The sequence below is a fragment of the Sprattus sprattus genome (genome assembly GCF_963457725.1).
Source record: "Sprattus sprattus genome assembly, chromosome: 15".
NCBI lineage: Eukaryota > Metazoa > Chordata > Actinopteri > Clupeiformes > Clupeidae > Sprattus > Sprattus sprattus.
In genome coordinates, this window is record NC_137913.1 from 2,496,658 (window position 1) to 2,559,385 (window position 62,728).

Consider the following 62,728-nt stretch of genomic DNA (forward strand, 5'->3'; position numbering starts at 1 on the left):
TGCAGCTGCACGCTCAGGTGCACACCGAGGGCCATGCGCTGCCCTGCCGATACTGCTACAAGACATTCAGGTTTCAGGAAGACAAGCTGGAGCATGAAGAGATCCACTCGGAGGAGAGGCTGAAGTACCGCTGCCCAGAGTGCCCCAAGCGATTTACAGACTGCCACAGTCGAAGCGCTCACCGGAAAAGAACACACTGGAAACATGGCGGGTTCTTCTGCAAAGTTTGTGACAAGGTCTTCGCCCATGCTGAGAACCTCAGGAGACACGAGGTGGTGCATACCGGCCTGAAGCCCTACGCCTGTGAGCAGTGCGACCGCTCCTTCAACCAGTCAGGGCACCTCAAGTCCCACATGCGCGTCCACACAGGGGAACAAAAACTAACTTGATCTCAGGTTTACATACTAGTGTCAGGATAGAGGACTGAATTGGAAGTTATTTAATGTCATGCTGACAAGATTCTTTTTTCCAACTACTGGTCATGTTTAAGGGACTGTGGTTTAGACTGTCTTTAAGAACTAAGCATGATAACTTAGTCCTAAGGACATCATTTCAGTATTAGTCCCATGTTGAGGGGCTGATCAGAACTAGGTATTGTTTCCTTAGCCAGGTGGATTGTTGTGAACCCTCTACCTGCTGTTTTGTATCAAGACAACGTTTTCAGTTTACTTTACATTCCTGTTTATGTTCAAAATAAACAAAATATTGTGTCATGGAAGTCTTTCTGTCCTGTTGTGCTTAGAGAAAAGGGAACGTCAGCATTCATTGTCACTATATCAGAAAGCAAAATAGGAAGCCTTCCCCTGCGGAATATTCTCCTGTCTCCATCCGAGAAGCAGAAACCTTTTCCATGTTTAAGTCTAGACTTAAAAACATTCCTTTTGAGTGCATCCTATAGTAAGGGTTAGTGACTCAAGATCAGGCATATGAAATACGGGATAAGGAAGAAAAAGCAAGACGGTAAATAAGAAAAAATTATCTGGGGCATTTTGGGGAAATAGAGACTAAAACACATTCTTTGGTGATGGATATGCTGAAGATGAGGAGGATTGAGTGTCAACATGTGGGTAGACATTTACTAGCCCACTGAGTTAGGGCTCAAATACACATAAGCATTTTTTTTTTAAACTGGACGCGAGCAAATGCATTGATTCCTATTGCACGGCGCGTTTACCGTGTGCGCCCCTTCTCCACCACGCGTTGCGTCTTTGAAGCGTTTTCGTCATTGCTGTTTTGCATCAGAAATACAATATTATTCGACAGACGGACACGATACAAGTCCCATTTCTGTAAAGTGACTGTCATCAGCAATATGAAGCCAGGACGGCGCGTAAAGGTCTCCTTTGGTCACCTTGTAAGTGACACTTTTCTGATTTTACTTTTTTTTCATCAATGAAAATTATGAGAATTAATCACCACAGAAATAATTCAAACAATCAACCAGCAAGTCAAGTTACAGGGAAACATCAGGACTTTTTTCATATGTATTTTTGGGTAAAAAAATGTAAGTACAATTAACAAAATATAAAACAACAACTTTTAAAAATTCTATTTAATAATTGACAGTGAGACAGCTGTTATCTATTAACCATTATTTTCCTCTGGGTAACAAATGGAGCAGAGCCTTCTTGCTCAGAGGTAATCTGGTATTCATGAAGGGATAGGGTTTATGGGGTGCCACCCTTTATACTCTGAGGACAGAAAAACTGAAATGTCACAATGGCTGATTAGAAGAGATTTAGGTGGATCTTTTGAGTAAAACCTCCGTCTCTTTACCTTGATGTACATTACTGCAAGATTAAACCTGAATTCTTGACTGATCATATCTCAGACTGAGTGCCCAACAAACATTTTAGTTAGTTAATTACCGTCAACGGCTAAGGGGCCAAGAAGGATTAAAAGACAGATGCCGAGTTGACTCATTTTCAATCCCCAACCAGTAGGAAACATGTGGGCAGGGGAAATGGTAGACCACTGCTGTCCCACATCCACAGCTGAAGTGCCCTTGAGCAAGGCACCTAAGCCCGATCACTGATCCCCGGTCGCCGCCAATGGCAGCTCACTGCTCCAGGTAAGTGTGTAACCTCACTTCACTGTGTGAGTGTCACTTCCCTGGATAGAGAGGACTTTCACTCAGTTAGCTAACAGTTAGCTAATCTTAGCTATTTGATCACAGCTACTACCGCTAGCTACTAGCGGGGAGGGGCATTTGAAGTCATTTCAACATTCCAGTTCTATTCAACTGTTACTTCAATCCATTTCAACATTCAAGTACTCAGCATACTGTGTGGTCGAGAGGTGCTGTGCTGTGAATGGAGGGACACCTAGACCTCAAAGGAACAAAACATTTATATTGTCTTTACACCCACAGGACTAGAAGAAAATGAACTAGATTGGTTTTTGGGGTGTGTTATAAAAGCTGTCACTTTAATCCATTAGGATAAACCCAGGTACAATGAAAGGAATGAGAACAAAACGTGATTTTTAATGTCTATTTCTCCTCCTTACAAAAGTCACAGTTGTTGAGTCCATTAGTCTACTCCATATGTGGAGCTGATGGTGGCCTTACACTGCAGCAGTGATTCATGACTCCTCCCCTTCAGTCAGAATACTACTACCCCTCTCATACAGGGGTACACATGACAGCAGGCAGTCAGTCCACATTCAACCAGTGCTGTTAACAGAAAGGTCCATTATGGCGATGTATAGTCTGGATTGAGGAAAGAACATGTTGGTGGCCCTTTACCAATAGTTGTTACAGGAGCAATGAAGGAGTTTGGAGAGTTGCACACAGGTCACTTTTGTGTTAAAATTTCAGTGGGAGATAATTGTGTTAAAATAGGCAATGACATCGGCCTGCTTCAAAATATAATCTTACTTGATGGCGATATACATACTTGGTGTACTACCAGTTTCGTGCTGTTGAGCCATTCTACAAATATCCCTACAATATCTACAAATATCCCCTCAGTTCCTCTTGCTTGGGCGTGTTTCTTACTAGATTATACCTACCATTGTATTTGAATAGTTCAGATGTGAAACCCTTCAGAATCAGAATCAGAATCAGAATTCTTTTAATGGCCAAGTATGAATTCACACATACAGGAAATTGACTTGGTGTGGTTGGTGCATAAGACATAAGACATAACATAACAACAAAAAAGCATGAACAAGAACAATGGACAAATGTTTTTTAAGATAATAATAAATAATTGGGCATAGAAGGGCAAGTTAGTATGAGTACGTAAACCCAGAGTCAGTGAGATGCAGGGGGCTTGTTTGTGAGCCCAACTGCCGTGGGGAAAAAACTGTTCAGGTGGCGAGAGGTTTTGGTCTTAATAGCCCGGAACCTTCTGCCGGATGGGAGACACAGAAATAGGTGGTGACCTGGATGAGAAGGATCAGTGATGATCTTCCCTGCTCTCTTGCTGGTCCTTGAGTGAAACAGGTCTAGAAGAGACGGCAGGTCGCAGCCGATGACCTTCTCGGCTGACCGAATGATCCGCTGCAGTCGGCTTTTTTCCTTTGCAGTAGAGGCAGCGAACCAGATGGTTATTGAAGAGGTGAGGATGGATTCAATGATGGCTGTGTAGAATTCCACCATCACTTCCTTCGGCATGTTGAATCTCTTTAGCTGTCGAAGGAAGAACATCCTCTGCTGGGCCTTCTTGATTTTGGAGGGGATGTTCTCCGCCCACCTTAGGTCTTGTGCCATGACTGTTCCCAGGAATCTGAAAGACTCCACCATGTTAACTGGGGAGTCACACATGATGAGGGGGATGGTTGGGGCTGGGCTCCTCCTGAAATCTGCTACCATCTCTACAGTTTTTAAAGCGTTCAGCTCAAGGTGGTTCTGGCTGCACCAGAAAGCCAGGCTGTCGACTTCATTTCTGTAAGCGGCCTCATCCCCATTTGAGATTAATCCAATGAGGGTGGTGTCATCCGCAAATTTTAGGAGTTTGACAGAGGGGTGGCTGGAGGTGCAGTTGTTGGTGTAGAGGGAGAAAAGTAAAGGAGAGAGCACACAGCCTTGGGGGGCTCCAGTGCTGATGGTCCGAAGCTCCGAGACAAGCTTGCCCAGCCTCACTCGCTGCTTCCTGTCTGACAGGAAGTCAGTGATCCACCTGCAGGTGGGCTCAGGCACGTTCAGCTGAGTTAGCTTGTCTTGTAGACCCATGTACATTTACCCCAGATGCTGCCAGAGAGGTCCGAAACTCTTTAGAGGTGATGTATGGGTTGACTTTTACCTGATTTATTCTTCTTCTGGTGTTTCTTGGTGATGGTCTTGATGGGCGTCCACTTCTAGGCAGAGATGCGGTCATGTTGAATGCCCTCCATTTCAAAATTATTTGTCTTGAATGGATGGATGGAGCTGGAATCTTTTGGAGATGGTCTTATAGCTTTCCCAAGACTGATGGGCTGTCAGTACCTTCTTCCTGATGTTCTCGGATATCTCGTTTCCTCTCGGCATTGTTGATCTGTGTGGGTACACCTTGGCACTACAGTAGTTTGGTTGGTTTCCTCTCTCTTTTAATCTGTGTTGCCCAAACCTTTCCCTAAGGATGTCTCAGATGATCGGTTTGCTCAATTGACTAATTAATCACCCAAATCAGTTTCACTGAATCTGTTACCTGCTTGACTTTATCAATTCAGCTGGGGGTTCACTTACTTTTGAAATGGACTAATTCCATGTTTCATGTAGTTTTTCGGCTACTCAAACAAGTTCCTCTAAACCAGTACATGCAAATGATAAACATAAACCTGACATTTCATCTATGGAAAATTGGTGATAAAAAAATGAAAAATCATGGTAAAACAACAGAAAACGCTTAAGTGGTCAAGGGGTTCACATACTTTAAAGTGGCACTGTAGGTGCCGGGGGAATCAAGGTGCTGGAGGATGTAGTGGAGTCCCATGTTGATTGCGTCATCAACAGACCTGTTGGCTCTGTAGGCAAACTGCAGTGGGTCAAGGAGATGGTTGGTGATGGCCTTGAGGTGGGACAGCACGAGGCGCTCAAAGGTCTTCATTACCACAGAGGTCAGGGCGACTGGTCTGTAGTCATTAAGGCCTGTGATCCTCTGCTTTTTCGGAACGGGGATGATAGTGGATGTTTTAAAGCAGGCAGGTACCACACATTCAGCCAGTGAGGTGTTAAAGATGTCCGTGAACACTGGAGACAGCTGGTCAGCACAGTACCTTATTGTGGAGGGAGAGACAGCATCTGGTCCAGCTGCTTTGCGGGGGTTCTGTCTTTTTAACAGCTTGTTGACATCCCTCTCCTGAATGGAGAGAGGTGTGATGGGGGGGAGAGGGCTGTCTGGGACCATTTTGTTGGAGAGGGTGGTGTCTATGTCCAGGCTGGGAAGAGAAGGTGTGATAGCTGTGGTGGGGACAGGGTTAGGACTAGTCCATTGTCTGTCGAATCTGCAGTAGAAGTCGTTCAGGTCTTGAAGTCCATATTCCCAAAAAAATCAAAAATGAAGTTGTTAATTATATAAATGTATAGTATTTCGTTCGCTGCAAATGGACTGAGAGGGTTTTGCATCTGAACTCTGTAGTTACTGCCTCATATGACAAATGACAAATGACAAATATTGACAAATATAAGAATATTGAATATTGAAATGTATGATGCAGAGATTCATGATTGACATGCTCTGTTGTACATCTCTCATACAATTGCTATTTCTGAAATGGCACACTGCCATACTACATACTGTATAGATGCAACATTGCCAGCACACATTCTCTTGATTCAAAACGACACTTCCCAGAGGTATGCCATTTCAGAAATAGCAATTGATGATACTGACTTTTTTTTTTTTTTTACAAACAGATTATCCTTACCATTGTATGTGAAACCCTTGAAGCCCATATAAAAAATAAATGAAGTTGTTAATTTTATAATGTACAGTATTTCGTTAAATTCATCTGTAATGACTGACATGTAGGCTACAAAAGTTTACATGACGTTTTTACCGTAATTGGGCCGCGGCTGTTTATGCTGCTGGGCAACTAATAACTATCTGTGCCAGAAGCGGGCCGATTCCCTAGCATCCGGTTATCCATACTCGGGCCGCATTCGCGCCAGAGGCTCGGCCCTGAATCGGACCTATATTCACCCCGAGTCTCTGCCGAGTGTCACTGCCGCAATAGCGCCGCTTTCGGGCCGAGGACTTTTTGCTAGCAGCCACAGCGCGTCATAAAAATAAAAGTAAAGAAAAAACTTCTCAAAATGAGGTGTGTCCAAACTTTTGATGGGTACTGAATGTAATGTATTATTGAAGATATTTAAAATACCTAATTCATTTTTTGAAGATATTTAAAATATTTCTACAACATAGGGTTTTCAGAACTATGAGCTTTTCAACAGTGTTGCTGTATGTTTCGTTGTTGTTCTTCTTACTATAAAGGATCTTAAGAACCCCCCGACGGGGGTAAGCACAGAGGGAGGTGAGACCACTGCCGCGTCCTGGAAGTGGTTTGAGCTTATGCACGAGGCAATTGGGGACCGGCCGTCTGTGACGCCACCGGTCCTCATTGCCACGTGTGCCCGGGGCGCGGTAGTGGTCAGACCCCCCTCTGTGACACCAGAAAGGGGTAGTAGAGAGGAGATGCCCACAACCTCCCGTGCGTCCACCCCCAGAAGGCGGCGGGTGGACATGGACATGGCTCAGGTGCTCCAGGAGTTTAGGAGCCAAGATGAGCAGGAGGCAAGCAGGATGCAGAGAGAAGAGAGGGAGAGAGAGGAGAGGAGTGAGGAGAGAGAGGAGAGGAGAGAGGAGAGGAGAGAGGAGACGGGCGGAAAAGAATGAAGAGAGGGAGAGAGAGGAGAGGAGAGGGGCAGAGCAGGGAGAGAGAGATGAGAGATGGAGAGAGGAGCTGAGAGCGAGGGACGAGAGGAGGGACCAGGAAGCTGCGGCCAGGGAGGAGCGGATTCTACAAAGAATGGCCAAATGATTGAATTTAATTGTTTTAAATGAATGTTTTTATATATTCATTTATTTTGTGTTTTAATCTAATTTTAAAATGTTTTTTACCCTCAGTGTTCCAATCATTAATGTTATGTTCTTGTTGTTTTTTTCCAATGTTTTATGTTCGATGTTATGTGTTCGATAAATAAATCAATGTTCTTGCACAGGTGTGAAATTGGCCAAAATTATTTAATTAAATGTAGAACCACCAGCTAAATGTAGTAATGGTCAGGTGCATAACATAGCGCTGCCAATCTGTTTCTTTCCTCAGCCCCAGAGACGGTGCCTGCAGGTGCTGCCTCCGGTCCTGGATCCTCTTCCTCTGCTGCTCCAGCCTCGCCGTCTTCGCCCTCCTCAGGGTCCAGCACGTATCCCCGGCTCAGGCAGATGTTGTGCAGTATGGTGCAGCAGAGTATGACTTCCGGGACGAACAGGACGTCCACCTCCAGCGCCTTCAAAAATATGGCCCTCCACCTGGTCTTTAGGATGCCAAAGGCCTGCTCGACCACCACTCTGGCCTTGGTCAGCCGGCTGTTAAAGGCAGCCTGCCTCGGGCTCCTGACAGGCTGACGATAGGGGGTCATCAGGGTCATGGGGTAAGAGAGGCAGGGGTACCCTCCATCACCAATGAGGCAGTACCCTGGTGGGGGGTACTGCTTCTCTACGTACAGGGGGCTGTTTTTGAGCACCCTCGAGTCATGAACGGACCCTGTGTAGCCCACACACACATCTATAAATTTTGCCGTGTGATCCACCACCGCCTGAAGCTGAACTGAGTAAAAAAGCTTGCGGTTCAAGTAGCAGTCAGCGTCTTGTGATGGAGGCTTGACTCTCACATGGCAGCCGTCGATACTCCCCACCACCCGGTTGAAGGCCGCAGACCCCGCCATACGCGCAAATCCTGCGCCCACAGTCGCCAACTCCTCCTCTGTGGGATGGCGGACTGTTTGCGCAAAAAGGGAGGCAATTTTGCCGCTGGTGGTGTGGATGGCGCGGTAGACTGACGTTCTTGGCATATCAAATGCCCGTGAAACGACCCGGTATGAGGTACCACTGGCCAACCAGAATAAAAACACCAGGCAGGAATTTTCTGGACTCCAGCCGTGGTCCGAGTCACCCCCTAAGGCTTCCATAAGGGCATGAAAAGATCCTCTTGACAGGCGGAAGTCCACCCGCAGGTCACTCTGGCCATCAAAATAAAGTTGGAGGATCGGCACAGTGTTGTTCAGCTGTGCATACCGCCTGGGGTTGAGAGGCTGTAGGAGAAAGTGGACATTGAAGTTTGCTATTTAATACTTTAATACCCTATTATTTAATAAAAATCAGTCATTTTTAAGTTGATGTATTGTTTTGCATTTCACTACTATTAGGCTACTATTGGAACTATTGTGTACAGCAAATACTGCTCATATGTTGCCTATTACATATTTTCATATTGACATTGTTTTCTCAAGAAAAATAGGTAATTATGCACATTATACTATGCATGACAGTCAAAGCCTCTTTTGAAGTGATCTTTGATATGTATTTTCACAAAGTAACCTGGGTTTGCATTTTTAATTCAAGAATGAAAGGCTCCACATGGACAGCATTTGTAGTACTAGTAGCCTACACTAAACTTGATCCTTGATATCCTAATAATCCTAATAATATCATATATAATATAATAATGACTACTACTTTCATAACTTGATCACAAAAGCAGGCTAATCCCCAACGCGGGGCTTGTCGCGATCGTAATTTCCGGTAAGTGCACCACGGAGTATTAGATTTGGAACAGCACTCACCTGCTGAGAATCTGCGTACCTAGTAAGTGTGTACTGTGTACTGCGTTTAAGTATAAGGATGGTAGGTACGGTAGGTATGGAAAAGGGAACAGAGCCGAACGAACGGGGCTATAAGTCATTTCCATGATGACAGCCAGGATAACCCCAAGCCTAAAAGCACAAACACCAGCTCTAAAAAGACTTAAAATGAGCATAATACTAATTGTATTTACAACAGTGTTGTAGTACTTTGTGTGGCGAATGTTACACACGCTAGCATCACCAAAGCAGCTGTGCAGTTATTAACAGATGCTTGTCGCCTTACGTAGGGAAAGTGGGGGGGACGGATCGGGGGTCGCTATGAATCAGCGCTATCTGCGCCCGCCCTTGTACTGTATAACATTGTGGGGCACATATGGTTCCCGTCACAGGAGGAGCCTTTCGATTTCGCTGAGAGAGAGAGAGAAAGAAAGAGAGAGAGAGAGAAAGAAAGAGAGAGAGAGAGAGAGAGGGTTATGGGTGGCTAATGGGTAGGGGAGGGAGGACAGCCCATTCTCGGACAAGGTGTGGCCAGTCCAGTGTCCAAAAGTCTGCGTCTGCTTTTCTTTCAGACAGAGAGCACCGAAATGGCCGTGGTTAACAGATGTCTGAAGGTCTCCTTCATCGGAGTAAACATCATACACATAGTAAGTTTCATTGTTCTCTAAACTACTTGCATGCCCTTAAAATGAAATGTATGCACTTAAAATGGCATTGTTGTACCGATGCATTGCAATCTAAAATCTTGCTTTAATCTTCTCTTGTTTCCTTTAGGTTTTAGCTGGTGTGCTTTTTACGCTATCTATCTATACCTATGTTATCTTGTTCATGTTATTGGCACCGGTAAATATACACATCCTATCATATTCTTTCTCAGTTTGTCACAAATGTCTTAACCACACACCTAACTCTATGCATATAGACAACAACCAACACAACCAAAACATCTAGTTTGATGTAATGTATGCTGCACTATGTTGTCTTTTTATTTTATCTATTTATTTATTTTTCAAAATGTGATATTATTATTTTTTTTTTTTTATGTTTATGTATATACTTGAATGCTTTTCCCACTACCTTGATGCTTTGGCAATTTAATTTCCCTCACGGGATTAATACAAGTTTTATCTATCTATCTATATTCATTATATCCAGACGTTAGAGGTGCTGGATAACACAGAGTAACCCTTCAACACTCTTTAGATGATAATGATGGCGGTAGCATTCGGGTTGTGTTCAGGTCACTTGGTGGTGGCTATCCTTGGTATCCTTGCTGCCAGAACACAGAAGAAGTGGCCCCTGATCTTGGTGAGAACCCAACTCTTCAGAGAGCACCTCCCTTCCTAACTGGCACCTTGGCTGAACTTGCACTTAAAGGGATAGTTCGGTTTTTAAGACATGAATATGTATGGCATCCCCGTCACCAGTGTCATGCAATCATGCATCACTTACCCCCGACAGCGTCCTGTGAGCAGAGTTCTCGTCCAGTTTTGGTCAAACCGAAAGTAGTCCGGCAGGTTTGCTAGACCCAGCAAAATAAAAAGTTTCTCTTCCCAAAACATTATGTGTTCAAAAGAGTGATATATTTGCATCCCAAAAACATTGTAGTGGAAAAAGTCACACCTCGTTATCACTTGGCCCTATTTTCAATACGCTCGATACTGCAGAGTCTACGGAAGATACTACTAGAGTCTACCTGTTTGATTCGCGAAAGTTGATTCGCGAAAGTTTGATTCACCAAAGTTGCCTGAGAGAAACGTCCATCACAGAAAAACGATGCTTTATGTCAATTTTATCAAATGTTGTCTCAGTTTTCATTGTTTTCCTGTGATGGACGTTTCTCTCAGGCAACTTTGGTGAATCAAACTTTTGCGAATCAACTTTCGCGAATCAAACAGGTAGACTCTAGTAGTAGTATCTGCAGTTTCGAGCGTATTGAAAATAGGGCCAAGTGATAACGAGGTGTGACTTTTTCCAATACAATGTTTTTGGGATGCAAATATATCACTCTTTTGAACACATAATGTTTTGGGAAGAGAAACTTTTTATTTTGCTGGGTCTAGCAAACCTGCCGGACTACTTTCGGTTTGACCAAAACTGTACGAGAACTCTGCTCACAAGACGTTGTCTGGGGGTAAGTGATGCATGATTGCATGACACTGGTGACGGGGAAGCTATTCAGATTCATGTCTTAAAAACCGAACTATCCCTTTAAGCAGTGACATTTATTGTTGCACCAGGTTTTATTGCTCTTATTGACTGTTCTCTCCCTTGTACGTCGCTTTGGACAAAAGTATCTGCTAAATGACTAAATGTAAATGTAAGGATAATGCATTGACATTTGCATATTGATATAGCATTATCATCATTATTATCACCCCAACAAATGGATTTTCTGCTACAAATTTGTATTCTTCTTTGAAGATATGAAATAAATATGCTCAATATGTTGGTCAATCCTTTATATGTATCCCTTTTTAGTTTATTACACTAAATGTGGTGGGTCAGACCATAGAGGGGGTACTGGTAAGTATGTTTTGCTACTCAAAATGTATCCAATAGCCTCCTCTCATGCATACTGAAGCACATTTAATGGACCTACTGTACTTTTATACACTATGATATAAATATTGTCCAAGAACTGATATGTGTACCTTACTTATTATGTGAAAAAGTTAAATGGTACACAAGAATATGCTATGGTACAAATGTACAAATTATTGGAATGACGGAAGAGATAATATGTATGTTTGAAATTAGAAATAACAAACGATCCTTACATTATATTTGGCCTTAAGCCTGCAGTGTTTTACAGTCCAAAGGATACTAATAATACACATTCTATGATGTTCTGCAATATGTATCATTTTTAAAGCAAACTTAGTATCAAGGCATATTGCAATATGAAAAGAAATAGTAAAACTTAAGTATTTAGCTTCCTAACTCCTAACATAATTTTACCAGATTGATTCATCTTTAAACCATATGCATTTTTCTGTTTAAATAATTATTTTTGTTTTATTATTTTTTGAATGACAGTTTATCCAGTTCAGGAGTTTCGAGTCTGCATTCAATGCTGGATGCGCTATCAGCCTAGCTGCCTTATGGGTAGGACAAACTACATTATTGTCACAGCACCACATTGAAGCTATTAAAGATTCTTAGAGAGAGCATGGTGGGAGGTGAAGATCCCTGCCTCAACAGTACATCAGTATTAATAAATACTACACAATGAACATTAAGCAATTTTGTTTCATGGATGGTACTTCTTTTTGAAATCCGTTTCAGTTCACCGGGATTATCCTGGCAGCCGGGATCATGTATCAGATCCACAGCCGGCAGCCTGCCATGTCAGATGTTGAGGGTAATCCTTCAAGATACTCTGAGACGTTGAGGGAAGACCCCAGGACACTCTCAGATGTTGACGATAATCCCCCAAGATACTCTGAGACGTTGAGAGAAGACCCCAGGATACTCTCAGATGTTGACGATAATCCCCCAAAATACCCTGAGATGTTGAGAGAAGACCCCAGCATACTCTCAGATGTTGACGATAATCCCCCAAAATACCCTGAGATGTTGAGGGAAGACCCCAGCATACTCTCAGATGTTGACGATAATCCCCCAAAATACCCTGAGATGTTGAGGGAAGACCCCAGCATACTCTCAGATGAGCCAAATGAACAGCAAGTCAGCAGAGAGCTGGACATAGTGAGCGGAGAGCTTGACACGCAGGATTCTACCAAATTACCACACAGCTAAAGCCACATATTAAAGAAATACATACGACTAACAATTAAGTCAAAATGTCTGTGAACTATCTGAAAAATCTCTGCCTCTCTCTCCGTCATTCACTTAAAAGTATATGAATACTTCCTAATCAACGGAGACTCAGTCAAGTGAATATGGAATGTCAAGATTCAGGTTTTAATCTTACAATGATGATCATCAGAGGAGAGAGACCAAGACAAGGCTGCACTAAAGATTTAGTTTCACCAAGGCTGATTTCACTAACTGAATGAAGAGAAGTCTCCTGTATTTAACCTATACAACATGTTGGAGTGGGTGGTTACTAGAATGCTAATATTTGCCTAAGAGACAGACGGGCTAGGAACTCTATATTTAAATGAGGAGGTCCTGGCCGGAAGTGTTATCACTTCTCACAGTGATCAGGCCATCTAGAAGCTGTGACCATTTGGGTTTTAACAGAATACACAGGAAGCTATATAATTAACATTGTATAGCTTTGACTGTGGATTACATTTGAATAAATTATCTCCTATTTCTCCTATTTCTCCGATACTATCAGTCCCCTTTTTTAAGACTTATTGTCTTAAACATAAAAATTCAGGAGTACATAGTTGCTTAAATGTATTAGTCTTTGTCTCTCTCTCTCTCTCTAAAATGTGACATGTTCTCACAAGATGAGCCGAAACCTTTTTCATCAGGACCCTAATCCCTTTGGCCAATTTTGGGAAAGATCTCTGATGTTAAGGGGAAATTGCTCACCGACGCAGCAGCGTGAAGTTAGCCCAAATACCGAACAGGAATGTTGTTGAATTACAAGTTAAAGGCACCCAGTGCAACTTTCGAGGCTTAAAAATAAACATTCAATTTCTAGTCTTTTTTACACGTAGTAAGTTTCAATAACTCTATCAGTTCTCTATCAGTTCTCACCACACAACGACGTCTCATCTTTGCTCCTTGAAAGTCGATATGTAATGGTATGGAGTTATTGAAACTTACTACGTGTAAAAAAGACTAGAAATTGAATGTTTATTTTTCATTGAATGTTTACATAAAGTTGCACTGGGTGCCTTTAATGTCTGAAAGATCATCATTAATGGTAGGCCCCATAGGTTTCGAGGCTTAAAAATAAACATTCAATTTCTAGTCTTTTTTACACGTAGTAAGTTTCAATAACTCTATCAGTTCTCTATCAGTTCTCACCACACAACGACGTCTCATCTTTGCTCCTTGAATGTCGATATGTAATGGTATGGAGTTATTGAAACTTACTACGTGTAAAAAAGACTAGAAATTGAATGTTTATTTTTCATTGAATGTTTACATAAAGTTGCACTGGGTGCCTTTAATGTCTGAAAGATCATCATTAATGGTAGGCCCCATAGGTTTCAGCACCATGGATAGGGTCGATCACGGGAACACGGCACGGGAACACACCTAGGTTAATAAGATAGGATTTCAACAGTCAAAATAATTCAGCAAATAGGCTAATACTAATATACAGTTTGCTCTGAGGTCGGAAATTCATGTGGCCTTTTCGGATTTCTTGAACACCTGATTATGTAGGCTACGCCTGGCCCATATCCAGTAGCCTATAACAGCGACGAAAATAAGACAGTGTGGACACGTTCATTCTGTGATTCATAGCCTATGTGTATGGACATATGTGGACGTGTAGGGCCGAAAATATGACTCTGATGATATGTTCTGTTGTTTGTGTATGGACGTTCGCGAATAGAAAATATAACTCGGTGTGCACACGTTTGTTCTGTTGTTTGTGTATGGACGTTCGCGAATATCAATGCCATCAATGCCAGCAATAATAAAACAAAACAGTCATATAACAGTCCGCAACATAAGATACAACACAAACATTAAACAGTCCGTTAGTACGCTGAACAGTCCACAACATAAGATACAAAACAGTCATACGTTGGACTACTAATTTGATACCCATTCACCCGTTTTTCGCTGGAAATATCCCGTAACCCGGAAGTACGCAATTCTTATTTGGGCGTCTTTGGGCCAACTTCACACTGCTGAGTCACAGGCTGGTAACGGCCAGGCTATCTCAAAATGAGGTGTGTCCAAACTTTTGACGGGTACTGTTTCAGGGGCGCAGATAGGATTTTTGAACTGGGGGGGACCAATCTGTCAGCAAATGATTCCAACTCAATTCGTTATTTTGTGTAATATGTGCTTTGATCCAAAATACAAAATACCCCTCAAATAAATGTATTAAAATAAAATACAAAATACTGGTGCCAGAAAATGTAACAAAATACAATACATGTATTTTGTATTTAAAATAAAGGAAATACTTTTTCTAAATGTTCCGTTTTCTCACAATTTGTTATAAGAGAGCATTCAGGTTTGGGCTATAGAGTGGCGTAACGTAGTTGCCACAGGCCCAGGTGCAGGCTATTATGACGGGCCCTTGTCATTGGTGTAAGGCAGTGGTTCCCAAACATTTTAGTTCTGGACCCATTTTTTTTTCATGTTTGTAACCACGGCCACCACCAGGCCTCTCCCCCTGCGCACATATTCCTCCTTTAACACCTTGTCAGTGCAATTTTTTAGCTGAATAAGGGTTTACATCAGTATTTTTGGCAATGCGTCTTGGCTATTCAAACTATTTAGATTGACATAAATTGAAATACTGTCCATATCTGCATGACGGCAGCAATTAAAACTTATGTGTGTAAGGTTGTTAGAGCACCTGTAGTCGTTGTTAATAACGGATCTCCTAAAATTAAATGTGTAAGATAGCATAATATGCTAACGTTCTGTAGCTTGCTTACCTTTTTAACTAGTTGGAACAGGCAAAGGCTATCTAGCAAGCTTTCAGTTTGGAATTGTGCAAAACTACTATTGAATATACCAATAAACTAGCCTGGATACCAGCCTAAACTCCGCCCCCCAAATTTTTGGTCTGGGAGATTCAGTCTGGACTTGAGCTAGTTGGGAGAGATTAAACGTTTCAGAAAAGTTGAAAAAGCAATCTAAACCAATAAAATTGTAAGGGCGGGCCGTATACGTTGATGGACAGATGACCTGATGATAGATAGAATATACATCGAACAAAGATGGCGCCGTATCGGGAGCTTAGTGGGACATATTTGATAAGATTTAAGCTATCTACACGACTTTTTTTATGTCTACATTGACTCGGTTAGTTGTGTATGTGCAACACGAATGTTGCCGAGGATAGTAGCTCTTAACTGAAGCACTCTAGACCATTATTGATAGGTTATGCTAACGCGTAGACAAAAAAAACATTGAAACAAATGGTAGCTTCTAGCCTTGAGTGCTAATTAAGTAACGTGAGCAGGCATATCTCAACAGATAGGCCTATTGACAGCGCATTCATTTTGAAAGAGGAACAGAGAAACGCGATAAAGGCATTTGTCGATTGAAAAGATGTTTTTGCCGTCCTTCCTACGGGATCAGGTAAAAGTTTAATCTATCAGATGGTAATACTACGTTGCTCTGATTGGTTCTAGGTATCCAATTCAGCGAAGAGGCATTTTCTTTCCTGGTTCGTTGAAACACGCCCCATAATCACAGCCCAATGGTTCAGTATCAGACTCATATTCTGACTAGAATTATGAGTATGACATCGTCAGGCTACCAATAAACAGGATGTGCACAGGAATTTTGACCCCCCCCATCACATGGACTGTATGGAGAACTGAAAAGAACAGGGTCATTATTGATAGTTATAAATAAAACACTCAAATACAGCAATTCATTTGAGCATGGCATCATTCTGTGGAGAATATTCCAGTAAGGGGTCATCCTCATACCAGTGGCCTTGAAATTAGCGCCCTTCTGCATTCTTTGGGAGCTTCACAATAGGATGGCCCGACTGAATGTGAAAATTTGATAAAGGCCTGATTGTACTTAAATCTCAATATCTTCCCTTGTTAGCATCCTGTCCTGTCTTTCTGTGTCGTCTCTCCTTTCCCTGTTCTCCAAGTCTGTTCTGTTCTCAGAAACTGCCTGATTCTTGGGGCAAAGATTCTTTAAACGTGGCAAACTGAGCCTGGATTAATGAAGATTTGAATTAATTTTGTTGTAGAAAATGTACAACTGTTTCCAAAAACTTAGAGATAATATTCAATCGGAGTCAGAAGTCCGGAGTCCGATAAACTGAAGTTTTATTCAATCCTGCAGACGGTTCATCCAAAACGAGAGTGGGGTCCATGGAGCATCTCTGAATCTAAGACCCAATGCATTGTCTTTTTATATTCGTCAGTTTATGTAAGTCATGGACATCACCTTATCTAAAATGACCCAATCAGTCAGTGTAACTAAGCAAAGCTATGACAATTGATTATGTATATATTTGTGGAGGCAGCAGCTGTGTGACTCATGTTTTCACAAAACAGTGCTCGCAATGCAATCTCTATGGCTTCCGGGAGGGCTCGCCCAACCGTGCTTTCGTCATATGTGTAAGGACGTCATAAGGCTTTGATCAAGTCACATTCTGTCAAGATGGCCAACGTTCAGTGCAACAACTCGATGTGCTCTTTGAAAGAACCTCCTTTTAGTTGGCGTAGCCTACGAATGAAAATAAATTGACAAGGATCAAGACAGCTATATACGTTTTTTAACATGAGAGTCAATGAGAGAGATCTGGGGCGATTTCCTTTTCACCCCAAAAAGGGACAGGCCATTTCAAACAACACTTTTGCCTGACTGTTGCCTGACTGTTGCCTGATTCGACAAAGACATTCAGAGCCAGATCAGACGCTATAGTGGTAGGATCAGACAGACAAATTATCTCCTTATGCCTAAACACTGGAGAAAGTATTTTGAGTATTTAAAATACAAAATAACTCCACTCTAAAGTATTTTGTTACAAATTACATTCGATATTTTATCGGTCCTATCAAATACAAATTACAAAATACTCAAAAGTAAATTAACTAGTATTTCAAATACAAGTAATTGAAATACTGCCCATCTCTGATGGTAGGTAGCCTACGGTAGGTATGGAAAAGGGAACAGAGCCGAACGAACGGGGCTATAAGTCATTTCCATGATGACAGCCAGGATAACCCCAAGCCTAAAAGCACAAACACCAGCTCTAAAAAGACTTAAAATGAGCATAATTAGGTTTCCTCCGGTAGGAGGTAACCTATTGTTATTGTAGGCTTTCTTATTAGGTTTCCTCCGGTAGGAGGTAACCTATTGTTATCGTAGGTATTATTAGGTTTCCTCCGGTAGGAGGTAACCTATTGTTATTGTAGGCTTTCTTATTATGTTAGTACCATGGGAGTCAATGGCAGCCCCTAGAACCATATGGTAACTTTTTGTGAAATTTGGCACACTCATTAAGGACAGTCCCTTCTTCATTCACACCAAGTTTCATGGCTCTCATTACACCACTCTAGCGCCACCAACAGGTCAAAGTTGGACTTTTGTAACACACGCAACTTTTGAACCGTATGACCGATTTTCAGAAATGAGGTACCAATGGATTCCCTGGATCAAGACGAATTAAACACACCCTATGGCGTCAATTTCCGGTTATATAGATTTTCCGCTATTTCCGGTTTTATCAAAAACCTTTGAAAGCCTACTCCTCCTACAATTTTTGGCAAATCTTCATCAAAATCACCAGAGATGATCTGCAGACCTAGCCTCACAAAAGTTGTAAACAGAATTTTGATCCTCACAACCGTTTGTCCGGTACAGCCACTCAAATTCAGCTGAAAAGTCGCCAAACAGGAAGTGAAGTCATATCTTGGCAAATCTTTGTGAAATCAACACCAAACTTGATATGTCACTGGAAGACACTACAACATGTTCCCATGTGAAAAGGCAACTTCATATCTTCAAAAATGATTGATATAAAGCAAATTGGATACATTGTTAACGCTAAAATAATGCTTTACACATCAACAGGTCAAAAAGTGATACTCTGATTCAATCACATGTTCATGTGAAGACACTTGAGAATGTTAAGTACACAAATCTGAAAAAAAGTTGACTGTAAGATGAAAAGTGGATTTTTGGTGAATATTTGAAACATGCATGCTTGGCTAATTTCTAGGGTGATTTTCGGTAGAAGGTCTCTCTCTCTCTCTGCTCCTTTGCGCGTGTGTGCTCCAGATTCTCTCTCTCTCACACACACACACACACACACACACACACACACACACACACACACACACACACACACACACACACACAGGGACAGGCTCCTTTGACAACCACAAGCACACACACACAACATTTGAGGAAATGTAGGGATGACCACACCCCTTCTCACTCTTAGCTTGAAGCCATGGCCCTTGAGGATCTTCAAAGTAATGCATTTGAAATGTAATATCCCATTGGCAAGTCTGCAGCATGGATCTTTCTATACAATGACAAATTGTCACAAAAATACATTTGGTTCGCAATGTCTGGTGGAGGAAACCGCCATCGCTGCTTGCAGCTATATTTAGGTTTCCTCCGGTAGGAGGTAACCTATTGTTATTAGGTTTCCTCCGGTAGGAGGTAACCTATTGTTATTGTAGGCTTTCCTATTATTATTATGTTGCTGCAATGGGAGTCAATGGCAGCCCATAGAACCATATGGTAACTTTTTGTGAAATTTGGCCCACTCATTAAGGACAGTCCCTTCTTCATTCACACCAAGTTTCATGGCTCTCATTACACCACTCTAGCGCCACCAACAGGTCAAAGTTGGACTTTTGTAACACACGCAACTTTTGAACCGTATGACCGATTTACAAAAATGAGGTACCATTGGATTCCCTGGATCAAGACGAATTAAACCCACCCCATGGCGTCAATTTCCGGTTATATAGATTTTCCGCTATTTCCGGTTTTATCAAAAACCTTTGAAAGCCTTCTCCTCCTACAATTTTTGGCAAATCTTCTTCAAAATCACCAGAGATGATCTTCAGACCTAGCCTCACAAAAGTTATGGAAATAATTGTGATCCTCACAACCGTTTGTCCGGTACAGCCACTCAAATTCAGCTGAAAAGCGGCCAAACAGGAAGTGAAGTCATATGTCAGCAAATATTTGAGTGAAATTTACGCCATAGGGTGTTTTAGTTCGTCTTGATCCAGGGAATCCAATGTTACCTCATTTTTGAAAATCGGTCATACGGTTCAAAAGTTGCGTGTGTTAACACAAGTCCAACTTTGACCCGTTGGTGGCGCTAGAGTGGTATAATGAGAGACATGAAACTTTGTATGAATAAAGAAGAGACTGTCTTTAATGATTGTGCCAAATTTCACAAAAAGTTACCATATGGTTTGTCCGGTACAGCCACTCAAATTCAGCAGAAAAGCGGTCAAACAGGAAGTGATGTCATATCTCAGCTAATCTTTGAGATATCAACACCAAACTGGTAAATCACTTGGATGACACTACACTTTGTTCCCATGTGCAAAGGCAACTTCATATCTTGAAAAATGATTGACATAAAGCAAATTGGATACATTGTTAACGCTAAAATAATGCTTTACACATCTGCAGGTCAAAAAGTGAAACTCTGATTCAATCACAAGTTCATATGAAGACACTTGAGAATGTTTAGTACACAAATCTGAAAAAAAGTTGACTGTAAGATGAAAAGTAGATTTTTGGTGAATATTTGAAACATGCATGCTTGACTACTTGCTAGGGTGGTTCTCTATGTCTCTCTGTCTCCTCATCCGCGCGGCTCCTAAATCTCACACACACAGTCTCCCCTTAACACACGCGCAGGCTTTGTTTTACGCACACACATTCTCACAGACACACAGCTTGCTGTCACACACATACATTCTCACAGACACACAGGTTAAGCGCACACACACAACCTCCACTCAGTCTTAACTTCAAGGCAAAAGCATTGTAAATGTTGGATTTGAAATGTAATATCCCATTGGCAAGTCTGCAGCATGGATTTTTCTATACAGTGACAAATTGTCACAAAATTTCATTTTTCCCTGGTTCGCAATGTTTGAAGGAGGAAACCGCCATCGCTGCTTGCAGCTATATTTGTAGGCTTTCTTATTATGTTGCTGCAATGGGAGTCAATGGCAGCCCCTAGAACCATATGGTAACTTTTTGTGAAATTTGGCACACTCATTAAGGACAGTCCCTTCTTCATTCTCACCAAGTTTCATGGCTCTAATTACACCACTCTAGCGCCACCAACAGGGCAAAGTTGGACTTTTGTAACACACACAACTTTTGAACCGTATGACCGATTTTCAAAAATGAGGCACCATTGGATTCCCTGGATCAAGACGAATTAAACCCACCCAATGGCGTCAATTTCCGGTTATATAAATTTTCCGCTATTTCCGGTTTTATCAAAAACCTTTGAAAGCCTTCTTCTCCTACAATTTTTGGCAAATCTTCTTCAAAATCTCCTGAGATGATCTTCAGACCTAGCCTCACAAAAGTTATCAACAGAATTTTGATCCTCACAACCGTTTGTCCGGTACAGCCACTCAAATTCAGTAGAAAGGCGGCCAAACAGGAAGTGAAGTCATATGTCAGCAAATATTTGAGTGAAATTTACGCCACAGGGTGTGTTTAATTCGTCTTGATCCAGGGAATCCAATGGTACCTCATTTTTGAAAATCGGTCATACGGTTCAAAAGTTGCGTGTGTTAACACAAGTCCAACTTTGACCCGTTGGTGGCGCTAGAGTTGTATAATGAGAGACATGAAACTTTGCATGAATAAAGAAGGGCCTGTCCTTAATGATTGTTCCAAATTTCGCAAAAAGTTACCATATGGTTTGTCCGGTTCATCCACTCAAATTCAGCAGAAAAGCGGCCAAACAGGAAGTGAAGTCATATCTCAGCTAATCTTTGAGATATCAACACCAAACTGGTATGTCACTTGGAAGACACCACAACATGTTCCCATGTGCAAAGGCAACTTCATATCTTGAAAAATGATTGATATAAAGCAAATTGGATACATTGTTAACGCTAAAATAATGCTTTACACATCTGCATGTCAAAAAGTGAAACTCTGATTCAATCACAAGTTCATATGAAGACACTTGGGAATGTTTAGTACACAAATCTGAAAAAAAGTTGACTGTAAAGTGAAAAGTGGATTTTTGGTGAATATTTGAAACATGCATGCTTGACTACTTGCTAGGGTGGTTCTCTATAGAATGTCTCTCTGTCTCCTCATCCGCGCGGCTCCTAAATCTCACACACGCACTCTCCCCTTAACACACGCGCAGGCTTTGTTTTACGCACACACATTCTCACAGACACACAGCTTGCTGTCACACACATACATTCTCACAGACACACAGGCTAAGCACACACACACAACCTCCACTCAGTCTAAACTTCAAGGCAAAAGCATTGTAAATGTTGGATTTGAAATGTAATATCCCATTGGCAAGTCTGCAGCATGGATTTTCTATACAGTGACAAATGTTTTTTTTCTTCCCCTGGTTCGCAATGTTTGAAGGAGGAAACCGCCATCGCTGCTTGCAGCTATATTTATTATGTTGCTGCAATGTGAGTCAATGGCAGCCCATAGAACCATATGGTAACTTTTTGTGAAATTTGGCACACTCATTAAGGACAGTCCCTTCTTCATTCTCACCAAGTTTCATGGCTCTAATTACACCACTCTAGCGCCACCAACAGGTCAAAGTTGGACTTTTGTAACACACACAACTTTTGAACCGTATGACCGATTTTCAAAAATGAGGTACCGTTGGATTCCCTGGATCAAGACGAATTAAACCCACCCAATGGCGTCAATTTCCGGTTATATAGATTTTCCGCTATTTCCGGTTTTATCAAAAACCTTTGAAAGCCTTCTCCTCCTACAATTTTTGGCAAATCTTCTTCAAAATCTCCTGAGATGATCTTCAGACCTAGCCTCACAAAAGTTATCAACAGAATTTTGATCCTCACAACCGTTTGTCCGGTACAGCAACTCAAATTCAGCAGAAAAGTCGCCAAACAGGAAGTGAAGTCATATCTTGGCAAATCTTTGACAAATCAACACCAAACTTGATATGTCACTGGCAGACACTACAACATGTTGCCATGTTCAAAGGCAACTTCTTATCTTCAAAAATGATTGATATAAAGCAAATTGGATAAATTGTTAACGCTTAAACAATGCTTTACACATCAACAGGTCAAAAAGTGATACTCTGATTGAATCACAAGTTCATGTGAAGACACTTGAGAATGTTTAGAACACAAATCTGAAAAAAAATTGACTGTAAGATGAAAAGTAGATTTTTGGTGAATATTTGAAATAGGCATGCTTGGCTAATTTCTAGGGTGATTTTCAGTAGAAGGACTCTCTCTCTCTGCTCCTTTGCGCGTGTGTGCTCCAGATTCTCTCTCTCACACACACACACACACACACACACACACACACACACACACACACACACACACACACACACACACACACACACACACACTGACAGGCTCCTTTGAAGCACAAACACACAACATTAAAGGAAATGTAGGGATGACCACACCCCTTCTCACTCTTAGCTTGAAGCCATGGCCCTTGAGGATCTTCAAAGTAATGCATTTGAAATGTAATATCCCATTGGCAAGTCTGCAGCATGGATCTTTCTATACAATGACAAATTGTCACAAAAATACATTTTTCCCTGGTTCGCAATGTCTGGAGGAGGAAACCGCCATCGCTGCTTGCAGCTATATTACTAATTGTATTTACAACAGTGTTGTAGTACTTTGTGTGGCGAACTTTACACACGCTAGCATCACCTAAGCAGCTGTGCAGTTATCAACGGACGGATGCTTGTCGCCTTACGTAGGGAAAGTGGGGGGGACGGATCGGAGGTCGCTATGAATCAGCGCTATCTGCGCCCGCCCTTGTACTGTATAACATTGTGGGGCACATATGATTCCCATCACAGGAGGAGCCTTTCGATTTCGCTGGAAGGACAGCCGTTCTCGGAGAAGGTGTGGCCAGTCCAGTGTCCAAAAGTCTGCGTCTGCTTTTCTTTCAGACAGAGAGCACCGAAATGGCTGTGGTTGACAGATGTCTGAAGGTCTCCTTCATCGGAGTAAACATCATACACATAGTAAGTTTCATTGTTCTCTAAACTACTTGCATGCCCTTAAAATGAAATGTATACACTGAAAATGGCATTGTTGAACCGATGCATTGCAATCTAAAATCTTGCCTTAATCTTCTCTTGTTTCCTGTAGGTTTTAGCTGTTGGGCTAGGTAGTTTTCTGGGTATCATCATAATCCTTCGCATGAGCACGGTAAATATACACATCCTATCATATTCTTTCTCAGTTTGTCACAAATGTCTCAACCACACACCTAACTCTATGCATATAGACAACAACCAACACAACCAAAACATCTAGTTTGATAATGAATGCTGCACTATGTTGTCTTTTTATTTTATCTATTTATTTATTTTTCAAAATGTGATATATATATATATATTTTTTTTTATGTTTATGTATAAACTTGAATGCTATTCCCACTACCTTGCTGCTTTGGTAATTGAATTACCTCACGGGATTAATACAAGTTTTATCTATCTTATCTATCTATCTATATTCATTATATCCAGACGTTAGAGGTGCTGGATAACATAGAGTAACCCTTCAACACTTTTTAGAAACTGATGGTGGTAGCAATCGGGTTGTGTTCAGGTCACTTGGTGGTGGCTATCCTTGGTATCCTTGCTGCCAGAACAGAGAAGACGTTGTACCTGATCTTGGTGAGAACCCAAGTCTTCAGAGAGCACCTCCCTTCCTAACTGGCACCTTGGCTGAACTTGCACTTAAAGGGATAGTTCGGTTTTTAAGACATGAATATGTATGGCATCCCCGTCACCAGTGTCATGCAATCATGCATCACTTACCCCCGACAGCGTCCTGTGAGCAGAGTTCTCGTCCAGTTTTGGTCAAACCGAAAGTAGTCCGGCAGGTTTCCAGACCCAGCAAAATAAAAAGTTTCTCTTCCCAAAACATTATGTGTTCAAAAGAGTGATATATTTGCATCCCAAAAACATTGTAGTGGAAAAAGTCACACCTCGTTATCACTTGGCCCTATTTTCAATACGCTCGATACTGCAGAGTCTACGGAAGATACTACTAGAGTCTACCTGTACGATTCGCAAAAGTTGATTCGCGAAAGTTTGATTCACCAAAGTTGCCTGAGAGAAACGTCCATCACAGAAAAACGATGCTTTATGTCAATTTTATCAAATGTTGTCTCAGTTTTCATTGTTTTCCTGTGATGGACGTTTCTCTCAGGCAACTTTGGTGAATTTGTCTTAAAAACCGAACTATCCCTTTAAGCAGTGACATTTATTGTTGCACCAGGTTTTATTGCTCTTATTGACTGTTCTCTCCCTTGTACGTCGCTTTGGACAAAAGTATCTGCTAGATGACTAAATGTAAGGATAATGCATTGACATTTGCATATTGATATAGCATCATCATCATTATTATCACCCCAACAAATGGATTTTCTGCTACAAATTTGTATTCTTCTTTGAAGATATGAAATAAATATGCTCAATATGTTGGTCAATCCTTTATATGTATCCCTTTTTAGTTTATTACACTAAATGTGGTGGGTCAGACCATAGAGGGGGTACTGGTAAGTATGTTTTGCTACTCAAAATGTATTCAATAACCTTCTTTGAAGATATGAAATAAATATGCTCAATATGTTGGTCAATCCTTTATATGTATCCCTTTTTAGTTTATTTTACTAAATGTGGAGGGTCAGACCATAGAGTGGTTCATACTGGTAAGTATGTTTTGCTACTCAAAATGTATTCAATAGCCTCCTCTCATGCATACTGAAGCACATTTAATGCATATTGCAATATGAAAAGAAATAGTAAAACTTAAGTATTTAGCTTCCTAACTCCTAACATAATTTTACCAGATTGATTCATCTTTAAACCCTATGCATTTTTCTGTTTAAATAATTATTTTTGTTTTATTATTTTTTGAATGACAGTTTATCCAGTTCAGGAGTTTCGAGTCTGCATTCAATGCTGGATGGGCTATCAGCCTAGCTGCCTTATGGGTAGGACAAACTACATTATTGTCACAGCACCACATTGAAGCTATTAAAGATTCTTAGAGAGAGCATGGTGGGAGGTGAAGATCCCTGCCTCAACAGTACATCAGTATAAATAAATATTACACAATGAACATTAAGCAATTTTGTTTCATGGATGTTACTTCTTTTGGAAATCCGTTTCAGTTCACCGGGATTATCCTGGCAGCCGGGATCATGTATCGGGTCCACAGCCGGCAGCCTGCCATGTCAGATGTTGAGGGTAATCCCCCAAGATGCTCTCAGATGTTGAGAGAAGACCCCAGGATACTCTCAGATGTTGACGGTAATCCCCCAAGATACTCTGAGACGTTGAGGGAATACCCCAGGATACTCTCAGATGTTGACGATAATCCCCCAAAATACCCTGAGATGTTGAGAGAAGACCCCAGGATACTCTCAGATGTTGACGATAATTCCCCAAAATACCCTGAGATGTTGAGGGAAGACCCCAGCATACTCTCAGATGAGCCAAATGAACAGCAAGTCAGCAGAGAGCTGGACATAGTGAGCTGAGAGCTTGACACGCAGGATTCTACCAAATTACCACACAGCTAAAGCCACATATTAAAGAAATACATACGACTAACAATTAAGTCAAAATGTCTGTGAACTATCTGAAAAATCTCTGCCTCTCTCTCCGTCATTCACTTCACTCGCTGCCTCTCTCACACACACACACACACATAAGGGCACATATTAAAGATATGCACATGACTTTGAATTAAGTAAAAATGTATTGTACCTGAAAAATATCTGTCTCTCTCCGTAATGCATTTATTCTCTGTCTCTCTCTGTCATGCTCAAATTCTCTCTCTCTCTCGCATACACACGCATGATGGCACATATTAAAGAAATACAGTACATATGACTAAGAATTAGCGCTGAGTGTGATTTATTTGTGTGTGTGTGTGTGTGTGAGAGAGGATGGTGATAGCGGTGTTGAGGTACCAGGAGTGACCGGAATGAAGCATTTTATACAGTGATGTCTGCACACACACTGTGGTAGGGGAATCATAGCTAGGGGAAATATTTTACAGGGTAAGGCGGAATCCATGAAGCAGCACTATGGTTCTGACTGAGCTTAAGACTTGTATTACTTTTATTCCTTTTATCATGATTTTAGTCATCTAAGAAGCCTATCAGAACACCAGGTTCTGATACGATGTTGATCATTTTGTATTGATCTTTTACTCCATGTATTGCTCCTGCCGCTGGCTTTTATTGATTTTATGTACAGCACTTTGAATTGCAACTTTAGTACAAAATGTGCTATATAAATAAAGTCTTACTTACTTACCGTCGCCAGCTTAAAAAAGTAGGCTTTAATAATAAACAAAAGAAAAACTAGAGGCACAATGATCTAGACAGGGATTTGACTCGGGATAAACCCATGATAATCCCAGGTCCAATGAAAGGAATGAGAACAAAACGTGATTTTTAATGTTTATTTCTCCTCCTTACAAAAGTCACAGTTGTTGAGTCCATTAGTCTACTCCATATGTGGAGCTGATGGTGGCCTTACACTGCAGCACTGATTCATGACTCCTCCCTTTCAGTCAGAATACTACTACCCCTCTCATACAGGGGTACACATGACAGCAGGCAGTCAGTCCACATTCAACCAGTGCTGTTCCCAGACAGAGATGGTTATATCCATCTAGCCCCATGAGACCAGTGCTGTCATTGCTCCTGCAGACAGCCTGACCCAGGTCTACTGCAGGGCTCCTGTCCTCAGTCTTATCCAGTCGTTCACAGGCACATCGTGGAGAGCTCTGCACTTCCCCGTTCAGCATTCAGTCAGTCCTTATCAACCAGGCCCTGAGCGTGTGGTCGAGTCACTCCCCATCCTCCTCCTCCTCCTCCTCACCCCACGCCCACTCTTCATCTCTGGGTTTATGTTTGCCTTCATCACCTCCGGGTCCGTGGTGGCGCTGCGTGTGGTTCTTGAGGCTGACGTTGTGGTTGAAGCACTGCCCACAGTCCTGGCACTTGAAGGGTTTCTCCCCTGTGTGGACGCGCATGTGGGACTTGAGGTGCCCTGATTGGTTGAAGGTGCGGTCGCACTGCTCACAGGCGTAGGGCTTCAGGCCTCGGTGGATAGCCATGTGGCGCTCCAGGCTGTAGGCCTGCGTGAAGGACCGTTCACAGACCTTGCAAACAAAAGTGTTGAAAACCCGGTGTGTCTTTCTGTGCGCGCTACGACTGTAGCAGTCTGGAAACCTCAGCCGGCAGTGCGGACAGGAGAACTTCAGTTCCTCGTTCTGATGGATCTTCTCGTGCTCGATCTTCTGTTTACGGAAAGTGAAGCGCTTGAGGCAGTAGTTGCAGCGCACGATGTTGGGTTTCCCTTTGTGGACCCAGGTCATGTGTTTCAGAAGTCCCTTTGGACTGCGGAAGCCTTTCCCGCAGACGAGGCACGAGTTGGGTCTGGCCTTGTGCTCGCAGATGTGTGGTGGTCCGCCGCTCACCTTGTTTCTCATGGTGATGAACTTGCCACAGTCCGGGCAGGGCTCCCGGAACTGCTTGATGCCGTGGCACTGACGGGCGTGCTTCTGGAAGCTGTCCAGATCACCGAAGCACACAGCCAGCTCCTGGAAGTTCAGTGCCCCATGCTCCTGGTTGCTGCTGCTGCTGCTGCTGATGGTCGTGCTGGTTGTGGTGTCAGTGACCTGGTTGTTACTGCGGATGGTGGTGGTGTCCTGGTTGTTACTAGTGTCCTGGTTGATACTGGTGGTGATGGTGTCCTGGTTGTTACTAGTGTCCTGGTTGTTACTGGTGGTGATGGTGTCCTGGTTGTTACTAGTGTCCTGGTTGTTACTGGTGGTGATGGTGTCCTGGTTGTTACTAGTGTCCTGGTTGATACTGGTGGTGATGGTGTCCTGGTTGATACTGGTGGTGGCGGAGTCCCTCTGGGCACCATGTTTGGTGCCACACTGAAGGCATCCGTAGATCCTTCTGTGGCGCAGGCCGTAGCAGCTGCGTTTGAAGTCTGCATCGCAGTTACTGCACCACACCATGGGAGGCTCAAGCTCAGGCTCCTTGCTGGCCTCGGGCTTAGATCCCGCAGTGGAACCCTCACCTCCAGACCGACTCCAAGCCTTCTCAGACTTAATGACCCACTCTTCATCGCAGTCATCCTCCGCCTGTTCATCTTCCTCCTCCTCCTTCTCGACTGTCATTCCCTCCCCAGAGGAATCTGGATCATCTTTATCCTCTGTGCTGGTGTGTCTCTGGCCATCCATGCTGTCGTCTGAGCCATCATATATGACCGTCACAACATCATCCCCCTGCACACAGAACAACAACGTTAACTGTCATTGTATTTACAAAAAGTACAAAAATAAATTGTTAGTCATAATGCCATAATAAGGTAATAAGTGATTATACAACAATAACACATGTGATGATGTTATTATAATGTAATAAATGACGATGTGATAAGTACTGATGAATTCTGTTACTAACTATAATGACACCTCATCTAATGCAACCACCTCAGACGAAACATAGCTACAAATGATATTAAACAAACCAGGTTGAACCTTTTATAATAATGTTTCAGAATAGTGGCCTGAGCCAGAAACACAGACCTCTTCCTCTGCAGATTCCACATCTGTGTCCCCATAACACATGATCACTGTCTCCACAACCTTTGCAACACAGATAAAAAAAGGCGAAAATGATGTTAACATTTTCTGGAAACTTGCTGTCAGAACAGCCATTCTCTTGATGACAATATATGTGTGTGTGTGTGTGTGTGTGTGTGTGTGTGTGTGTGTGTGTGTGTGTGTGTGTGTGTGTGTTGTCTGTGTGTCTCTGTGTGTCTCTGTGTGTGTCTGTGTGTCTGTGTGTCTGTGTGTCTGTGTGTCTGTGTGTCTGTGTGTGTTTCCATTCTTATGACATGACATGATACCTAATTATAATATGCTTAAAACGAAGACAATAAAGATGCGCAAACAAAACGGAAGATACTAATGATATGCTGACGGTATTGTCGGTAGACCTAAAAACACAGCATTGCGATCAGCCTTGCATATCCCTTTTCAGAAAGACAACAACACTCAATCTAATTGTTTCTAAATGTGAATCCTCAGGCTTGTTGGTGTAGCATGTGCCTGTTAGCAGTGGAGCCTCACCTCCTGACTGTCTGCCGGGTCTCTGATGATCTGGTCGGTCGGGTGGCTGACCCAGTTCCTGCTGTAGTGGCACTGCTGACACTTCTGCGTGACGTAGAAGAACCAGCCGTCGCGCTCCGTACTGATGCTGCACTCACTGCAACACGCTAAGCACTTCTGGAACAGCTGCAGCAGGCACTCCAGCTTCACGACCACCTCGTCTGCACTAACAAGGAGCACAAAATAAGAGAATCAGAGTCTCACCATCACCTGTGAGATACAGTGGCTAATTGCATCGGGTACTTGCATACAGACACAGACACAGGCGCGCACGCACGCACGCAAGCGCGCGCACACACACACACACACACACACACACACACACACACACACACACACACACACACACACACACACACACACACACACACACACACACACACACACACACACACACACACACACACACACACACACACACAGGCACACACACGCACACACACGCACACACACACACACACACACACACACGTTAACGTGGCAGGGGACCAGGGTGACGACACATCCTCTGAGGTCAGAGGTTAAAGTGGGAGGGGACTAGGGTGGCCTGGGTAATGCCAGGAGCCGGAGCTACCGGAACTGAGGCAAGGCAAGTCCAATAGGGGTGGGGGCACAATTGTGTACATTAAAATCAAACCCAAACCCCGCCCTATATCAATGACTGACCTATTGAATTCCCTGATCATTCCCTCCTCCTCCCTCACCTCTCCCAATCAAAACCCCCTACAATAACTGACTGACATGTTCCAAGACATCAGAGCGAGAGAACACACACACACACGCTGTCACTCAATCACACAAACAGGAAAACAAGAGTCGTTATATACAGGCTTCAATGCTACAGTGATATAATAATAATAATAATTCATTTTATTTTGAATGCACTTTTCATTCAAAGGAATCTCAGAGTGCCTAACTATAATAATACAATAACATCTTTTTTAAAGTCCAGCTTTAAAGGAGTCCAGCGTCTACGTTGCCCTTAGGTGGTCATATAATGCAATACAACAGGAATACCTTTCCCCATCCGTGCTACTCTCAGTCCCCTCAGGGTGGGAGCGTGAGTCCTCCGCACACACTTCACGTCTGGGCCTGGCCTGAGTGCCTGTTAGGTAAACAAATCATAATAACACAATGCAAGTTTCAATTGCAGAGGAATTTATACACAAAACAGACGCACACATTTGCCATTTTCACTCTGGCAGGCGGACTGCCAATGGAAACTATCCTTTTGGCTACAATTGGGTGCATTTGCATTTTAATGTTTATTAATGTACACTATCCCTCTTCATCAAGTAAACAAACTGAAACTGAAACAACAACTCAATTATACACATCAGATGACTGCACAAATGGCACCAGTACAGTAGAGAGTGTGGAAGTCGACGCCATAAGGACTTTGCTATACACATCTCTTCAGTCATACACATGTTAAGCAGAATCAGGGAAAGTTATAGAAATAACCACTACAGCCACACACACACAAACACACACACATATACTGAGCAACTGAAAAAATCCCACCAACAAGTGTAACCAAAATAGCTAGGTAGACACTCACCTTTACTTCTCCTGAAAGGCTTCACATTAACTTGTACAGTGGCATGATGCCGACCCACTGGACACGTTTGAGTCGCTGTTTCTTTCACTCCAGGGCCGCCCTTGCATGCAGTCTGACATGCAACCTCTTTGAAAACACGGCTCTGGAAACGAGAGTATGTCGTTTATGAAATGGACAGAGTAACGGTGTTTTTCATGTGAGAAACCAAGAATGACAGTATTATTGGTAACGTTACAATGACAGCATTATGGGAAACGTCTAATTGGTGTTCGTTCGCGTCACATTATGCCAACGTTCACATCCTAGTATGAACATAATTATGAACAAATAGTGTTGTCAGCACACACATTTTGGATAGTTAAAGGACAACAAGGTTAGCTATTTTACTGTTTGTTAGCACTAGCGTCAGCTATGATACGTTCCACAGGTCGCACACTCACTGGGGTAGGAATGGGTAGAAAGTTTGCAGGGTTTGGAACCGCAGAAGGAGTGAGGCGAAGATGGCGAGTTGACACGAACCCCAATTCAACCTCTGTGTAGTTAGAATAGCACTCCCGTGAAAAATGCCGATTGCAAATATACATAGCAGCGGTGTCCCGATCGAGGCACCGTCCTGCCATCTGCAACCATTTCCTAGCCATATGAGGGTCCGAAGGGAAAGAATGCAGTCCGGTGGTGCTTCTACAACCGTCAAAAGCACAAGTCCGAACCATCGCTACAAAATAATTGGAATATAACTATTAGGGAGTTAGCAAAAAAAGCTTTAACTCCTGTGAATAACGAGTCACTTGTATGTCACTTTCCCGCGGCAGTTGCAGTTTAACGGGGGCATGTTTTGATACGGTTTCCGGGTTGAACGATATGTTTCGCCGAAATGGTATGAATCCATTGATATAAAATCCTGGAGGGATGGAGGACCAGCCCTATTCCCTGGACAGCCGGTGTTATGCTAGCTACTTCCATAGGCAGTAAAAGAGGCAACTTCAACCCAGGAAGCGAATAGAAAGGCAGATATCTCATTGGTCGCTGTTGTGTACATGGTTGTATGTCGCCAAGATTTTGGAGCGCTTAAGATCCGCTAGTAAATAATACAATGTGCGAAATCGACTGGAACTGAGTGTATGACAGTTTGCATTTTCAGTGTATTGCTGCCATAAACGGAATTGAGGATTGAATGCTATTTGGAATATTGAAAATATTATTAAAAACATTATATTAATTACATTTTTATCTTATTTGCAATATCAGTTTATCTTTGAAATGTCAAAACAGCTTTGGTCATGGATTGTGTCCCAGGTACTAAACTCAGCGGGCTAGTAAATGTCTACCCCACATGTTGCCACTAAATCCTCCCTTCCTTCTGCATATTCCCTGCATTCTAAAAAAAACGTGTCTCTATATCCCCCAGACCGATGTTTTCTTATTAACCTAGGACCATTATTCAGGCTTGCATGTGTTAACAGGGTTCTCCTTTTGAATGTTGTATAACGGTCTTCCTTATCCCACATTTCATAAGCCTAATCTTCATTCATTATTCCTTACTATAGGATGCACTAAAGAGGAACAAAACCTCGTTCTGATTAGCCCCTCACCATGGGACTAAAACTGAAATGATGTCCTTAGGACCAAGTTATCATGCTTAGTTCTTAAAGACAGTCTAAGCCAGAGTCCCTAAAACATGAACAGTAGTTGGGAGGAGAATCTTGTCAACATGACAAAAATAACTTTAGTGCAGTCCATTCAGTCCTATGTCCTCACCCCTAACCTTCAGACACTAGAATGCAGACCTGAGATCAAGTTAGTTTTTGTTCCCCTTTCGTCCAACCCCCTTTCCTGATCTTCCTAGCACTAAACTTCAATTTTAGATCCACGCTGGTGTTGGCCGTGGTCCTTGAGGCTGACGTTCTGCTTGAAGCACTGCCCACAGTCCTGGCCTCTCAAGGGCCTTCCCCACGGGCGTGGGGGCACACGTGGGACTGGAGGAGACCTGGGCAGTGCCTTCATGGTTTCACCCAGGAGTGGATGTTCACATGTGTCAGAACAAACAGAAACAATGAGGAGGCAGTAGAACCTGAATAAGATGTCTCTTGTTGTGGATCTGAATGTGTGGAAGAGGAGGATACGAGAGAGAGGGATGGAGAGATACGGAGAGAGGGATGGAGAGATACGGAGAGAGGGATGGAGAGCTATAGAGAGATGGATGGAGAGCTGTAGAGAGAGGGATGGAGAGATACGGAGATAGAGGAATGGAGAAAAAGAGAGCGGGACGGAGGGAGAATGAGCGAGGGGGGCAGAGATTGAGAGAGGGGTAGATGTGGCATCTGAGTTTTTTTATCAGTTAGCAGAAATCCATCCAACATGAAAAAACTGAACATTACTTTACAGAACTTGAATTGGGCGCAAGGCAACATTCCAAAAGCATAATGACCTAATTCCGATCATGTGTGTTTCCCTGTTGAGTCCTATAGCCCATATTCATCATGGTCATCGCCATTCTCCTCCGTCTCCCCCTGACCTTCATCACCATTCTCCTCTGCCTCTTCCTGACCTTCATCACCATTCTCCTCTGCCTCCCCCTCGCCTTCATCACCTCCGGGTCCGTGGTGGCGCTGCATGTGGTTCTTGAGGCTGACGTTGTGGTTGAAGCACTGCCCACAGTCCTGGCACTTGAAGGGTTTCTCCCCTGTGTGGACGCGCATGTGGGACTTGAGGTGCCCCGGCTGGCTGAAGGAGCGGTCGCACAGCTCACAGGTGTAGGGCTTCAGGCCGGTATGCACCACCTCGTGTCTCCTTAGGTGATCGAAATCAGCAAAGCCCTTGTTGCAAACTTTGCAGAAGTACTTGCCATGTTTCCAGTGTGTTTTTTTCCGGTGAGCGCTTCGACTGTAGCGGTCCGTAAATCTCTTGGGGCAGTCGGGGCAGCGGTACTTCAGCCTCTCCTCCGAGTGGATCTCTTCATGCTCCAGCTTGTCTTCCTGAAACCTGAATGTCTTGTAGCAGTATCGGCAGGGCAGCGCATGGCCCTCGGTGTGCACCTGAGAGTGCAGGTCCAGCCCTGATGGACTGGTGAAGCGCTTGCCGCAGGTGAGACAGGAGAACGGCTTGATTTTGTGATCGCAGACGTGCGAACACCTGCCGGCCCGTCTGATGACAAATTTCCCACAGTCTGGGCAGAGCTCGCGTTTATAACCATGGCACTGCTCCACATGAGTCTGTAGACTGTACAGGTCCCTGAAGTAGACGGCAAACATTGGAGTGTTATGCGTCTCCGTGGAGAATGTTCCGGCCTCTTGGTGGCAGCTGTTGGAGGACTCCAGTCGGGAAGTAGTGTTACTGTCCTGGTCACTGCTGCTGGCGTCTTCTTGGCCTTCAGTTGTGGTGACCTCTTGGGAGCTGCTGTTCACAGAACCCTGTTCCTTGCTGCTGCTCAACTCACTAACGTCATTGCTAGGTGGCCCTTGGTTACCATTTCTGTTGCTATGCAACTTGTCAGAGTTAATGTGCCCTTGGTCGCTAATGCTGTTTAAATCTTCGCTCGTGGCACTCTGTTGGTTATTGCTGGCTGCCTCCTGGTTGCCACTAGCGATAGCATGCTGGCTGCCACGAGTGAGGACCCCTTGACTGCTATTTGAATCTCCAAGGCAACCACTGGAAGCAGTTTGTTTGTGATTGCTGTCAGCTTCTTGTTTGACATCACAGGTGACCCCTTGGTTACTAGCAGTGGGGGCTTTGGGATTGGCCATGTTTTGGGTTTCTTGGCCATCTATGCAGGCAGGACCTTGGTGGTCTTCCCTGTAGCCGCACTGAACACAGCAGTAGAGCTGATGGTGGTCCTGCTTGGAACAGCAGGTGCTGGACTCCTTCCCACAGTCACGGCACCACGCCATTGAGAAAGGACGGTCCTCCTCCTCCTCCTCCTCTGAACCAGACTCCTCGTCCGACGTCTGCATGGATTCTTCAATTTCTGGAGCCCACTCATCGTCACTGTCTTTCCTTTTCCTCTTCCTCTTTGACTTCCGTTCCTCCTGTTCCTCCTCCTCCTTCTCCTCCTCTTCCTCCTCTCTCATCTCCTCCTCCATTTTTATGTCAATGTCTTCACATGGCCGTTCCACTGCCTCCTCTGCTGCCTATATGAAACATACAGTGGTTTAAATCATCTGCCAGTGAGAGATGGAGCATACCGTTTTACAAAACGTACACATTAGTACTTAATAATACATACTCTCCTGTAATAGTCTTAAATAATACATACTCACCTGTAATAGTCTTAAATAATACATACTCACCTTTAATACTCTTGCATTATTCAACACATTTACAGTCACAACACCTAAGGTATAATGTACAGCAACAATGTCTTTGGCACACACACACACACACAAACACACCACTGTCAATATGCAGCAACAATGTCTTTGGCTCACACACAAACACACCACTGTCAATGTACAGCAACAATGTCTTTGGCGCACACACACACACACACACACCACTGTCAATGTAAATCAACAATGTCTTTGGCGCACACACACACACCACTGTCAATGTAAATCAACAATGTCTTTGGCACACACACACACACACACACACACACACACACACACACACACACACACACACACACACACACACACACACACACACACACACCACTGTCAATGTAAATCAACAATGTCTTTGGCGCACACACACACACCACTGTCAATGTAAATCAACAATGTCTTTGGCACACACACACACACACACACACACACACACACACACACACACACACACACACACACACACACACACACACACACTACAAACAAACGAACAAATAGACAAACAGAGCCAGACCGTTACCTGGTGATTGTGTGCTGGGTGTGTTAACAGGTGGTCTGGGGGATGGCTGGCCCACTCTCTGCTGTGGCTGCACGTCCAACACTGCTGCACCACATGGAGGACGGGTCCCTCGCGGCGCGTGGTGATCCTGCACACCTGACTGCAGCACTGTAAGCACCTCTGGAACAGCTGCAGCAGGCTGGCAATCTGCACAGCAGCCTCCGCCACTAAGGTGTCCCTTCAGCAACACAATAGAGACGCGTGATGCAATAACAACTTCCACTACAGCTCTTGGTCCTGCACACTGGGGAAGTGGAGTGCGCAAAGATACACACACACACAGATAGATTTGGAAACGGCAAATACTTAAATAACACAATCAAACTAATGTATGTGCAGGTACGGCATGAAGAAAAGGTTACTCCAGATTAAATTAAACTCTTAATTCCAGATTAATCTCTTTGTGGAAGCCAACTAGTCTGCTCTGTTATCTTTTTCCAAATCCCAGTAGGCAAATTCCTTTAAGGTGTTCTGTTCCAAAACTAGCAAGCTAACTACCTATCAGATTGGTCCTGCACACTGGGGAAGTGGAGTGAGCAAAGATACACACACACACACACACACACACACACACACACACACACACACACACACACACACACACACACACACACACACACACACACACACACACACACACACCGTATACAATACAATAAACACAATTCTGATTCTGATATTTGAATTCCCCATCATAAAAAAAATATGCAGATATGATTAAATCAAACACTTTATTCTGCTCTACTATCTTTTCCAAATCGTTTAAATCCCGAATTAAATTTGCACAGGAACTCTCTCTGAGTTGCTCATAGCTACTCCCTGTGGTCAAATTCCTTTAAGGCAGCAATAAGAAGTTCTGTTCCAAAACAAGCGGGCTAACAACCTAAAAGGCATTCAAAGACCTAGGAAACACCACCAGTAGTTCAGTTGAAAGTGAAAGTGAAAGTCCTCTCTATGGCAGAGGTGGTGTAGACACAGACACACATTCTGAAATCCACCTCTGCATTTAACCCATCCAGGGAAGTGACACACAAACAGTGAAGTGAGGTTACACACTAACCCGGAGCAGTGATCAGGGTTAGGTGCCTTGCTCAAGGGCACTTCAGCCTAGGATGTGGTCATGGGAGAGCAGTGATCTACCACTTCCCCCGCCCACATTTTTCCTACTGGTCGAGATCGAACCGGCTACGCTACGGTTTCCAGCCTGAAACCCTAACCAGTAGGCCACGGCTGCCCCCACAGTTGACACTGATAGAAGCGTGCCAACAAACTAACTGGTGTCTTTTGGCAGTATAGCTGGCAGTGTCATGCTGCGTCATGCATGCTTTTCTTCCATTTTTGCAGGGTATTCCAGCCCGGTACACAGAACTACATAGGGCATATCGTGGATGGCAAGCGGGAAAGACAGAGGTGTTTATCTGTCCTTCCCCATGACTATATGCTATCAAAATTAATTTTAGGATGGTACCAAAACTAGTTGCCTATAAAACCGTACCTCAAAAAGTGTCAAACGGTTGCATAGTGTAACTTTAATGCACACAGTTTAGGAAATCAGTAGCTGACTTTAATGTTCTCAGCGCAAGTAATTTACAGAGAAAATAATCAACTTACCTGTTCACCATGAAGGAAGAGACACTCTTGGAGTCTGTTCAAGTAAATACAAACATGAGTAAATACAAACATATACATATAAATATAATACTCTAACTTGAGTACTAAGGCCTACTAAACCATTCATATAAATATGTGTGATCCATGTATGATTGATTTCTGCATGTCTGATCGATATGTCTGATACACAAATGATTAATACTAACATGTCTGATCAATATGTCTGATACATATATGATTAATACTAACATGTCAGATCAATATGTCTGATACATATATGATTAATACTAACATGTCTGATCAATATGTCTAATACATATATGATTGATTCTTACATGGCTGGTTAGTGTCTGATACATTGGTACATCTGGTAAGTAAAACGAGCCACCCCCTGATGATTTGTAAGGTAATGTGGTGTGGGATGGCCTTTTAAATGTTGTGTATAATAATTATAAATGTACACACACATTGCACAACTACTGGAGACACAATTTAGGGACATGTTTTTACCGTACCTCTAGATTTTCTCATTGTGTGTTTTGCACCGGATGCCATGAAGTCCACACTCTCGTCAAGGGAAATGTGCGTCACTGCAGGAGTCTGAGTCGCTGGAACAGAAACACACACACACATGTGAGACCAGCATGAGGCCAGAATCAAGTCAAACACAAGGAACTCTACTGTCCCAGAGGGTAAAGGCGGCTGCTTGGTTCTGCGTTGGTGTCGCATTGTTGAGCAAAATTTACTCATAGCAATTCATGCTCCCTTAATGGTTGCGGGTGTTGCCAAGCAATTCACACCCAGAACAATAGGCTTGCGTAAAATTGCGCAAGTCTAGAAAAAGGGGCCGACACACGCAAGACGTGAGAAGACGCGCAGGGGGTGCGCAAGGGGCTTGCACTGCATCTTGCGCTTACGTCTCTGACCATCTTAAGAAAAGTCTATGATGCTTTGAAGGCTACAGCTGAGGTTCCAACACAGACATCAGTGCAGGGCACAGTTATCTGTGTGCCTATGATAAAACAGACATTCAGTATCCTTGAAGTCACAACAAATTAAAAAATGAGACGCTGTCACAACTTTAACAATCAATGCATGACAAAGTAACTGAGGGTAAACAAACCTGTACTTTTGTAGTGAGGTCGCAGTGTTTTCATGGAAAGCTGCGTGCCAACTGTGCACAGCTTTGCTGGATCCGTTTGGCAGGCTCCGTGACGTACCCTAGCTGTGCTTACAATTGTGCACAGCTTTGCTTTGTTGTCCTCCTAAACAACAAAGCAGAAATTTGATGCATGTTTTGGTAAATGCAGGTGAGTCTCTTAGTTGCTGATCACGTCCTACGTGAACAAATAAGTTTCCCTTTAAAGCGGAAATATTATGCCTTTTTTCTAAGAAGTTAGATTGGTCTATGGGCTATACAAAACATGTTCATGAAGTTCTTTGTTCTGTGCTCAGAAACACGTTTTTTTTTTAAGTACTTACATCTCCATATGCTGACTTGACACGGATAGTAGGTACAGAAACCACTGTCACACGAAGTGCGCTGGCGAATCCAGCTGTGTACTGTGCAAGGTTTTCAAAGCAGTCTTCTCTAAAGTGGTTTCCACAAACCACAAGATTCTTGCCTATTGTTGCAGGGACATGGCCATCAAAAATGAAATCGAGCCACGCAGTTCTTCTATTTTCCTTGGTTGGGAGAGAATGGAATGATTTGTGTGGCTGTTTGCAGCCAACAACACAACACTTCATGTGTGATTTTTTCCCTGTAGCCATAGCGCTCTTGTGCTCCATGCTCTCAAGAAAACCGGCTGATCAAAGATGGCGGATCTTCAACTAATTTAGAGGGTGTGGGCTTGTCAGGTGGGAGTGGTTCCATAAAAATGTCCTTGCGTGACGTGGGGATAGGGGAGCCAACCAAACAGCTCACAGCAGCATTGTGTTTCTTGACAAAAAAGTCTCTGTGCTGACTCAGAAAACGAATGGATGGGTTTTTTTTTGCGCTTGGAGTGTTTATACGAACAGTAGAGACCCAAATATGAACACAAAAGCCCGCAAAAAGTGAGTTTTGCATAATATGTCCCCTTTAAATAGGCTAGCCTTACACACACAAATTATTTGGCCACATCTTTAGCGATTGCTGTACACCAGCTGGCTCCTACAGACTACAAAATGCTAATTTCGCTAGAGTTTTAACAAACTAGTTCACAGAATTTTTCTTGTCGTTTGCGGTAGGCACTATATACCCATGTAAACGAACATTTTCACACAAATTAACACACTTTTTAACTAAATGTTATTGTCCGTGAAAATAAATACTTACATTTCCCTCGTCTGTCCTGCAACGGATATATGGTACCGAACCCGCTTGTAAAGTCAATCTGGTTGCAAGTCCATTATTAAATTGGCCCAGGTTAGTAAAACAGTCCAATTCGAAATGGTTTGCGCACACATACAAATGTTTGCCAATTTTCTCCGGGACATTGCCTTCAAAAATGAAATCCATCCATTTCGCTCTTGTGTCTTCTGAGATTGGAAGGGCATGTACAGATCTGTGCGGATCTGTGCAGCCGACCACAGCACATCTTGAGTACTTCATTTTTGTGTTCATGCTGATAGCTAGCTATTCCTAGAACGAGTTTTGCAATGGCATAAAGTCCTCTGGCAAATGTCTTACCTGTAACTAGGGGGGGGGGGGGGGGGGGTGTCAAGGCAATGTAGGGAACATCCCCCTGTATCGTGTCTAGGGAGTGCACAGGAACCTCATTCGCAGTCACTCAAACATGACGTTTCTGACGTGGAGGAACCACAACAAAACGCGCGAATGTTTTTCCTCAGCGTTTTTCGGTGGACATGTCAGATACCCAAATTAACGTGTAGAACAAGCACTAAAAAAGTGGAATTTTAATAACATGTCCCCTTTAACACTTATCTTCATCCCAACACAAACTACTGTCAGGTCGGTGAAACAGTTGGAGGAAAAGTGTCATTGTGTTATTAGGGAGAGAGTGCTTGGGGAAAGTATGTGCTTGTACGCATTCGGATGTGCTGGAAAAAATATAGCACAAGTTGGGTGTGCTTGTGTAACCATGTATGTTGGATAGGGAACAGTCAAAGATTTTGATTTAATTTTTTTAGTTTTGTTTTTGTTTTTACACTTTTTGGACTGAGCCTGTTGGTACAGTATACTTTTCATATAGCCTAAATATTTAACAGCCAGCGCACCTTATCATTTGCGATCAGAATAAAGTGTTGCCACATTCTATAATGATGATTAATCAATACGCACAGGGCCGGCTCTCGCCCGGTTGCCCAAGGGAGATTGAGTTTTGCGCAAAAAGGTGATTAGGTGATTGTGAGATGGAACCTCCAAAACCTCCAAAATACGGCACTTATGGGTACTAGTTTCAATCGGTGGAACTGGTAGGTGAAGGTTTCAGAAGCAATAGCAGTGCCACAAGGAAAACAAGGACTGTGGAGGAACTGTCAGTGTTTATGTGTTGGCAGGACAGGAAGTGTAGTTGTAACAACAATGCAACGGATTACTGTTGCAATGGGTTGCAGCAGCTCCTGGTAGAAGGCTTGGAACAGGGGAGGAGGATAGTTGCAGTATAGACATCTGTATTTTTGTATAGTGGTAGATAATATTATAGTTGCATAGCATGCAAGCCTATTTTGGTAAGGCCTGGTTTGTATTAATAATATGAAATCAACTAGTGTGATTTAACTCTTTCTCTGCGGTTCTGCATCGGTCATGTGGCGTTTGCATATCAAGCCATTGGCACTTTATAATGTTGGTGCCAAAACTGCACCGTGAACCAATCAGCAACAAGGGGCTCTCTCATTCGCGTGCACAGCAGAGGGGGGGGGGGGGGGGGGGGGGGGGAAGGGGCGAATTTCCAGCCTATCGCGCACGCGCTAGAGTTCTGAACTTCAGTCCACACCACCGTGCACACGGAGAGATGGCCGATAAGCGTCCGGACACAACCGCCGCTAAAAGACAACCAAAGAGAATACGATCAGAGGAACAGAAATTGAAAAAGAAGGGATATGATCTGGCAAGGGCGAAGAGCCGCGTAAACATTGGATTGGCTTTCCAGCGGTGGAGGGACCTCAGAGAATTGAAATGCATGAAGACGGATGAAGATGTTTCTCTATTTCTGCTAGACAGGTGGGTTATGTCAATGGTATTGTCATTGTCATGGTAATGTTATTGTTAACCGATCGATCGAACCATTCAATAGCATAGTGTTCCATACGCTAGTCCTTTTTTCGCTCCTAGTCCTCTTTATGTAAGTGCTAGCTATGCAGCTGCAACTGTAGCAACAGTTAGCTTAACCACAACCTAGCTAAGTCAGGCATAGCTTGCTCGTCCGAGTTGACATGGGGCTGTCTGTATAACGTTTGTTAAGGATTTCTAGCCGCGATCACAGAATATTTTTTGCCAAGTGACATTACTTCACCTGACAATCTTAACTGCTTGGGTAAAGGTAACACTACCTCCTCTTTTCGCTTCGCTAGCTTTCAAAATATGGTCCTGTGCGCTTTTCGGTGTCTTGTTTTGTATAATAGAAACAGCTCATTTTAATCCGTTGTTTTGGAAGATGTGCTTTCACATCTGGTATTTATATTTCTCTATTACTTTCATATATAAGTTTAAAAACCTACATTAGGACATTTGAATCAACAGCTGGGCCTGTAGTTTGAGAGCGAATAGCCTACGGCTGACGGAAAGTAACGTTAAATGTGTAAAGTTATGTTTACTCTTGCAAAGAAAATGAAAGCTTTAGATAAATAGTTACAAGTAAAAGAAATGGCACTTAGTGGGCAAAGATAGACCGAAGTTAATTAGTGAAAGGTTTGGTGAACCGGCCAATGGGACAAATCATAATGTTGGTAAACAAACGTATTGGTGCTACTTCCGGGTGGACAACTGTCTTCCGCTGCTGAGCGGAAGTAACAAAAGTTGCTTGTTCATAGCACATCTATTCTTCATCCTTCTGAGTAAAGCAGTTTGCAGAGTTATCATTTTAAATAACGGCCAATAGAAAGAAAAATAAAGATCAACAAAGCAGTTTGCCAAGAAGTGTACAACTGTTTGACTGCTTCATTTTTACTGATCAACATAATCTTTTTCACATGGCCCAAGAGATAAACTGTACTATTCAGGCTACAGCCTTAGCTTTAGCCTGTGGCCTCCATATAGTGGTGAAGCCAAACACACTCTCAAAATCACTGTTATTAAACTCATCAGCTGTTCTGCCATGCTTGCACACATCTTGATGCAACATTAAACAGTTATGAGAAAGAACATTTCAACATTAGAATGAGAAAGTGGCAACCATAATCTCTAGAATTAGGAACTCATCATAACTTGGCACTAAAATAGCCAATCATGAGAGGCTTCTTGGCACAGAACTACATTGTAAAGTTTTATGAAATAGAAATGCATTAATTTATCTTAACATGAACTTTCATGAATGTATGCCCCTTAAAATCCTTTTTAGATATCTGGTCCTCTTATGCGGCAGTGTGGCAGAAAAGCTGGAACTCTGTTAGGGATTGACCTTTATTTCCTCTAGAGCACATGTGTGAAACTCAAGGCCCTGGGGCCTGATCAGGCCCGACAAGCCCTTTCATCTGGCCCGCCTGCTCCTCACAATGTTGCAAAAAGTTCCATTGATTTGAATGAGCAACGGTGAAATTTGATTTGGATTGCCTAATTTTCCCTCAGGATTAATAAAGCATCCACCGTGTTGGTAGCATACGTCAATTTAGGGAGCGCTTGCCCCACTGTCAGGCCCTCGATTTACACCCATTTTTTTTGTTTCGGCCCTCTCTGTATTTGAGTTTGACACCCCTGCCCTAGAGGTTTCAACTGCCTTTTACACTATCCATATCAAAGGGACCTTTACTTTAAGGTCAGGGCTGTACTTTGAGTATGCCATGGGCTGCTAGGGTCTGACTGATGTTAACGTCATCAGAAGGCCACACACCCTCCAATGTTTTTGTGCCATGGTGCTACAAGTGCACCAACTGCATATGGACAGAAGACGAGCAGACTAAAAAGTATAATAAGAGCAACTATGTGTCCATGGTGTCCGCAGCTGTCTGTGTCTATGGTGTCTGTGTCTATGGCGTCCCCAGCTGTCCGTGTGTGCGTCCACAAGGGAATATAACTAAGGCCTAATGATCAACTCTTACACTGATAGTCATGGCTCATTTAGAGGAGTAAAGTTAACTCTTAAGGAGTTTATGGGAATTAACACTTCAAATTTTACACTTGTGATTTTACTGTGTACATTTTGCAGTTTTGATCAGAATTCACTGTCACCAGGAACTACATTAAGAGGCCGGAGCTTCTTACCTGCTGCACCTTTAAACAGTGACATGGTCTCGAACCACAGCAGGTAAGCTGACACGTTTATCATTCATTTTTTTTTAAACTTGGTCTTAATTGGAAGTAAGACACATATTGTACATACAGTAACAGAAATGTCGTACAAACATACATTGTAAAATAGTTTAACAGAACTATTTTAATTAAAAGAAAATAAAGAAAAATATGAAGAAAAATTTAAATAAGGGTGGCCTTTGACAGGAGACTTTAGGGTACAGGGTTTATCATTCATTTTTATTATTAAAATGTGCTTATAAAGTGCCGTTCTGTCTACTTGACAGCCACAGTGACGTGTTTGAATTCAGCAATAGACTGAGAGTGATTGATTAAGTCGATAGACTGAGAGTGATTGATTAAGTCGATAGACTGAGAGTGATTGATTAAGTCGATAGACTGAGAGTGATTGATTAAGTCTGAACAGCAATAGACTGGGAATGATTGATTAAGTCGATAGACGGAGAGTGATTGATTAAGTCTGAACAGCAATATACTGAGAGTGATTGAGTGTCAGACTAGCTTGTGCCCAGTGCTATTGAAGGCACCCAAACTCCGAGAATTGCAGACGGGAATCCTGCTTTAATTATTGGTGGCACCAATAAATAAAGATTGTTGTTGTTTACGATTTTCTATCAGTTCTCACCACACAACGACGTCTCATCTTTGCTCCTTGAATGTCGATATGTGATGGTATGGAGTTATTGAAACTTACTACGTGTAAAAAACACTAGAAATTGAATGTCTATTTTTGCCTCAAAAGTTGCACTGGGTGCCTTTAACCACTGTATCTCACAGGTGATGGTGAGACTCTGATTCTCTTGTTTTGTGCTCCTTGTTAGTGCAGACGAGGTGGTCGTGAAGCTGGAGTGCCTGCTGCAGCTGTTCCAGAAGTGCTTAGCGTGTTGCAGTGAGTGCAGCATCAGTACGGAGCGCGACGGCTGGTTCTTCTACGTCACGCAGAAGTGTCAGCAGTGCCACTACAGCAGGAACTGGGTCAGCCACCCGACCGACCAGATCATCAGAGACCCAGCAGACAGTCAGGAGGTGAGGCTCCACTGCTAACATGCACATGCTACACCAGCGAGCCTGCAGTATGGCCTGAAGATTGAGTCCCATCGTCTAAATAAGCTAAATCATTTTCCGAATTTGATAACATGAGCAAGATTCTTAGCACAAACATTGTGGGGTCAGCGCAATGTTGGGGCATGTCCGTTAATAAGCTATGGATGAATCATGGTGATGGTAAAAGAAAACTGTGTTTCAGAGTGTTTTAAATTATATTATATTATATTATTAAATTATTGCAATATAATTCACTTTGGATAAATAACCTAACTAACACATACTGTAAGTGAAAATGCGGTTAACCCAGAGCCTCTGCTGTCATACAGTAACATACCTGGACATCATCTTTGTTACTGTGAAAAGTTAAATGAGTAGAAGGTTAGTAGAAGAACAACATTTCAAACAAGATTAGTGTATTATTTTAAAGGGGTGAAAGTAAAGGAGCACCACGCCATGAGATTTGAGCTTTTTGTAGATATGATCTTCATCAAATAAACAAATCAAATCTTTGAGCAAGAGCAATCAAAGCCGTGTTTTTACGTGTGTTGTAAAGGTTGTTGAGATCAGGCTCTTGATTAAAGGTGTGTGTGTGTGTGTGTGTGTGTGTGTGTGTGTGTGTTGTAAAGGTGGTTGATGAGACGGTGATCAAGTCTTTAGGAGACTCGGACACGGAGTCAGCAGAGGAAGAGGTTTGTGCTTTGAGTGTGTGATGTGTCTATTAATTAATGACATCATCACATATGTTATTGTTGTATAATCCCCTATTGCCTATGGAATTATGTAATAAAAAAAGTAGTGATAAATTGTCATGTATTACATTATAATGACATGGACACATGTTGTCACCTATGACGTTATTGCGACAAACAATTCAATATTGTGGTTCATGTTAGCACAGTAATGGTTTACTATGAGTTCATGTGTTTGTTCTGTGCAGGGGGATGATGTTGTGACGGTCATATATGATGGCTCAGACGACAGCATGGATGGCCAGAGACACACCAGCACAGAGGATAAAGATGATCCCTCTTCCTCTGGGGAGGGAATGACCGTCGAGGAGGAGGAGGAAGAAGAGGAGGAGGAGGAGGAGGAAGAAGATGAGGAGGAGGCGGCGGAGGATGACTGCGATGAAGAGTGGGTCATTAAGTCTGAGAAGGCTTGGAGTCGGTCTGGAGGTGAGGGTTCCACTGCGGGATCTAAGCCCGAGGCCAGCAAGGAGCCTGAGCTTGAGCCTCCCATGGTGTGGTGCAGTAACTGCAATGCAGACTTCACACGCAGCTGCTACGGCCTGCGCCACAGACGGATCTACGGATGCCTTCAGTGTGGCACCAAACATGGTGCCCAGAGGGACTCCGCCCCTGGCAACCAAGAGTCTAACACCAACCAGGACACCACCACCAACACCACCAACAACCAGGACACCACCACCACCACCATCACCAGTAACAACCAGGACACCACCAGCAACCAGGACACCACCACCACCATCACCAGTAACAACCAGGACACCACCAGCAACCAGGACACCACCACCAGTAACAGCCAGGACACCACCACCACCACCACCAGTAACAGCCAGGACACCACCACCAACACCAACACCAACACCACCAACAGCAACCAGGACACCACCACCACCAGCAGCAGCAGCAGCAGCAACCAGGCGCATGGGGCACTGAACTTCCAGGAGCTGGCTGTGTGCTTCGGTGATCTGGACAGCTTCCAGAAGCACGCCCGTCAGTGCCACGGCATCAAGCAGTTCCGGGAGCCCTGCCCGGACTGTGGCAAGTTCATCACCATGAGAAACAAGGTGAGCGGCGGACCTCCACACATCTGCGAGCACAAGGCCAGACCCAACTCGTGCCTCGTCTGCGGGAAAGGCTTCCGCAGTCAGAAGGGCCTTCTGAGCCACATGACCTGGGTCCACCTGAAAGGGAAACCCAACATCGTGCGCTGCAACTACTGCCTCAAGCGCTTCACGTTCCGTAAACAGAAGATCGAGCACGAGAAGATCCATCAGAACGAGGAACTGAAGTTCTCCTGCACGCACTGCCCCCTCAGGTTCCCAGACTGCTACAGTCGCAGCGCGCACAGAAAGACACACCGGGTTTTCAACACTTTTGTTTGCAAGGTTTGCAACAGGACCTTCAAACAGGCCTGCAAGCTCGAGCGACACATGGCCGTCCACACGGGGGTGAAGCCATACAGCTGCAAGCTCTGCGACCGCACCTTCAACCAATCAGGGCACCTCAAGTCCCACATGCGCGTCCACACAGGGGAGAAACCCTTCAAGTGCCAGGACTGTGGGCAGTGCTTCAACCACAACGTCAGCCTCAAGAACCACGTGCAGCGCAAACATAAACCCAGAGACGGAGAGTGGGCGTGGGGTGAGGAGGAGGAGGAGGAGGAGGATGGGGAGTGACTCGACCACACGCTCAGGGCCTGGTTGATAAGGACTGACTGAATGCTATGTGCCTGAACGAGGAAGTGCAGAGCTCTCCACGATGTGCCTGTGAACGACTGGATAAGACTGAGGACAGGACCCCTGCAGTAGACCTGGGTCAGGCTGTCTGCAGGAGCAATGACAGCACTGGTCTCATGGGGCTAGATGGATATAACCATCTCTGTCTGGGAACAGCACTGGTTGAATGTGGACTGACTGCCTGCTGTCATGTGTACCCCTGTATGAGAGGGGTAGTAGTATTCTGACTGAAGGGGAGGAGTCATGAATCAGTGCTGCAGTGTAAGGCCACCATCAGCTCCACATATGGAGTAGACTAATGGACTCAACAACTGTGACTTTTGTAAGGAGGAGAAATAAACATTAAAAATCACGTTTTGTTCTCATTCCTTTCATTGGACCTGGGATTATCATGGGTTTATCCCGAGTCAAATCCCTGTCTAGATCATTGTGCCTCTAGTTTTTCTTTTGTTTATTATTAAAGCCTACTTTTTTAAGCTGGCGACGGTAAGTAAGTAAGACTTTATTTATATAGCACATTTTGTACAAGAGTTGCAATTCAAAGTGCTTTACATAAAATCAATAAAAGCCAGCGGCAGGAGCAATACATGGAGTAAAAGATCAATACAAAATGATCAACATCGTATCAGAACCTGGTGTTCTGATAGGCTTCTTAGATGACTAAAATCATGATAAAAGTAATAAAAGGAATAAAAGTCTTAAGCTCAGTCAGAACCATAGTGCTGCTTCATAGATTCCGCCTTACCCTGTAAAATATTTCCCCTAGCTATGATTCCCCTACCACAGTGTGTGTGCAGACATCACTGTATAAAATGCTTCATTCCCATCACTCCTGATACCTCAACACCGCTATCACCATCCTCTCACACACACACACACACACACACTCACACACACTCACACACACTCCATTCACACGAGGTCTAGGGATGACTCATTTCACACCATTTCTGGAGCACAATTCAATTAAATTGTTTCAAGGCGCTTTACAGAGCCCAGTGCCTGGACGTAGTATGGGGGAGCTGTGTCACAAGGGGCAGCATCCCTGTACCATGATTGGGTCTGAAAGAGAGAGAGAGAAGAGAGAGGGAGACTTGTTCAAATAAATCACACACAGTGCTAATTCTTAGTCGTATGTACTGTATTTCTTTAATATGTGCCATCATGCGTGTGTATGCGAGAGAGAGAGAGAATTTGAGCATGACAGAGAGAGACAGAGAATAAATGCATTACGGAGAGAGACAGATATTTTTCAGATACAATACATTTTTACTTAATTCTAAGTCATGTGCATATCATGTGCCCTTATGTGAGTGTGTGTTTGATGTGTGTGTGAGAGAGAGACTAAGTGAAATGACGGAGAGAGAGGCAAAGATTTTTCAGATACATCACAGACATTTTGACTTAATTGTTATATGTGGCTTTAGCTGTGTGGTGATTTGGTAGACTCCTGCGTGTCAAGCTCTCCGCTCACTATGTCCAGCTCTCTGCTCACTATGTCCAGCTCTCTGCTCACTATGTCCAGCTCTCTGCTCACTATGTCCAGCTCTCTGCTCACTATGTCCAGCTCTCTGCTCACTATGTCCAGCTCTCTGCTCACTATGTCCAGCTCTCTGCTCACTATGTCCAGCTCTCCGCTCACTATGTCCAGCTCTCCGCTCACTATGTCCAGCTCTCTGCTCACTATGTCCAGCTCTCTGCTCACTATGTCCAGCTCTCCGCTCACTATGTCCAGCTCTCTGCTGACCTGCTGCTCATGGGGCACATCTGAGAGTATGCTGGGGTCGACCCCCAACATCTGAGAGTATCTAGGGGGATTATCATCAACGTCTCAGAGTATCTGGGGGGATTATCGTTAACATCTGAGAGTATTTTGGGGGATTATCATCAACGTCTCAGAGTATCTGGGGGGATTATCGTCAACATCTGAGAGTATCCTGGGGTCTTCCCTCAACGTCTGAGAGTATCTTGGGGGATTATCGTCAACATCTGAGAGTATCCTGGGGTCTTCCCTCAACGTCTCAGAGTATCTTTGGGGATTATCGTCAACATCTGAGAGTATCCTGGGGTATTCCCTCAACGTCAAGAAGTATCTTCTGTATCTATCTGACATGGCAGGCTGCCGGCTGTGGATCTGATACATGATCATGGCTGCCAGGATAATCCCAGTGGACTGAAACGGATTTCCAAAAGAAGTAACATCCATGAAACAAAATTGCAAAATGTTCATGTTCATTGTGTAGTATTTATTGTGTAGTATTTATTTATACTGATGTACTGTTGAAGCAGGTAGCTTCACCTCCCACCATGCTCTCTAAGAATCTTTAAAGTAACACTATGCAACAATTTGACACTTTTTAAGGTATGGTTTTATAGGCAACTAGTTTTGGTACCATCCTCATATTCATTTTGATAGCACATGGTCATGTGAAGGACAGATAAACACCTGTGTTTTCCCCACTAGCTATCAAGGATATGCCCTATTGGTTCTTTGTAACGGGCTGGTACACCCTGCAAAAATGGAAGAAAAGCTTTCACATGCATGACATTGACAACTAAACTGCCAAAAGACACCAGTTAGTGTGTTGGCAAGCTTCTCTCAGTGTCAGTTGGGCTGTTGGTGGTGTTTGCAAGGTTTTTACATGCCTTTTAGGTTGTTAGCTTACTAGTTTTGGAACAGAACTCTGAATCGATGCTTTTATAGTTTGAATGTGGTGCTGTGACAATAATGTAGTTTGTCCTACCCATAAGGCAGCCAGGCTAAAGATGAAAGCGCATCCAGCAGGGAAACCGAACCAGATAAACTGTCATTCAAAGATAATAAAACAAAAATAATTATTTAAACAGAAAAATGCATATGGTTTAAAGATGAATCAATCTGGTAAAGTGACATGAAACAAGTTAGGAAGCTAAATGCTTCAGATGAATATACTTTTCATATTGCACTATTCCTTGATACTAAGTTTGCTTTAACAATGATACATAGTGCAGAACATCATAGAATGTGTATTATTAGTATCCTTTGGACTGTAACACACAGCAGGCGTAAGGCCAAATATAGTGTAAGGATCGTTTGTTATTTCTAATTTCAAACATACATATTATGGTTTAGTTCAAAATGTGCATAACTCCGTTGACTGAAACAGCATACCCTAAAAGCCAAGAGCAGACAAATGTTAAAAGAACAAAGAATATAATAGATAGGTACTATCTACACTATGGAAACTTTGCATCTTAAAAGAACAACTTCAAAATCATTTTGGAGGTACAATGATGTTTAATATGGAGAATGGCCTTTGTGCCACTGCCCATACCTTGCCCGTACGCTTAACGGAGCTATGTACGTTTGATAAACCGCCCACTAGCCCCGCCCCCCACCAGAACGACGTAGTGCTCTATGGCAGGACCTCTCGCGATAACAATTTGACCCCTTCCCGCGAGCTGTAAGAAAAAGCTAACGTAGTAATCTCAGTATAAACATCATGCCAGCAAAGAACCCTCCATCATATGAAGCAAGGAAGCGTAAAAGAGAGACCGATAAAGCAAGAGACCGGACTAGAGTCGCGCTTGGAGCAGCTTTTGACCGTTGGCGAGAGCTAAAAGAGACTAAATGCATGACCCATGATTTCGAGGTGGCCGTCCTTCTGCTGGACAAGTAAGGAACTTATCGCAATTTTCTTTCTTGTGTTGCACTTGCTTGACGTTGGGTTGTGTTAGGGAAGTTGTTGACTCACAAGTTTGTCATTAACAAAGTAAGAACATTTCAACAGGGCTGGGTTTAGGCGCTTACAAGATACTCGTTAGCGAGCTATAACACAAGGACTGTAAGTAAAGATACGTGAAGTGTATGATGGGCAGTGCATTAAAAAAAAAAACCTGGACAGTCGTATGCCATTCATTTCTGTTAGGCGATTGTGACGGAGACCAGCGAGTTGGGCCCATTGAATGTCCCAGTAACTTTTGGCAATTGTAGGCGCTTTAGTTTGTTGTTGATTGACAGCAGAGGCTTTTTTTCTGGCAACCCACCCAAACAACTTGGTGATGCATGTGGCATCTGATGGTAGTTTTGGAGACTTTCTGAACCCAAGACCAAACCGCTTCAATTCTCCAGCTGTGATTTTCAAACCTAAAAGGCTTGCACATTTGCGTCTGTCAGTGTTCCATTTGAGACAACACTAATCAGCGTCAGAACGCACTACAGATGTAAGTGCACTGTATTGCAGTGTACTGTATTGCAGTGCTCTGTATTGCAGTGTACTGTATTGCAGTGCTCTGTTTTGCAGTGTACTTCGTAAAGTGTCCGGTTTGAACACAGCCACTGTGTTCATGGGTCTTTCCCATAGTGATGAGTGACTTAGGGAATTTGGCCTGTGTGACACTCATATTTATACCCCAGTGAAACAGGAAGTCATGGTTGACCACTAAAGAGTTCATAATCAAACAAGTGAACTTAAAAATGTAAAACATGATTGGAAATATATTCAGATACATTTTAATTATGATATTTTCTAGGGGTGCTAATAATTCTGGCACACATGTTTTGGAGAAAAATATTTATTTAATGTCAAACATTTTTTTCTTTCAATAATTTCACAATGAAAGGGTAAGATTTTTGTGAATATTTTGAGTGGAAGACCAAGAGGATAAACAGCAAAGACATTTTTTTCATAGCCTGTTTTGCTCATATTCACTAAGGGTGCCAATAATTCTGGAGGGCACCACTGATACCAGAGTAGCAGATGGCCGGGGGCCACTGTGGCGCAAGCAGTAGCCCCGACCATATACGGGCTTGAACGCCCACGGAAATGGTCTCCACACAGATGCCTGTCACCCTAAGCCAGAGTGGTGCCCCCCACGAAATCCCAGATATGATTCTTAAACGTGTCCAACTATTATTCTGTGTTACTCAGTGCATTCAACCACAGGACATGGTGAATGTAGATAGAGTTGCGTACAAAATGAAAATGACAGGACATGTACTGACCTGGTCCTGATTGTTATGTAGGGCAGAGATGGGTTTCTGTGGAAAAACCCGAACTCCGGAATGGACCCATTGTTCTCTGGAATTCTCTGTCACAATCTACTCTGGTAATTAACGCAGACGCCTAGTCCCTCATTGGTCTAGGAAAGTAACGTCTAAAGGCATCGGCATGGTTATCCAATTCACCTCGTACGACTTCACGAGAGACACGCCCTTTCTAATCTGATGATCGTACGACTCACCTCTACCTGCATGGTTCTACGAGGGGCTGTGGAGATTACCAATGGTTTATTATGATGTTACAAGGCCATTACATCATCAACAACAAACTATAAAAAAAAACCATCTGAGAGTGTCCTGGGGTCTTCCCTCAGCGTCTCAGAGTATCTTGGGGGATTATCGTCAACATCTGAGAGTGTCCTGGGGTCTTCCCTCAACGTCTCAGAGTATCTTGGGGGATTATCGTCAACATCTGAGAGTATCCTGGGGTCTTCCCTCAACGTCTGAGAGTATCTTGGGGGATTATCGTCAACATCTGAGAGTATGCTGGGGTCGACCCTCAACATCTGAGAGTATTTTGGGGGATTATCGTCAACATCTGAGAGTATGCTGGGGTCGACCCTCAACATCTGAGAGTATTTTGGGGGATTATCGTCAACATCTGAGAGTATCCTGGAGTCTTCCCTCAACGTCTCAGAGTATCTTTGGGGATTATCGTCAACATCTGAGAGTATCCTGGGGTTTTCCCTCAATGTCAAGAAGTATCTTCTGTATCTATCTGACATGGCAGGCTGCCGGCTGTGGATCTGATACATGATCATGGCTGCCAGGATAATCCCAGTGAACTGAAACGGATTTCCAAAAGAAGTAACATCCATGAAACAAAATTGCAAAATGTTCATGTTCATTGTGTAGTATTTACATTTACATTTAATTTCATTTAATCATCATTAAGCAGAAGCTTTTATCCAAAGTGACTTACAAAGATGTATAGACATTTTACACTGATGGCACACTGGCCATCAGGAGCAATCAGGGGTTCAGTGTCTTGCTCAAGGATCAAACTAGCAACCTTCTGATTACTAAACGACTAAACGACTTCTCTACCTTCTGTACCACTGTCGCCCCTATTTATACTGATGTACTGTTGAGGCAGGGATCTTCACCTCCCACCATGCTCTCTCTAAGAATCTTTAATAGCTTCAATGTGGTGCTGTGACAATAATGTAGTTTGTCCATACCCATAAGGCAGCAAGGCTAAAGCACATGACAGCCCATCCAGCTTCGAAACTCCTCAACCGGATAAACTGTCATTCAAAAATAATAAAACAAAAATAATTATATAAACAGAAAAATGCACATGGTTTAAAGATGAATCAATCTGGTGAAATGACATGAAACAAGTTAGGAAGCTAAATACTTCAGATGAATATACTTTTCATATTGCACTATTCCTTGATACTAAGTTTGCTTTAAAAATGATACATAGTGCAGACCATCATAGAATGTGTATTATTAGTATCCTTTGGACTGTAAAACACTGCAGGCTTAAGGTCAAATATAGTGTAAGGATCGTTTGTTATTTCTAATTTCAAACATACATATTATCTCTGTACTTCCGTCATTCCAATAATTTGTACATTTGTACCATAGCATATTCTTGTGTACCATTAAACTTTTTCACATAATAAGTAAGGTACACATATCAGTTCTTGGACAATATTTATATCATAGTGTATATTAGAGTACAGTAGGTCCATTAATTGTGCTTCAGTATGCATGAGACGAGGCTATTGAATACGTTTTGAGTAGCAAAACATACTTACCAGTACCCCCACTATGGTCAGACCCACCACATTTAGTGTAATAAACTAAAAAGGGATACATATCAAGGATTGGGCATATTTATTTCACATCTTCAAAGAAGAATACAAATTTGTAGCAGAAAATCCATTTGTTGGGGTGATAATAATGATGATGATGCTATATCAATATGCAAATGTCAATGCATTATCCTTACATTTACATTTAGCAGACACTTTTGTCCAAAGCGACGTAGAAAGGAGAGAACAGTCAAGCTAAGAGCAATAAATCCTGGTGTAACAATAAATACTGCTTTTTTTTTTCTTTCAAGAAATAGAAAACGAAATGGAAAGAAAAAGAAGTGCGGGACTGTCACTGCTTAAGTGCAAGTTAAGCCAAGTTAGGAAGGGAGGTGCTCTCTGAAGAGTTGGGTCCTCACCAAGATCAGGGGCCACTTCTTCTCTTTTCTTGCACCATGGATACCAAGGATAGCCACCGCCAAGGGACATGAACCCAACCCGATTGATACTGCCATCATTCTCTAAAAAGTGTTGAAGGGTTACTCTGTGTCATTCAGCACCTCTAACGTCTGGATATAATGAATATAGATAGATAGATAAGATATATAAACTTGTATTAATCCCATGAGGGAAATTCAATTGCCAAAGCAGCAAGGTAGTGGGAATAGCATTCAAGTATATACATGAACATGAAAAAATAAATTAATAATATCACATTTGAAAAATAAATAAAATAAATACACAGATAAAATAAATAGACAACATAGTGCAGCGTACAATACATCAAACTAGATGTTTTGGTTGTGTTGGTTGTGGTTGTGTTGGTTGTTGTCTATAGAGTATAGAGTAAGGTGTGGTTAAGACATTTGTGACAAACTGAGAAAGAATATGATGGGATGTGTATATTTACCGTGCCCATGCCCAAGAAATCTATGTTACCCAGAATACTATCTAGCGTAAAAATCACACCAGCTAAAAAAATCTGAAAAAAAGCTAAAACCTAAAGGAAACAAGAGAAGATTAAAGCAAGATTTTAGTTTTTAATGCATTGGTACAACAATGCCATTTTCAGTGTATACATTTAATTTTAAGGGCATGCAAGTAGTTTAGAGAACAGTGAAACTTACTATGTGTATGATGTTTATTCTGATGAAGGAGACCTTTATAGATCTGTCAACCACAGCCATTTCGGTGCTCTCTGTCTGAAAGAAAAGGAGACGCAGACTTTTAGACACTGGACTGGCCACACCTTCTCCGAGAATGGGCTGTCCATCCAGCGAAATCGAAAGGCTCCTCCTGTGATGGGAACCATATGTGCCCCACAATGTTATATGCAGTAGGATACCAGTCAAAAGTTTGGACACATCTCATTTTTTGGGAAGTTTTTTCTTTACTTTTTTTTTGTATTTTCTACATGGTAGATACCACTTTTTTTTTGTTTAGTACATCATTCCATAATGTGTTTTTTCGTAGTTTAAATGCCTTCAGTATTAATCTACAATGTAGAAAATAATAAAAGTAAAGAAAACACTTCTCAAAGGTGAAAGGTGTGTCCAAACTTTTGACTGGTACTGTATAGTTATTGTTTAGGATTTAAGAAGGTGGTTTTGCCCAAAGTGACATATAAAACATTTGATAACAAAAATGTAGTAACAATAGCAATGACAAAATTAGGCAATAAATATTTCATATCACTTGCTCTCATTCCTTGCAAATTACACTTCTTTACTGAGGCAAAGTAGTACTGGAAGAGTGTCAACAAGTGCTAAAAGTGCAGAAACCTGAGTGATTATATTTGGGGGAGGGTGGGGGTTTAGGGGGTTCAGCTTTCTGTCAGACTGGAGGATATGGCTGGGGGGAGTGAGGGGAGAGAATTGAGCTTCCTGACAGCTTGGTGTATGAAGCCATTTCTAAGTCTGGTGGTGCAGCAACGGAGGCTCCTACACCTTCTTCCAGAGGGAAGGAGACTGAACAGACTGTGTGCGGGGTGGCTGGTGTCACTCGCAATCGATGTAGCTTCCCGGGTGAGGCGGGTGGTGTAAATGTGTTGCAAGGAAGGGAGTGGGGCACCAATGATCTTACCAGCTGTGTTCACTATGCGTTGCAGTGCTTTCTTGCTGTGTTCAGTGCAGCTACTGCCCCACACAGTGATGCAGCTGGACAGGATGCTTTCAATGGTGCCCCAGTAGAAAGTGTTCAGGATGGGAATGGGAGCTTTTGTTCTCTTGAGCTTGCGGAGGAAGTAGAGGCGCCGCTGGGCTTTCTTCTCCAGTGATTCAGAGTGAGTAACAATAAGAAAATTAGGCAATAAATATTCTCTCATTCCTTTGTCTGGGAATTCCCCGCCCCTTCACTGCATTTCATTGGAGGCAAAATGAAATTGGCCGGAAAAAGAGGGGCGAGACTTCCCAGACTACTCATTCCTTGCAATTGCACTTCTTTACTGAGGCAAAGTATTACTGGAAGAGTATGACCATGCATGGGAAACTCTTGCATTTATGTTTCAGATATGTGTTTTGAGAAACATGTCCTTTAACAGTGCAAGTCCAAGTTCCATTTCTCCTTCTTCCACCAATCACTCAGGCAGACCAGCTTGTTCACATTTTCTGGTGACAAACTAGATCTCCTCTTCTGCACAATATGGCCTGCTAAAGAAAAAAGTCTCTCACATGGGACAGTTGTGGCAGGAGTCCCCAAGTATTTATGGGCAGTGTGGGCCATCTTACCATAGACAGCAGTGTGCTCGGGCCACCCCTTCAGTGGAAACTGATCTAAGCTGGCACTGGGCTCTACCTTGTACCTCTCCACAGTATTGTCTTCCGGTGTCTCCTCATCCGATTCTGAGTCTGACCCCATCAGTAGCAGTTAATCACCCCCTCCACCATGTCCTGGCAGGACAGTCAAGCAGCCTCCGTAGCGGGCGGCTTAACACGATAAGATCAAGGACTGAGCGACATAGGAGGTCATTCGTCCCAGCTGCCATGAAACTTTAACTATTATGCACTTTACACCATGTACATAGCTGAATTGTATTGTTTGTAATGTCTGTATATATTGTTTGTAATTATTATAAATATGTGAGAGCTGCAAGATCCCAGAATTTCCCCACGGGATTAATAAAGTATTTATCTATCTATCTATCTATCTAGCAGCAGGAATGTTTTCTTCTCGTGTGGCTCAGGGTTCTCCTCCCCAGGTGACTGCAGAGCAGGTTCTTCTTCCTTCACCGACTCACGTAGCTTTCCCCCCAGTGGCTCCCAAAGTGAGTGCACTGCAAAAAATGCCCCTCTAGATTTAAGACAAATAATTACATATTTAAGCAGGATTTTGCTTAAAACAAGCAAATTTGGCTGCCAGTGCGTTAAGCAAATTTGGCTTGTTAAGATTTCTTAAAATAAGTAATATTTGCTTGAAATAAGTCAAAAATAACCTTACCAAAGAGCACTAGGTAAGTACAATTTAGCTAGAAACAAGACCAACTAGATTTTTCATCTCAATATAAGAGTAATAACTTCCTTCACCGACTCACGTAGCTTTTCCCCCAGTGGCTCCCTCTCTGCTCTGGAGTGGACAAGCACTTGAGGTCCTTAAACCATGGATCTAGACCAGTCGCCAGCTTCGATGAATACAAAATAATAGTTATTGATTGATGAAAATGTCACTTTCCAAATCCAACCTCCATATTTCTTCATGACTCATTTATCTATTCATTGACCGATCTACTGGCTTAACAGTCTAATAATGGTGAAACAATGCAGTTATCTGCTGGTCAGTCTGACATACCTAAAGCCATTCCAGGTTTATTTTCTCCCTCCGCTGGTTGAGGTCCTTAGTGAAGCCAGCCTTGAATCGCACAATATAAGCAGGATCATCATCTCAGATCTTCATCGCGTGCTGGAGGTGGAACAGGGCAGGTTGAACCACAGAGCCGGAAACATACTTATCCCCACCAAGGAGCTCAGTGATGTACCTCCACAGAGAGAGAGAGAGACAGACACACACACACACACACACACACACATAGAGACACAGAGGCAGGCAGACAGAAACAGAGCAATACAAATTAGAGAAAAATGAATTTAACTCAGATTACACATTTTTAAAGTTCTTAATTAAAGTTCATTACATTTAAGGGCACGTGTTTCTTAAATACAAAATGACATTAAAAAGAACTTGCATGCCAGATCATGAACACGCTATCTTTGTAGACCATACCTGCATGGCTCCAGCAGTTTCTCTAGCTTTGCCAACATATTCAGCATAGGTTGGGAGGGCCAGATTTGGTTTCTGCTGAGACAGCGTTGTGTGCAGTGCGTCTCTGTTGCGCCTCACACACTTGAGCATCTCAAGGGTGGAATTCCACCGTGTTGGAACATCTTGCAACAGTTGCTCCTGATGTTGTCGTAATGAGAAAACGCAGTTAGGGCCAATAGTTTTGCGCGTCAAAAAAAATCAAATTCCGTGTTACGTCTTTGGTGATTCCGTGTTTTCCTCGTAAAAAAAAACAGCCGTAAAATGGCTTTCTGTTAACTGTATGAAAAACTGTGTTGATAGTGATGTTGCCTGGCAACGCTGTCTGCGGTAGTGTAGCTCTCTCAGCAGTGTTGCCAACTTAGCGACTTTGTCGCTATATCTGGATCATCAGGGCATGACCAAATTTTGGGCTACCTGCTAGTGCTATTAGTAGTGATTAGCATGCTAAGCGGAGATTTAGCTATGTTCTGTTCTTATGTTGATACGCTGAAATAAAGATGGGTTCAATCCTGTTAAGATTTCGCCTGGATGAGATATGAATGAGATCCATGTTGCCTAGTGTAATGTCCACTATTATATGTATCTAGTAATATTAGTTGTGTAATTGTTATTGTGTAGCAATAACTCATGTTAAAGGCACCCAATGCAACTTTCAAGGCTTAAAAATAAACATTCAATTTCTAGTCTTTTTTACACGTAGTAAGTTTCAATAACTCCATACGATTGCATATCGACATTCAAGGAGCAAAGATAAGACGTTGTTGTGTGGTGAGAACTGATAGAAAATCGATAACAACAACAATCGCCGCCATTTTCTTCATTTTTTTGTAACCTACAATAAATTAAGCAGGATTCCAGTCAATTGAAAAATGGCCTCTCCCCACCGGCGATTGTTGTTGTTTACGATTTTCTATCAGTTCTCACCACACAACGACGTCTCATCTTTGCTCCTTGAAGGTCGATATGTAATGGTATGGAGTTATTGAAACCTACTACGGGTAAAAAAGACAAGAAATTGAATGTTTATTTTTCATTGAATGTTTACATAAAGTTGCACTGGGTGCCTTTAATGTAATTCAGTGCAGTGCCTAATTAGTCCCATAAAGAAGACTGCTTTGGTAACTCAGTGAATAATACGTGCCCTTCTTAGATTGATGTTTGCCAGCCATCAACAGAACAGAAGACTTAACATTTTTTGTTTTGAATGCGATGGGAAGATGACCAAAAGAACGTGACTACCGTTGAAAAGGGGGGCGTGGCCGGAGCAGAGTTCAGCGCAGACGTGACATTTTCTGACTGCTTTTGTTAATGTTTGTTCATTGTTGCGATCGTTGTTGTGTTTATTTGAAAGACATTCAGTCTTACAGGGTAAAATACAGGGGGTTTTGGGCGATTTTGACGCACAAAATTATGTTTCCGTTTGAAAAGTTGCAATTCCGTTTTCAATGGTCCATTCCTTGTCAGATGGTCCATTCCGCGTATTCCGTCCGTTTCGTGGAAAACTATTGGCCCTACGCAGTAGTATGGGGCGCAACCAGTAGCCCCGACCACATTCGGGCTTGACACAGGTTCGATTCCGGCTGATGTAATTTCTCCTGTCTACTCCCCACCTCTTCTCCCTCTCATTTCCTGTCCCACTCTTAACTGCACTACCAATTAAAGGCATAAAAAGCCCAAAAATAAATCATTAAAAAAAAGAAACGTAGTATGGGGGAGCTGTGGCAGCACAAGGGGCAGCATCCCTGTACCATGATTGGGTCTGAAAGAGAGGGAGAGAAGAGAGAGGGAGACTTGTTCAAATAAATCACACACAGTGCTAATTATTAGTCGTATGTACTGTATTTCTTTAATATGTGCCATGATGTGTGTGAGCGAGACAGAGAGAGAGAGAGAATGTGTGCATGACAGAGAGAGATAGATATTTTTCAGATACAATAAATTTTTACTTAATTCTTAGTCATGTGCATATCTTTAATATAGAAAGTAGAATAGAATAGAAAAGCCTTTATTGTCATTGTATTTACATACAACGAAATTATATATAACACAACAACAACATATAACACAAAACAAAGCACCGTGGAATATATTAAAGTACTTATATATATTTTTACATACAATATATACAGCACACAGCATAACAGAATATATACATAGACTTATATACAATATATACAGCAACAGTTCACAGAATAATAAATACAGAGATGGTGTGTGTGACTTGCAGTCAAAAAGTGAAAGTTTAGTGCATGACTGTATTAAGTGTTCTGATGGCCGTAGGGAAAAAACTGTTCCTAAGACGTGTGGTCCTTGCTCTAAAGGATCTGTACCGTCTGCTTGAGGGTAGGAGAGTAAACAGGTGGTGGCCTGGGTGAGAGGAGTCTTTCACACACACACACACACACACACACACACACACACACACACACTCACACACACACACGCAGGTGGTGGCCTGGGTGAGAGGAGTCTTTTAAGATGTTGTTGGCCCTGCTAAGGAAGCGGGAGCGGCCAATGGATTCCAGGGAGGGCAGGGAGCCGCCAGTGAACCTTGGTGCTGTGTTGATGACCCTTTGGAGGGCTCTTTTGTCTGTAATATATGCCCTTATGTGTGTGTTTGATGTGAGAGAGAGAGAGAGACTGAGTGCATGACAGAGAGAGAGGTAGAGATTTTTAGATACATCACAGACATTTTGACTTAATTGTTAGTCGTATGTATTTCTTTAATATGTGGCATTAGCTGTGTGGTAATTTGGTAGAATCCTGCGTGTCAAGCTCTCCGCTCACTATGTCCAGCTCTCTGCTGACCTGCTGCTCATTGGGAACATCTGAGAGTATGCTGGGGTCGACCATCAACATCTGAGAGTATTTTGGGGGATTATCGTCAACATCTGAGAATGTCCTGGGGTCTTCCCTCAACGTCTCAGAGTATCTTGGGGGATTATCGCCAACATCTGAGAGTGTCCTGGGGTCTTCCCTCAACGTCTCAGAGTATCTTGGGGGATTATCGTCAACATCTGAGAGTGTCCTGGGGTCTTCCCTCAACGTCTCAGAGTATCTTGGGGGATTATCGTCAACATCTGAGAGTGTCCTGGGGTCTTCCCTCAACGTCTCAGAGTATCTTGGGGGATTATCGCCAACATCTGAGAGTATCCTGGGGTCTTCCCTCAACGTCTCAGAGTATCTTGGGGGATTATCGTCAACATCTGAGAGTGTCCTGGGGTCTTCCCTCAACGTCTCAGATAATCTTTGGGGATTATCGTCAACATCTAAGAGTATCCTGGGGTATTCCCTCAACGTCACGAAGTATCTTCTGTATCTATCTGACATGGCAGGCTGCCGGCTGTGGATCTGATACATGATCATGGCTGCCAGGATAATCCCGGTGAACTGAAACGGATTTCCAAAAGAAGTAACATCCATGAAACAAAATTGCAAAATGTTCATGTTCATTGTGTAGTATTTATTGTGTAGTATTTATTTATACTGATGTACTGTTGAAGCATGGAGCTTCACCTCCCACCATGCTCTGGTGGGGAAGGACAGATAAACACCTGTGTCTTCCCCACTAGCTATCAAGGATATGCCCTATTGGTTCTTTGTAACGGGCTGGTACACCCTGCAAAAATGGAAGAAAAGCTTTCACACGCATGACATTGACAGCTAAACTGCCAAAAGACACCAGTTAGCGTGTTGGCAAGCTTCTCTCAGTGTCAGCTGGGCTGTTGGTGGTGTTTGTAAGGTTTTTACATGCCTTTTAGGTTGTTAGCTTACTAGTTTTGGATCAGAACTCTGAATCGATGCTTTAATAGCTTCAATGTGGTGCTGTGACAATAATGTAGTTTGTCCTACCCATAAGGCAGCAAGGCATGCCAGACTC

The 62,728-nt window shown here is 42.9% G+C and overlaps 4 protein-coding genes across 6 annotated transcripts; 3 read left to right on the forward strand and 1 right to left on the reverse strand.

The window, feature by feature from the left end:
• Nucleotides 1–10,051: 10,051 nt before the first annotated feature.
• Nucleotides 10,052–12,544, forward strand: LOC308375722 (uncharacterized protein; the record flags this gene model as incomplete). Its single annotated transcript, XM_080851901.1, has 4 exons — nt 10,052–10,090; nt 11,264–11,308; nt 11,822–11,890; nt 12,071–12,544. The coding sequence occupies exon 4, from the start codon at nt 12,101–12,103 to the stop codon at nt 12,542–12,544; it is 444 nt and encodes a 147-aa protein (XP_080708027.1). The 5' UTR covers nt 10,052–10,090; nt 11,264–11,308; nt 11,822–11,890; nt 12,071–12,100.
• Nucleotides 12,545–24,160: 11,616 nt separating this feature from the next.
• LOC308376769 (uncharacterized protein) lies at nt 24,161–26,187 on the forward strand. The gene is made up of 5 exons (XM_080853229.1): nt 24,161–24,257; nt 25,100–25,144; nt 25,250–25,297; nt 25,514–25,582; nt 25,763–26,187. The coding sequence occupies exons 1-5, from the start codon at nt 24,162–24,164 to the stop codon at nt 26,129–26,131; spliced, it is 627 nt and encodes a 208-aa protein (XP_080709355.1). The 5' UTR covers nt 24,161; the 3' UTR covers nt 26,132–26,187.
• Nucleotides 26,188–33,816: 7,629 nt separating this feature from the next.
• Nucleotides 33,817–38,755, reverse strand: LOC308375723 (uncharacterized protein; the record flags this gene model as incomplete). The annotated part of the gene is made up of 5 exons (XM_080851902.1): nt 33,817–35,481; nt 36,200–36,416; nt 37,850–37,883; nt 38,365–38,457; nt 38,713–38,755. 5 exons carry the CDS (start codon nt 38,753–38,755, stop codon nt 33,817–33,819), a joined length of 2,052 nt encoding a protein of 683 aa, XP_080708028.1.
• A 3,046-nt stretch (nt 38,756–41,801) lies between these two features.
• On the forward strand, nt 41,802–48,142 carry LOC308375815 (uncharacterized protein). Of its 3 annotated transcripts, none has more exons than XM_080852002.1 (5): nt 41,802–42,017; nt 44,158–44,256; nt 45,083–45,287; nt 45,935–45,997; nt 46,246–48,142. In XM_080852002.1, exons 1-5 carry the CDS (start codon nt 41,809–41,811, stop codon nt 47,728–47,730), a joined length of 2,061 nt encoding a protein of 686 aa, XP_080708128.1. In that variant the 5' UTR covers nt 41,802–41,808; the 3' UTR covers nt 47,731–48,142. The 3 variants fall into 3 exon arrangements, with proteins under 3 accessions (XP_080708128.1, XP_080708129.1, XP_080708130.1); XM_080852003.1 differs by having other exon boundaries at nt 44,197–44,256; XM_080852004.1 differs by having other exon boundaries at nt 41,881–42,017; nt 44,184–44,256.
• The last annotated feature ends 14,586 nt before the right edge of the window (nt 48,143–62,728 follow it).

Excerpts from the sequence above, each read along its gene's own strand:
- LOC308376769 (XM_080853229.1), top strand. The coding sequence starts at position 24,162 with ATGGTGGTAGCAATCGGGTTGTGTTCAGGTCACTTGGTGGTGGCTATC. Across the intron at positions 25,145-25,249 it reads AGACCATAGAGGGGGTACTG|TTTATTTTACTAAATGTGGA; the intron begins GTAAGTATGTTT and ends ATCCCTTTTTAG. Across the intron at positions 25,298-25,513 it reads CCATAGAGTGGTTCATACTG|TTTATCCAGTTCAGGAGTTT; the intron begins GTAAGTATGTTT and ends TTTGAATGACAG.
- LOC308375815 (XM_080852002.1), top strand. The coding sequence starts at position 41,809 with ATGGCCGATAAGCGTCCGGACACAACCGCCGCTAAAAGACAACCAAAG. Across the intron at positions 44,257-45,082 it reads ATGGTCTCGAACCACAGCAG|TGCAGACGAGGTGGTCGTGA; the intron begins GTAAGCTGACAC and ends GCTCCTTGTTAG. Across the intron at positions 45,288-45,934 it reads ACCCAGCAGACAGTCAGGAG|GTGGTTGATGAGACGGTGAT; the intron begins GTGAGGCTCCAC and ends TGTGTTGTAAAG.